This window comes from Acomys russatus, chromosome 25 (genome assembly GCF_903995435.1).
Source record: "Acomys russatus chromosome 25, mAcoRus1.1, whole genome shotgun sequence".
NCBI classification, from domain to species: domain Eukaryota; kingdom Metazoa; phylum Chordata; class Mammalia; order Rodentia; family Muridae; genus Acomys; species Acomys russatus.
This window is the reverse complement of record NC_067161.1, coordinates 34,802,620-34,873,967: the sequence shown is the minus strand read 5'-3', so window position 1 is coordinate 34,873,967 and position 71,348 is coordinate 34,802,620. Positions and strand designations below refer to the sequence as shown.

Here is a 71,348-nt window from a genome sequence, read left to right as displayed (position 1 = left end):
CACCTCCTAATCCTTCTCAAACAGTTCCACTAGCTGGAGAGCAAGAATTCAAACATATAGGTTTCCGCGGGTCATCTCATTCAAACTACCACACAGGGACTCCCCCGAACCAGCTGGCCAGCAAAAACAACTGCTCGGCGATCTCTGTGCTTGAGAGACTCTTCCTCAGTGAAGAAAGCGAATGTGCAATGGAGGGTGATCCTGACTTGTGCAAGCCCACACACATGTAAAATATGCATGCACACATACAAGAAAATGGAAAAAGACCTTGGAGCAACTGCTGGAATGCATAGTTCTAGATGCGTGGTCACAGATTTACACAATTACCAGTGTCTGTTGGTGGGTGAGAGCCTAAAGAAAAGGAAGATACATGTCTCATGGAAGATCACCCAGCCTTAAAGGACAGGTACATGTCTCATGGAAGATCACTCAGCCTTAAAGGACAGGTACATGTCTCGTGGAAGATCACCCAGCCTTAAAGGACAGGGCATTCTGACCCTTGCTACATCTCATATGAACCTTGAGGACATAGTGGTAGCAAATCAGTCACCAAAGGACAAATTCCTCATATGGCAGAGAATGGGAAATTAGACTAATGCACGCACTTTCTGTTTTTGCAAGCTGAAAAGCATTCCACAGAGGACAGTGGCACAGCTCTATACTCTAAATACAGATAACAGCACTAAGCTGAGTGGTTTGCGGTGACTATAGTGCTGTTTCACCACATGCATTGTCACAGTTTTCCAAAAGCCAAACAAAAAAATATATAATAAATTAAATTTAAAAACAATTTACCAAACTTCTGTCACATCAGTTCCTCTTTTCAGAAACTGGTACCAGCCAGGTGTGGTGGTGCACACCTTTAATCTCAGCGCTTGGGAGGCACAGGCAGGTGGATCACTGTGAGTTCAAGGCCAGCCTGGTCTACAAAGGAGTCCAGGTCAGCCACGGCTACACAGAGAAACCCTGTCTCAGAAAAAAACAAAAACAAAAACAAAAACAAAAAACACAGAAACTGGTACCAAATGACACCAGATTGATTAGGCTAAAAATACAGGAGTCATCTTTAGCTCTGGTGTCCATGTCCAATAGGGCTGAGGAACTAGAAGTTGGACAGATTGCCTGATAGGCAGACAGACAGGGAGAGGAACCATGACCAAGCAACACAGATGGTGAACTCCCAAGATGGCTGCCTTTCTTTCTCTGGTCAAACTGACCAACCCTAAATTTGAGGAAGATCCCCTCAAAGACCCTTAAAGCCTCTGACCCTGACTAAAAAAGAAAGAAAGAAAGAAAGGAAGGAAGGAAGGAAGAAAGAAAGAAAAGGAAGGACACGACTACTCCTAGGTACAGTGGAGGAAAAAGTTTATTGCCAATAAAAGGGAGAGCATAGCCAGAGGCAGGGACATGTGGGAGAGCCCAGAGTGGACATGATCTGAGCCATGTGAGGAAAGGGGGGAAAGGAAGGGAGAGGGGACCCAGGTGCAACAGCCAAGATGGCAGAAGGTATAAAAGGGCAAATAATCAAATGACTGAGTAATATAGGGAAGAGCCTCTGGGGGAAGGGCAGCCCAGTCCCTAGGCTGAAGAGTTTGGGGGAGAGGGCAGGGTCTGCCCACCAAAGCCTGTAATAGGTAAAGACTGAGAGATACTGGGAAAACTTGGTGGCCAGGTACACTTTGATATGTTAAGTAGACAGCTCAACTGTTGATCTCAGGGTTTGAGACTTAACATTCAGCCTTTTGGTTGATAATAAATGATAAGGAGTGATTGATCTATGGCTACTTCCTGCTAAATGCTCACCTAAGCCAGGAAGGGCAGACCTTCAAGGGGAGACTTCCCCAGTGTCCTTTCTGGTCTGCACAGGGGTCTTTCTCCCTAGCATCTGCTGTCCATGTGTGCTTCCTTACTCCTAGTGAAAGCCTTTCTTCGTCTGCTTCGTCTGCTCCTGTTTGTTGTGTTTAAATTTTTTCCCTGTTACACTTGAGTTTTTCTCACCTTTTAATTCTTTTAACTGGCAGAGAAAATGAACCAGGTCAAGACCCCTAGACAGTAGCAATACTAGCTATACCACCATTTTTCACACACACACACACACACACACACACACACACACACACACACACACACACACATCTGTGTTTGTATTTGATAGTGAAGACTTAAACTCAGACCCTCGTACATCCCAAGCCCACGCTCTATCACTGAGCTGCACTCCAGGCCCCCCAAATATCTTCCATTTCACCCTTTTCTCTCTCGTATGGATGCCACCTGCTCAGAGCATCCGAAGTCCTTGCCTGTGTTGCTACCCCAGCCTCCTAACCAGCAGACCTGCCTGCCTTCTTTGTTGGTTCCTCAGCTCAAAAGCATCCAAGAGACTCCCAGCCAAGATAAAATTCAGACACACCCAACTTGGGACTATGGACAGGTGCTCTTAGGTGGGTTTTTCCTCCTGCCAGCACGTGTGACCTATGTCCCATACCTGCTCACTTTGATTGCTGTGTTCCTGTCACCACTCCCCTTTGTGACGCAAACATCCCAGATACATCCTCTGCCTTACCTTCAGTTTACACGCTGTTCTTCTGGCCGGTGCACTCCTCCCACAGTCTTTACAGGAGCCATAGAACAGTAAGGATCTCGGGGTGGGGGTCAGAAGGCAAGCAAATAGCATCCGAATACAAAGCACCAGACCTTAACAAAGACATAGCCAACAATCCTCTTGTCCATGGGTGCTGCGCGTGTCCTCTGCCGAAGATCTGCAGGAGCCTGGTGCCAGAGTAGAACAACCACAGGTGTGAGGGCCATCTGGTAGCTGTGGATTCAGGCTAGGCCAACGTCAACCAGGTTAACTGTCCCATTACTTGTCACCAGAGTGTACTGGGGCTTCAGATCTGGGTGAACAATGCTATTTGCATGAAGAAAATCTAGGCCACTTAGAAACTGACACAGCAGATCCATGATGGTCTCAACTGGCAAGTCTGGTGTGTGAGGGGGTGGGGGTGGGGGGCAGGAGGTGCTTTGTGCAGGTATGGTTTTTGGTCCTAGTCAATATGCTCAAACACTAGGGTGATCTTGATGTCTCCATCAGTTCGGGAAGCAGCACAGACATCCATGCAACTGGGATGCTTAAAGGCCTCCAGCCTCCTCAGTGAGGCCTGCAGCCTCCTCGGTGAGGCCTCCAGCCTCCTCGGTGAGGCCTCCAGCCTCCTCAGTGAGGCCACCTCACAAACTGTGCTGATGGGAAAGCTCCCTCCATCCTCCTCCATTAGGAACTCTCGCACTCTTGAGGGCCACAAAGTGGCCCCTGTGGGGATCTCGGGCCTTGTACACCATCCCATAGGCACCAGCACCAATTTCAGACACTGCTTCATATTGAGAAATAGCCATCCTCCGAGCAGAGGCTCTTCTTAGGCCCAGCTGGCCAAGACTGTGGAAGTAGCCTTTTACCAGGGCCCAGGAGGCAGTTTCTAAGGTGCCATACACTGTGGATCTGTCTGGGGCTGATGGATGCTACAGGCCAGATCACAGACGGAGCTCTCTCTTGATGCTCGGCTGACCTTGAAGCGGCTGCATTTTCCTGCCTCTGAGTGGGAGGCAATTATAGGCATGCGCTAGCACTTAGACTGAGAACTTGAATTTTCAGTGGTTGATATCTTTTCCATTTATTCTAGAATGTGATTTGGCTGACATCAAAGGTTAAGGGGGACAGTTCACATTTCATGCAACTATAACCCAAATGGAATGAGCTGAAGTTATTTTACTACTGCTGTTAATAGTATGCAGTTTTTCTCTTTTCTCCTCTCTCTCTCTCTCTCTCTCTGTCTCTCTCTTTCTCGTGTGTATGTGGGATATGTATGTGTGTGTGTGTGTGTGTGTGTGTGTGTGTACAGGATATATGTGTGTGTGTGTGTGTGTGTGTATACATAGGGTATAGGGGGATATGGGATATATGTGATAATATATATATGGAGTATGTGTGTATGGATGTGTGTTGCACACATATGCATGTGAGTGTGCCTGTGCATATTTGGCTGTGTTTGCATGCAAGAGCTCCAGTGTTTCCTGTATCACTTTCCAGTGTATTGCCTTGAGATAGGATCTCTCACCTAACCTGGATCACATCTTTATGGCTAGACTCCTTATGGCTAGGCTCCTGGAACCTGGGAGCTCCTGGAACCCATCAATCTCTGTCCCCTTACCCTAGCACTTGGATTACAAGCACATGCTGCCACATCCAGCTTTTACTTGGGTTTTGAGAACCCAAATTCCACCTCTCAAGGTTATGCAGCAAGCACTTTACCTACTAAGACATCTCCCAGTGCATACTGTTGTTTTTGAGATTGAATGCCTGGGGCATGCCACGGAGTATAGCATTCCCACTGCTGGCCAAAGCTCTGCTTCTCCTGGTCCTGCTAGCTCATAGCTGCTGCCTTCTTCCCAGAGCATGCATATGCATGTTACTTAGGATGCTGTCAGGTGAGATGGAGGAACCCCTATTCCTCCAGTCTGATGTTTCTATCCAATGAAAATAATGTTTACTGCTGCCTGAGCAAAAAACCACTGTAATACTTAATCTTGATTGGATTGAGAAGCACCTAGGAGATTTGTACTGCACACCTCCTGGGGTGTCCATGCAGGACCTTCCACAGACTATAGATTGAAAGGACGCTGATCTAATCAATGGGTCAATCTATTGACAGATTCAAATTTTGAATAGAGAGTGGAAAGAGTTGGAGGGCATGGGTCACAGGGGTGTGGTGGAGGTGTCCTTGGAGGGTCTGTCTTGGCTCCTTTGCTTTCTTAACTGCCATCATGCGACAATCTCTGCTTTGCCATACTCTTCTGTCGGTGATGCTCCATTCTGCCTAACCACAGCCCTTGAAGTAATGGAGCAAACTGACATACGCTGAAATCACCCAAACCGTGAGCCAAAGTAAATCCTTCCTCCTCTAAGGTGTTTCTCGAAGTATCTGTCACAGCCTCAACAACAACAACAAAACCTACATAGACAGCAGTTTCAGATTTTTTAAAGGTTATTTTTATTATTTTAAATTATTTCCAGAGAGGTTTTAATGTCACAATAGAGACTGCTGAGGTACTTCAGTGTTTTGCTGTGACTGAATTCTTTAACTTAGCATGTTCTCCAGATCCATTCAATCTTGTCTGTTTGTAAATGGCAGCATTTCATGGGAGGGCGGGGGGGGGGGGGGGGGTTGTTGTTGTTTTGTTTTTGGAGACAAGGTTTCTCTGTGCAGTCTTGGCTGTCCTAGACTCATTTTCTAGGCCAGGCTGGCCTTGAACTAACAGAGATTCATCTGCTTCTACCTTCCAGAGTGCTGGGGTATGCACCACCGCACCCAGCTGATTTCATGGTTTTTTTAAATGATGGAATAGCATTCCAGTATGTGTGTGTGTGTGTGTGTGTGTGTGTGTGTGTGTGTGTGTGTGTGTGTGTGTGTGTACATATGCATGTACTTCTCTACATGCATTTAAAGGCCGAAGGTTGATAAGGTGTGTTTTTCTCAGGTGTTCTGCACTTACGTTTTCAGACAGGCTCTTGTATTGCTGCTACAGCTTGATGACTGGTTAGTGGCTGGCCAGAAAGCCTAAGGGAGCCTCCTGCTCTGCCTTCCCAGATTTGCGCCTGTCATTACATACCACTGCAGCCAGTTGTTTTGTTCTTATTTTTTCATAGGCTCTGGTGAACTAGATAAGAACACTTTACCCATTGTCATTTCCTTGTCTCCTGGTTGTGATAACATACCCTAACGAAAGCAACTTAAGAAAGGAAGGGTTATTCAGGCTCACAGTTGAGTGCAGCCCATTGTGGTGGAGAATTCATGGTGGGAGAGCTTAAAAAACCAGCGGGGTCAAGTCACATCCACCGCCAAGAAGCAGCAAGAGATAAATGCTAGTACTCAGTTTGCTCTCTCTGTCTGTCTCTGTCTCTGTCTCTGTCTCTGTCTGTCTGTCTCTCTCTCTCTCTCTGTCTCTCTGTCTGTCTCTCTCTCTCTCTTTCTCGCTGTCTCTCTCTCACTCTTGCTCTCTCTCCCCCTTCTTCTCCCTCTCCCCCTCTCTCTCTTTTATTGGCTGTGACTGCAGCCATGGGTTGGTGCCACCAAGAGTTAAGCTGTGTCTTCCCTTCCCACTCAGTCAACCAAATCTGGACAGTCCATGTCAGGCATGCCCTAGGCTTGTCTCCTAGGTGATTCTAGACCTTGTCACACTCACAAGATTAACCATCACATGCACCGAGTTGTGTTCCCAGACCAGATTCTGATCTGTTCCACCATAACCAGAGGCTATGTTCTCAGTCATACACCACACACGCTGCACTCACTATCTTTTTATCTTGGAAACTATAAAAAGGAATTATAGGTGTGTTTGTTCTTCAGGGTTTTAACATCTGGTTTGACTCAAACAGTCTGTGTGTTGGCTACCTATTGTTTTGAGCATAGTGTCTCCAAACTTGCAGCTCAAAGCAGCAACTGTTTGCCAGCCTCATGATTCTCAGTCTCCCAGGAAATCCAAGTGAAACTGTTAGCAGCTTCTCAAGCCTAATGATGCTGAAGCAGCCATATCCCTGATTGTCTGTGAGCCCCAGTGGGCAACACGTCCAAGTTTATAAAAAAAAAAAAAAAAGTGCTTTTCTAGACAGGGTTTCACTGTGTAGCTCTGGCTGTCCTGGAACTCACTCTGTAGACCAGGCTGGCCTCGAACTCACAGAGATCCACCTGCCTCTGCCTCTGCCTCTGCCTCTGCCTCTGCCTCTGTCTCTGTCTCCCAAGATCAAAGGTGTGCGCCGCCATCACCCGGCAAATTCAAATAAATTTTAGAACTGTTACCAGAGGCCTAACTCTGAGGATCTAAACAGACCAGATTTGATCAGATGTGTCTTCCAGAGTTCAAAGAGCAGGCAGGCAGGCAGGCAGAGGTGGAAGGGGCGTAGAGGGGAAGGAGGGAGGGGAGGGAGGAAGGGAGAAATAAAACAGGAAAAGAAGCTATTTTCTCTGTGCCCCACTTGGGAAGAGAATGGATCCAGCTCCATCCTAAAATAGCTCCAAGATTATAAACAGAAAGGAGACAAAAACAGGGTGGGAGGAGACAAGGGTATGACTTGTGATCTCAGTCAGAGTGGGTTGTTCCTACCTGGTCTCAGAGTTGGTTCTGTGGGTCCTGCTGGCATCAGGGAGCCATGGAAACTGATTGCTTGGCTCAATACTTTAGGTTCCCAGTAGGTGATTGACAGCAGCGTTCATTACTCCTGGAATTTGAATTAAGTTGCTGTGGTGGTCTGAATAAGAGTGCCCCTCCCCCATAGGCTCATAGATTGGAATGTTTAGTCACCAGGATGTGGCACTATTTGAAAGGATTAGAAGGTACATAGCCTTGTTGGAGGAAGTGTGTCATTTGGGGGTGGGCTTTGAGATTTCAGAAGCCCTGCCAAACAAACCCAGAGTCTGCCTGTGTGCCATTCTTCCGTGATGAACATGGACTAACCCTCTGAAACTGAATGGAAGCCCTAACTAAATGCTTTCCTTTATAAGAGTTACCATAGTCTGCTGGGAAGTGACAGCTAACACCTTTGATCCCTGAACTCTGGAGGCAGAAGCAGGCCGATCACTGTGAGTTTGCAGCCAGCCTGGGCTGGAGAGTTAGTCCCAGGACAGCCAGAGGCTACACAGACAAACCCTGTCTCACCGCCACCCACCCCCCAAAACTTAACCATGATTATGGTGTCTCTTCACAGCAATAGAACACTGACTAAGACCGTTGGGAAAGTGTAATAACTGGAAAGGAAGGAGCAGGTTAGAAGGTCAAAATAGAATCCATTAAGACATGAAGATCAGAAAAAAAAAACCAAAACATGAAGATCAGCCAGGGAGCAGCGGCACACACCCTTAGTCCCAGGCCTTGGGAGGCAGCAGGTGGATCTCTGTGAGTTCGAAACCAGCCTGGTCTACAGAGTGAGTTCCAGGACAGCCAGAGCTGCACATAGTAAAACCATGTCTCAGAAAACAACAAACAAACAAACAAAACAAGCACCATAAACAAACAAACAAACAAAAACCAACCAACCAAGCAAACCCAAGCTCAAAGGACACCGTGCTGCTCTTGGCCTTTAGTTGCAGAGGCTGCTGGGACACAGGAGGGAGGGCACACCTCCATGGGCTAGCAATATCAAAAGAGAGGGACCACTGGCTGCCATATTGGAGGTCCTCTATCATATCTAGTCAGTCCTGTTGGAGTCATTTAATATAAGATTCTTTTGTGCGCATGCATGTGTTTGCACATGTGTGTGCATGTGCCTTAACATGTATGTGTGTGTAGGAGCCAGAGCTGACATCCTGTCTTCCTTAGTTGGCTTTCCACCTAAATTTTTAACTTTCTTAAATTACATTTTATTTAGTGTGTGTGTGTGTGTGTGTTCATGATACTGCCACTGCACACATGTGGAGGTCAGAGGAAAACTTTCGGGTGCCGATTCTTTCTTTCAAATCATGTGGTTCTCAGGGATCAAACTCAGGAGGTCAATGTCTTGGCAGCCAGCACTTTACCCACTGAGCTATCTTGCAAACCCCAGTGTTTTCTATTATAACATAAACTGTTACTTCTCTATAATAAAATAAAACTTATTTTTACCTTGTTTTCTCTGGACAGGAGTCAACATTCTTTTCACAGAGGCTTTTGATTATTTTGAAATGTTTAATAATATTTTAGGATATAAGAAACCGGTTTATTACCAAGAAGCTGTGCTTTCTCTCTTCGTAGTTTCAACTAACGACTGCCAAGTAAAATGTTAGCAAGAAGTAAATTCTCTTCAAAGGCATAGCCATGAGATTTAGGAAGGAGGGAGACTGAGCAGTCAGATGCAAAGAATGACTAATGCTTGTGATAACATCATTACCGTTGTTTCTGAAAGGCCTCACTGTGAGTTCCAGGCAGGCCTGGCGTACACTGTGTAGCCCAGACTGGCCTCATATTTATGATCCACTTGCCTCTGTCCCAAACACTAAGATTTTACACGTGCCACAACACCAAGCTCAATATAGTTTTATTTTTAAAATCTGTTATGAAAATGTTTATATTTCCTTGTCTAAGAACTGATGGCAATGCTAGATCCCCGTTCTGTATTTTTGTTTTCAGTTTAGGACATGCCTGTATTAATTGCTATTATGATTGTATTGTTTTGTTTTGTTTTGTTTAAAGCAGACTAGCATGAATAGGCCCTAGGTTCAATCCCCAGGACCACAAAAACAAATAAATAAAAAATAAAAACAGGAGACCACAAATACTTTAAAAGGTATTTTTGCAAAACAGGGATATCCTGTAATGTTTAAATTATTAAATTCTTTTTTGTTGTTGTTGTTTTGTTTTTTCAAGACAGGGTTTCTCTGTGTAGTCTTGGCTGTCTTGGACTCACTTTGTAGACCAGGCTGGCCTTGAACTCACAATGATTGCCTGCCTCTGCCTCCCAAGTGCTAGGATTAAAGGTGTGTGCCACCATGTCTGGCTTATTAAATTCTTTTAAAAACAATTTATTTAATTTCACTTTATGTGCACTGGTCAGTGTAAGGGTACAGGATCCCTTGAGACTGGAGTTACAGACAGTTGTGAGCTACCATGTGGGTGCTGGGAATCAAACCTGGGTCCTTTAGGAAGATCAGACAATGCTTTTAACCTCTGAGCCACCTCTCCAACTCCAAATTATTAAGTTCTTAAGATCCTTAAAATAGAACCACCCAAAAAGGTAGCCACTAACTAAATGTAGCTGCTGAGTATTTAAAAGTGTGCCTCACCAGATTCAACTGAAATGTGCTTTAACTACAAACTTGACTCCAAAGACATAGTATGAGAAACGAGATTGATGATTTTTAATAAGAATTAAATGCAGCCTGGAGAGATGGCTCAGAGGTTAAGAACACTATTTTTCCAAAGGTCCCGAGTTCAATTCCCAGCAACCACATGGTGGCTCATAGCCATCTGTAATGTGTTCTGACACCCTCTTCTGGACTGCAGGTGTACATGCAAGCAGAGCATTGTATACACAATAATAAATAAATAAATAATGTAAAAACTAATAAAAAGAATCAAATGCATTTGTAAATTTTTTATGAATTTTACCTTTTTTTTCTGGACAGGAGTCAACATTCTTTTCACAGAGGCTTTTGATTATTTTGAAATGTTTAATAATATCGTAGGACACAAAAATGTTTTATTGAAATAATAATGTTCCTGATACCTTAGGTTAAATGTACTACTAGAATTAATTCCATACTTTTTTTTTTTTTTTTTTTTTTTTTTTTTGAGACAGGGTCTCTCTGTGTAGCCTTGGCTCTCCTGGACTCGCTTTGTAGACCCTGCTGGCCTCGAACTCACAGCGATCCACCTGCCTCTGCCTCCCCAGTAATGGGATTAAAGTGTACACCATCATACCTGGCTTAATTCCATACTTTTTAAAGAGAAGTTCTTTTTGCAGTGCTGGCACCAAATCCAGGGCCTGGTGCATGTGAGGCGACTCTCTCCCACTGAGCCACACCCCAGCTCTAAAAGCCTCTAACACGCAGCGTTGTCAGGTAGAATACAGGACACCACTTACATCTCAGTTTCACATATCCCTGCAGAGGGTAAACTATACCCAAAATTGTCCTTTATCCAAAAGTTGAAACTAACCACGTACAGTTTTTATTTACTAAGTCTGAAAACTGCATTAACATGGCGGTGCCGGGTAAGTTGTCAACTTGACAGGACCTAGAATCCCGAGGGGAGAGACCTCCAGGCACACTGGTAAGGAAGCTTCTAGATAGGGCGAAGTGGGAAGGGAGACCCTAGCAGTGCACAGCATCAGTGTCATGGCCTGGGGTCCAGGACTAAGTAAAGAGGCGAAAGCAAGCTGAGCCCCAGCATTTATTACCCCAGCTTCCTGGCTGAGGATAAAATATGGCAAGCAGTCTCATACTCCTCCATCACGCCTTCCCAGAGCGACCGACTCTTCCCTCCATCCATGAGCCCAAACAGACCTTTCTCCTATAAGTTGCTTTTGTCTCTGGAAAAGGAAAAGTTACTAATGAAACAACTTTAATTATAATGTACACCTTTGCACGTACTCCCACCTGCGACTGATGAGAAAGGTGTATCACCTGAGGTCAAAGCTGCTGGTCAAGCCAGGGCAACATTGTAAGACCCACCTCAAGGAAAAATAAATATAACTAAAATTACAAGTGTAACTTATTTGATTAGACAATGTTGCTTTAGAATCACACAGTTGCTGCTTTTTATGTTCAGTCTTTTTTTTTTTTTTTTTTTAATTAGGATCTATTACTTGGATAAAATAAGGGGTTTCGTGGTAAGATTTTTGTTTGTTTTGAGATGAGTTTCTCTGTGTAGCCTTGGCTGTCCTGGAACTGGTTATGTAGACAAGACTGTATTAAGGTCCTCTGCTACCAACTCTGGCAGTGTGTGTGTGTGTGTGTGAGTGTGTGTTCAACAAGTTGGTTCCTGTGTTAATTGTAAAAATTACAAATCTGAGAATTTAATCCTAGACTAAGATCCTTAATCTTTTTTTGCGCCGGGGTGGTTGTTTTTCGAGGTAGTTTCTCTGTGTATCCTTGGCTGTCCTGGACTCACTTTGTAGACCAGGCTGGCCTCGAACTCACAGCGATCTGAGTGCCTCTGCCTCCTGAATGTTGGGACTAAAGGCGTGCGCCACCACCACCCAGCTACTTAATCTTGAAGTTAAATTTTTACTACTTCTTACATCAAAAAAGAAACAACATAATGATGTCTTAAGAACATAAAACAGAACGAGAGTCTGGGAATTAAAATTCATTGCCCTCTTTCTCATGACCAGTTTCAAACTCCACCGCTTTTTTCTATCCCCTTTTAATATATATACTACTGTTATTTTATGTTATGTGTATAGGTGTTTTGACTGCAAGTCTGTCTTGTCTATACCCCAAGTGCATGCCTATTGCCAATGTGAGCCTCCCTATGCCTGTTGGGAACCAAACCAAGGTCCTCTGGAGGAGCAATATGGGCTCTTAAACACTGAGCTCTCTCTGCAGCCACAAAAGATGCCACTCTTTCCAGGAAAAAACTGCGACAGAGGCTGCTGTCAATAAGACTCTCAGATGGTCACAAAACCTCTATAACCCGCAACAAAAAGTTGAGAAGGTAGGCTGTTTAACACTTAAATCTAAACCTTTTTCCAGTGAGCACCCAGGATGGCCTTGGACTCCAAAGTTTTCAAAGTCACCTTTTCCCCAAAGGGAACCCTGGGAATCTGCCCGGTCTGAAAAGATCCAACCCCGCCCCTTAGTGCGGACCTGCTCGGAGCGTGGTCCACAGACGCTCCGCCCCATCCTTTCAGTCTGGGCGGAACCAGAAGAGACCTCCCCACCGTGGGGCGGGGGGAGCGTGTCCCTACAACGCAGGCAAAAGGGGCGGTGTCAGGCGAAGCCACACCCACCTCCCGCCCTCAGCGTTCTGAAACCAGGCTCAGCCCCGCCTTCCGCCCCGCCCCACCAGTTTGAGTCCTTGCTCGGCTCCGCCTCCGGCGCACGCGCGGCTAGCGCCCACCCTGCGTCACTCAGTCCCCTACCCCACCCCTCTCCGCGTCGCTCCTCAGAGCCGGGACGGCGGGGCGGGCCTTGCGGCCCAGGCCCAGGCCCAGAGCCCGCCCCGGCCTCAGGCCCTATGTAAAGTTGGCGGTGTCCGAGTCTGAGGCCGCAGTGAGACTCACGAGCCTGGTCCTTGCCCACGCGCAGACGCCCTCAGCGCCCCGTCTCCCGAGGACAGCATGCGGGACTACGACGAGGTGACCGCCTTCCTGGGCGAATGGGGTCCCTTCCAGCGCCTCATCTTCTTCCTGCTTAGTGCCAGCATCATCCCCAATGGCTTTAATGGTATGTCAATCGTGTTCCTGGCGGGGACCCCGGAGCACCGTTGCCTTGTGCCTAACACCGTGAACCTGACCAGCGCGTGGCGCAACCACAGTATCCCGTTGGAAACGAAGGACGGACGACAGGTGCTTCAGAGCTGCCGGCGCTACCGACTGGCCACCATCGCCAACTTCTCTGCGCTGGGGCTGGAGCCCGGACTGGACGTGGACCTGGAGCAGCTGGAGCAGGAGAGCTGCCTGGATGGCTGGGAGTACAACCAGGATGTCTTCCTGTCTACCATCGTCACTGAGGTAAGTGGCAGCCCCCTTGTCAGGATCTGGTGACACTGCGAGTGACGGTTAAGATCCATCGTCCAACGAGGCACAAGCTCCCTGGTGATGGGCATCCTCCCGTCAGGTGGCCCAGGCACAGTTTATGAGAGGACTTCTAGCCACAGTATACCCCTCAGAGTACAAGTGCCAGGCTGACCATCCGTCTGTAGAGCCACGTTGAATATAGAGGCCAGAAGATACTGCCCTGGGACCTTGAGTGGTGGGACTTTCTCTAGCTAGTGATGTGACTCAGAGGGGCGGAGTTGGGGCTTCAGAGAAGTGCCACTGTCTTAGCTTCTGTCCAGAAAGGAATAGTCTTTGCAGAATCTTTTAAAGTTAAGGAAGCATGTGTTCCAAAGTCTCTTCCCTTTCTCTTCCTTCCCTCACCTATCCTCACTGCAAAATGAAATCTTGCCATGCCCCATGAGAAACTGTTTTCCATTTGTCCTTATGGATTGTTATTTCTTAAAGGATCCATGTGTCTGAAACTCTGTTCAGGGTATCTGGTTGACCTGGAGTCTTTTCCACAGTGTTTTGAGACAAGATCACTGGAGAGGTTAGTTAAGGCACATAACCTCTGTAGGGCGAGAGAAACCTAATTCCTCATCCCCTTCATATTATTCTTGATTCTTTGCCTGGCCCCTTGCAGTCACTCAGCTGGGGATGTGGCATGTGTCTAATGGTGCATGTGGATGTGTTTGGGGGACTTAGGCACCAATAGTAACTTCTTGGAGTCTCACCAGTACAATGAAAGAGCCTTGGGCAGCAGGTGCATTGAGTGTCAGGCATTGGGACTGACCAGTCAGGCTTTCTGGAGGAGACAGCCTCTTGGTGAGTCTAGCCATTAGGTCCAGATCCAACAGCAAGACATGGTCACAGGAGGATGTACAGAAAGGAGCAGCAGGGAGAGGGCTAGGAGTCCCTGTGTGGCATCTAAGCCTCCTGGAGGTAAAGGCTGAGCTTCCCTCCTTACAGAGAGTACCAGGTATGTTTTCTCAGGGGGTTGTCATCCTTCAAGAATAGAGTCTAAGAGCGTCTCTAGATAGTTGCAATGTGATGCCTCCAAACCTGTGCCTATCTACTGCATAAGTAAATAATAAGAGTGAAACCTGAGCTCCATTGGGGATTTTAACCTAGTGACGTCTTGCCAGGGCCAGGCATCACTACCTAACAAAAGAAGTACAGATGCTGGGCAGTGGTGTCTTTAGTCCCAGCACCAGCGAGGCAGAAGCAGTAGGATCTCTGAGTGCAAAGCTAGCCTGGCCAACAGAGTGAGTTCTGGGACAGCCAGGGCTACATAGAGAAACCCTGCTTCAAAAAAACAGAACAAAACAAACAAACAAAGAGCCAACTGAGTTAGGTAGCTGAGTGCTTTTTGATCTGAGTCCACAGAGAAGGGACTTTCAATTTTTCCACAGACTGAGCTCCAAACTCACAAGTGTGTGGAAGCACGTGGGAGCTATGATAGCAAAGGCTGTTGGGATTGACGCACTAGTTCCCCCAATTCTGCTTGTGACTGCCCAAAGAAGGGGCAATTGAAACCTGAAGCAGCTTCCTGGTATATCTTGCATTTTTACCCTGACCTTGAGGGTGCTGGGCTTTTTGTAGTCTATTGCCCTGTTTCACTGTCATCCTGCTTGCTGCTCCGGTCAGCTCCCCAGAGGCTGGCTGAGCAGCAGAAAAGGCTCAGATCCTTTTGACCTGCTGCTGGTGCTGTTGCTGTTGCTGCTGCTGCTGCAATGTCAGTTTGTTTTGTTTTGTTTTTTCTCAATGGATCTCGATGTTATTGAGCTGTCTTAGCAGTTTCATAAGCGCTATGTGCCCTTTCACCTACTTACAGGTCAGCAGTCTTTACAGGAGGTGAACTTAATACTTCACTCAGCCCTTTTGTTTAGGAATACTGGAATGCCTGACTTGAAGTTTGAGGCTTGTCCTCCGAGATGAACAGCTACTGTTGAAAGCTGCTGCATTAACATTCTGATGACTTTTCCAAGGCCTGTTTTCCTTTAACCCAGACTTGGTCTGCTGACAACTGCCACTAATCAGTCCCTTGCTTGTTAAATGTCTCTAAACCTGCATTCTGCCCCAAATCACAGATAGAGGTCCCTTAAGTACACTATTACTGAATTCCTCTTGTCTTTCTTTCTTTTTTATTCCCTATTGGTAGAAGACTGATTTCTTTCTTTTGAGTTAAATTAGATATTTAAAGTACTAAACTCTGCAATAGATTCAGTTTGTGTCTCCCTGAATCTTGACAGGATGCTGAGTGAGGGAGATTTTTTTATTGGAACTTTTTTACTGAAGTGGTGAGTGAATAAATTATGAACCTTTCTAGAAGGCTTAATAACTCACTGATAGACAAAAGAGAAACTTGAGGCGTCACAAAACTGTCTGGAATGTTTTAAGGGAAATGGGACTCTCCACCCTGCTGACTGCAGCTTGGCTCTGTGTGTGTCTAAAACCAGACAGTGGGGTTGCACAAAAGAAAGAGACCTTCCTAGGAGGTCAAAGAGCTTTCTGTGTCCATGTTTCAGGAAAGCTTGGTGAGCTACCTGCTTGTAGGCTGGCCCCTCTTCGTGCTCCTTGATCATCCCTGACACACGTGGAAACCCTCAGACCCGCCCCGTCATACTTCTGAATCCAGGACTGCCCCTTCCTCTGAGAACCTGGGTGATTTCTTAGGTTGCTGAGCCACCTGCTCTGTGGTTTCACGGAAACTCAGCCAAGCTTGCAGGGAGAACTTTTCTTCATAGCTTTGTGGTGCCTGTGACTTAGGACTCCTTTAGCTGAAGTCTGGCATGGCTCTGCGTTGCCTATTCCATACCTACCTCTGCTTTCCGTAACCCTCTTGCCTAGGCATTGACAGGACTCCAAGCCACTCTCTGTTGTTCTGGACTGGCTTTTCCATCAGCCTTGTCTCTTGCCTAGATCATCTTAGAACACGGGAATTCCTTCCCACTGTTATCTACAATCACCTGGATGAGAATTCCTAGCATCCTAGGTGGTGGGGTTGGCATGAGTCTGAAATATAGGGGCCAGAGGCACCAGGACCCAGGTTCCCAGGACCTCACTGCCTGCCTGCCTGCCTGCCTGCCTGTACTAGCCCTCCCACCCCACCCCACCATCTCTATCTCTGTCTCTGTTTCTCCCCGTCTCTGTCTCTTTTTCTAGAGAATCACAGACTTTTATTTTTGCCTTTTCAGCGTCATGACAAACCAGAGCTGCCACTTGTGGGCCCCTGGCCCCTTGTGCATGCGTAACCATAGTAGACACAGCTGTCAGGAAGCAATCAGATTGAGCCCCTCTCTCACTCAGAACCGTCACCCTGGGTCAGAGTTCTGATAGTGACCCAAAGTCAGGAGTCATAGAACAAAGAAAAGAATTTATTGTAAAGACTGAAGTGTGGGGTTCATCTGGACCTGGTGCAGCTAGGCCCATTGCCTAAACCTAAAGGAAATGATGGTGCTGAAGGATGGTGGCCCTTTTACCCCTTGATCCACTCCCCCATCCATCCATCATATAGTTCCCAGGTCATCCCTCTGCTCAGAGCGCTGTGGGGATGAGAGAGGCTTTTATAGCAAGTACTACTTCTCTGTTTCCTGAGAACCCTGAGGCAAAGATCCACTATTATTTTCTTCAACTTTCTTTTGTGGGGTTGAGTCTTATTGCGTTGCCTTAGCTGACAACAAGTGATCTTCCTGCCTCTAGGTCCTGAGTGATGGGACTACAAACTCTCACAGCTAGGTTTCACCATTGTAGTGGAAAACAGAACAAAATGTTTTACGATAAATCGCCTTGGGTACCAATTGATACCTGCTAGTATGCTTGATCACTGATGCAGGAACACTAAGTACATCTCAGGGAAGACTTTTGCCTGTTGGGCACAGATCCTATCACTTTTCCCTTCCAGTTAGTTCAGGTATAAGAACATTTAGTCCCAGGAGACTATATTTTTTTCTCTGTATGTGTGTCTCTTTTGCTCTACTCCCCTTCTTCTTAAAGTTGGAAAGCAATTTTCATTACATGTGAAGCCAAGGAAGATACTTGTTTGAACTGGAGAGATGCCTAAGTGAGTAAGTATGCTTACTGCACAAGCATAAAGACCTGACATTGGATCTGATCTCCCACATTAAAAGGTGGAAGGAAGGAAGGAAGAAGGAAGAGAAGGAGAAAAGAGGGATGGCCGTGAAGAGGGATGGCCATGAAGGGGGATGGCCGTGAAGGGGGATGGCCGTGAAGGGGGATGGCCATGAAGGGGGATGGCCATGAAGGGGGATGGCCGTGAAGAGGGATGGCCGTGAAGAGGGATGGCTGTGAAGGGACTTCTAAGTGGTAAAGAACACTTTGTGCTCATCTGAGTTCAGTTTCTAGTACCCATGGTGGTTCACAACCACCTGTTACTCTAGCTCCACAGGATCCAACACCCTCTGGTCTGCACATGTGGCATATACTCACATTAACACATCCTCATACACACACACACACACACACACACACACACACACACACACACAGGCAGGGGGCGAGGGGCACAGCGAGATGCCAGACAGTGGTGGTGCACACCTTTAATCCCAACTCTTGGGAGGCAGAGGCAGGCAAATCTCTGAGTTCAAGGCCATCCTGGTTTATAGAGTGAGTTCCAGGACAGCCAGAGCTACACAGAGAAAGCCTGTCTAGATACACGGAAAAAAATATAGTGGGGGGGGGGGCTAGTCTTCATGTATATAAGGATACATTCCTATACACACATGTATACACATATAATACACTTACATTAAATAATAAAGGATAGGACCACCGCCTGGCCAACAGTTTCCTCTTAAAGATGTATATTTATGTATATAAGTATTTTACATACATGTGTTTGAAATACCACATTCAGGAAGTACCTATGGAGGCCAAAAGAGGGTGTGGGATCCTCTGGGGGCAGGATAGGTTAAACAGTTTGAGACATAAATGAGATAAAGAGTATATCCAAGTGGATAGTTTGAAAAACCTTGACACCTGTGTTAATATGCCCTGGAACCTGTTATATTAGAGAGGCACATTTCTGACTAGACATGTGGTTTCCTGGTCATGGCTGTTCTAGATTCTCCAAGTTTGGGGCTCCTCTTTTAGCTCTCCAGCCATGAAGCTTGACTCAATGGCCAAGTATGCTCATCCACCTTGGGTCCTGGGTTCTGTAAGAAAGTTGGCTGAGCAAGCTTCTAGCATTGATGGTCTGGTCTTCTAGTGCTTTAGTTATAGCTGAGTAGCCAGATGAGTACAAGAATACTAGGTTCATGGGTAGCTCATCAAGCAGGGGTATTTAACTTTGATCCTGTGAGCCTATCATCCCATCACTCCAACTAGAGTTCAGGCAAAGTGCGTTGGATATAAAGCTTGACAGGTAAATGAATAGGATGGACTCATGCTGTAAGTTTGAGAGCTCTTGTCTTTCCTGACTCTACTCATGGGCTCCATGTGGCCACTAGAAGACAAATATTGATGTAAGCCAGCCTCTTAGAGTTGTCGGGACTGTCAGTGGTGGGTGACCACATAGTTATGTCATTGAGGTAGCCTCTTACTCAGACTAAGGCCAGGATAAATCAGACAGGTAGGATGAAGGCCTGAAAGATGCTTGCCATGCCTTTAGAGCAGTTGGACCTGCTTTCATGTGGTACCCAGCCTTGCAAGTGTGTTTGGGAGACTTACTCTAGAGCTCAACTATAGAGCATTTCCTTTTCCTCCTTCTCCATCACCTCCTCTTCTCTTTTGTTGTTTTGTTTTGTTTTTGAGACAGGGGTTCTCTGTGTAGTTTTATAGACCAGGCTGGCCTCAAACTCACAAGAGATTTGCCTGCCTCTGCCACTGTGCCTGGCTCTCCTCTTCTTTTTAAAGACACAGTCTGATATATCCCAGGTTAGCCTTGATATTAACGTGTGTCTAAGGATGACCTTGAGCATTAACATTCTGATCCTTCTTTCCAAGAGCTGGATTACACACATGAACCACCATACCAGGCTTTTGCAATGCTGGGCATTGAAGCCAAGACTTCATGTTTGCTAGGCAAGCACTCTACCAATTCAGCTACATCCCAGCCCTTGAGTATATTTCTTGTCTAGCTTGGATGTATCAGTCCCCAAACATCATAAGGGTAAACAGTATCTAGAAAAATGTTATCTATGAGTATCTAAAGACAAATTCTGTAGAATAATTAGTGGTGATTTTTCAGTACCAAATAAACAAATAATCATGTTAACTATTTGAGGCTTTGAACTATTGACTGGAAATATGTCCTAAAATATTCATTCAAGCATAACATGTAAGATTGTCTTCAGTTATAAATGTCAGCTTGTTACTTTTTTTTTTTTAAAACAAACAATGTGGTTAAAGCTACTGAGTTAAGTATAAAACTTGAAGGGACAGTAACAGTTGATAAACAGCTTCCAACAACTTATCATTCATTCCATCTTTGTTTTAGCAAAAGTAGTACATTTTATCATATTTACGAATGACAGTGGCAGACTGGAGAGATGGCTCAGCAGTTAGGAGCACTGGCTGCTCTTCTAGAGGTTCTAAGTTCAATTCCTGGCACCCACATGACAGCTCACAACTGTCTGTAGCTCCAGTTCTAGGGGATCGGACATCCTCTCACAGACATACATGCAGGCAAAACACCAACACAAATGAAATAAATAAGTCATTAAAAAAAAAAAGAATGACAGTGGCTATAACTTAGTCTATGACACACAGCTTCACAGAAGCTCAGAAGCTGCCTGCCATTGCTGATTTCTTCAGCTTTATGACCCTAACCACTCCCAGTCTTGGCTTTAGCAGCCATGTGTAGATGCTGACCGCTATAGGAACATTTGTCCACCTGCCAGGTATCTGGGTGCTGGTACCACCAAAGCAGGTAGAGCCTAGAGAAGCAAGAACATCTAGGTTCTGGTGCTTAGGATGCTTCACTCCTGCTGGTCTCTGCTTCCTCTTTGACTTCGGAACCAGATAGCCCCAAATATTCATTTGCTGGGTTGGGGACCACCACCCCACTTAGCCCATCCAAGTACATGTAGTAGAGAGCTAGTAGTATACCTGAGGTAGCAATGGAAGTTCTTTATGTGCAGCCAGTAGGGTGCCCTAGCCGTGGGTGGCTGTATGAGCCTAGGACAGCAGAGAGGCCCAGTTGTTTCTACCTCTGCTACCAACCTGGAAGAGAGTCTTTGTGAGAGCAGCACACGCCCGTCTCTGTTGATCACTGGGAAGGCAGTGTGCTCTGTGGAAGGCAGGCAATAGTTTGCTGGCAGGAGAAGCAGGTCTAGATTCTCATGAGGTCTGTAGAGACTCTACTGTACACAGTCTCTGATGAGCAATACTTTCTGGGAACCACTGAAATCCCTGTCTGGACTGTCTTCTAGTCTTCCAGCTCCACATTGGGCTATGGCAGCTAAATGTCTGTGTCACTGTTTCCCCATGTGCCCCACTCCTCCCTGCACACCTCATTTCCTGGTTATGGTAACTATACATGGAACCACACAAGCAGAGAAGCCTGTTTTCCACCCCAACCTCTGTTTTCTAGACAAGGAAATTAAGGCCCTGTTCAGAATGATGAGTGGGCCTTATGTGAGGTTGGAAAATCAGTTAGCATTTGATTAGCAGTTAAAACCCAGATTCCAGACTCCCTGCCCATAGTTCCAAGGCATATGGGGATGAGTCCTGTTGGCGTGTGGCTCAGAATATCACAGGGACTGAGGGACCATTGGCCTTGGTGGGAGCCCAAGCCAAGCTGAAGGAGCAGGTTTACACAGAACACCCTAGGCCCTTTGGCCTCAGTCTTCTGCTGGATGCTTTGGCTCTTAGACTCCCTCAGTTCCAGTGGCCTGAAGTGCACTGAGCAAGGGTACCTTGCCTCTTCCTCAGCCCTAGACTCTGTCTGGATTCTTAGAAGTAAGCACACCAGGCCTCGCTAACTAGAGGTCAGTGTCTGGGTAGGGTGCTGCTGCCCGCCCCTGCCCTCTCCTCAAGCTGAATCAAGGCATGGGAGGCCACTCTATGATAACAAGATGGAGAGGGAGAGGCCACCTGAGCTCTCTGCATTGCTGCCCAGGTGAGCCATTGCCCAGATTAGTGAGCTCAGAGCACTCGGGGATGCAAGGGATGCAGATTCATTTTCCCAAAAGCCTTAAATGTTAGAAAAAGGAGTGAGTAATGTATCCTTTTGCTCCTCCTACAGTGGGACCTGGTGTGTAAGGATGACTGGAAAGCCCCACTCACCACCTCCTTGTTTTTCGTGGGTGTGCTGATGGGCTCCTTCATTTCGGGACAGCTCTCAGACAGGTAAGGTGTCTATCTCCTGTGCAGTTGCAGGGTACCCCAGCACTGATCAAGGACTATATACCTGGACTTGACTTGAACTGATGGTGTTCTCTTAGCCCAGGGCCATCCATTTCAGAAGCAGCAGCATCTGTGTCTAGTGTAGACTTTCCATATCAAGTAAAATGGGCCCACTACCTCTCGCATAACTTCCCAATTCTTGCTGAGCAGAGAAAACTGAGCTAGCATAGTCATGTATACCCATGATGCAATGAGTAGTTACTTTGCCATGATTCACTGCTACACAAGTGTGGCCCCCTTTCACTGGGTAAATACAGCACTCTCCTATCTCTGAGAAATGGATAGGTTGACACTACACATGTATGGATGCACTATATTTAAGGCATTAGTCAATACCATGGTGGCCACCTCTGTATTCTGAAGATAGGGTTCTGTCTCTGAGCAAAGTGAAAGAAGATTAAGATTCCACTAATCAGTGATGCTGTGAGGAGCAGAACTCTGGTGTCCCTTAGCTAAGTGTCCTGAGATTATGGCACATACTTTATTTCTAAGAGAATGAATGTTATTTGTAACAAGCATGGTATTGTACAATTTAAAAGCTTTTATCTAAGTTCCATTAACAGTTTAAGAGAATTAAAAAAAAATCTTTTTCGGCAGTGGTAGCACACACCTTTAATCCCAGCACTGGGAAGGCAGAGGCAGCCGGATCTCTGTGAGTTCGAGGCCATCCTGGGCTACAGAGCAAGTTCCAGGACAGCTAAAGCTGTTACACAGAGAAACCCTGTCTCGGAAAAAAAAAAAAAAATCTTTGAAATTCAAGCAATGACAGTGGTGCACATCTCTAACCCCAGTATTCAGGTCGCTGAGGCCATCTTGGCCTACTTCCTCAGCAACTAAAGTCAACAACTCATAAAGTAAAGATTGTTTATAAGGGGTTGTTGTCTTTATTGTTATTTCATCAAGGTCAGTAGCCTTTGGGAAGTTCTCAGAAGGTTCTATTATGCTATGTCCCTTTATGTAGAGCTTTGATTTCTATCACAGACAGCTGGAGTCTGCAGAGAGGACTTCAGCAGATCCTTGACCATGATGGCACTGATAGGATACTCCTAGATCCAGGAGAGCAGGGTTCTCAATCTGTGGGTTGTAAAACCCTTTCACAGCCAAGAAGAGACTTGATGCCCTATGAGCATATACAGGGAGAAGAGGTCCCCCTCATACACAGTCATAGGGGAGGGGAGTAAGGGGAAAATGGGAGGGAGGGAGGAATGGGAGGATACAAGGGATGGGATAACAATTGAAATGTAATATGAATAAATTAATTTAAAAACCCCTTTCACAGGGTTCCCATATAGATATCCTGTATGTAATATATTTACATTATGATTTTTTTTTTGTTTTTTTTTTTTTTTGGTTTTTTGAGACAGGGTTTCTCTGTGTGGCCTTGGCTGTCCTGGACTTGCTTTGTAGACCAAACTGGCCTTGAATTCACAGAGATCTGCCTGCCTCTGTCTCCCTGAGTGCTGGGATTACAGGTGTGTGCCACCACGCCTGGCTACATTACAATTCTTAACAGTAGCAAAATTCAACTTATGAAGTAGCAATGAAAATAAGTTTATGGTTAGGGGTCATCACAACATGAGAAATTTTATTAAAGGGTTACTGCATTAGGAGGGTTGATGACCACTGCAGTAGAGGGCACACAGAGAAGTCCAATTGAGACAGAATTCTGTCTGGGGAGCAAAGCTGCATTTCTTTGTCACATATACTCGGGGTTATATAATTGCATTTTTATATCTATGGATCATTCTCACATCAATATTCAAAATTTTTGTTTGTAGTTTTCTAAGTTTTTATTATCATTTTGTGGATGAGGGAGAGTTGTACAAGCAACAACATGTATTTGCAGGTCAGGAGACATCTTTGACATTAGTTCCAAGGATCTAGCTAGGAACCATTAGGCTTTATAGCAAACACTTTGCACACTGACTCATCTTTCATGCCTTTCTAATTCGATTGATTGATTGATTGATTGAGTAATGCATCATCTTTCCTTCCTTAGCTAAACTGGTCCTTGCTATATAAGCCATGTTGACATTAAACTTATGGCAGTCTGCCTGCCTAACCTTCCTGATGCTAGAATTACAAGGATCTACTCTCAGCTAATGAAAATATACATAAACTGCATATCTCATTAGATTTATTTTTCTAACATCACCTAGTGATAAAAAGGAGAAATGTTCCATAGTCACCAGCATTATTAAAAAGGTCAGTAGGCTATGAACATAGATTGCTGACTTTGGCTGAACCTGAGATACCTCCCTGTTGCGGAATGACACTGCTCTGAGTTTAGTAACAAGCGTCAATTGATTGCTTTCATTAGCAAATATGTAGCATGTAAGATGTGTCAAGCTTCCTTCTGAGCACAGCACACTTTAAAAACCAAATAAGTAACCATATCCTGACAACCCTCTGACAGGAACTGTTATTCCCATTTTATAAGTGGGGAAAGTAAAACAATAGTTATGTGTCCAGGGTTACATAGCACGTAGGGGGCTGTCTTGAGGCCCAGGGCTCCTTGCTCTTCAGGTTTTCTGTACACTGCCCAAGATCTCTATTCCTTTTGGCAAGGCAGATAGATATAGTTAACTTATTGAGGAAGTGATTCTTTTCCTTGGCCATGGGAATGATGCCAGAGAAGGACAGGGTGTTGTGGGATTGTCCAACGGGCATTACTGAGAAATAAAGTGTGAACTGAAAGTTGAAAAATGAGTAGAAATTTGTTGTCAAAGAGATGGAGAGATGAAGAGCATTCTGGGCAGGAAGAACTGCCATATGTTAAAATCTAGTCAGAAGATTGGGAATAGAAAAAGTCCACTGTGGTTGAGATCTGGAGAGTTGGGTGGAGACAAGGCCGTAAGGCAAGCTGAGGCCTGAGCAGATGGTCAAAGTGAGGAGCCTTGAGAGCTATTTTTTGTTTTGGTTTGGTTTTGGTTTTTAAACCCAAGTGTGACTATCAGGTGTACATTTTGAAAAGGAATTTGATAGGCCAGTTAAGAGATTTTCCAGTGGTACATGCAAAAGATGATAGGGGCTAAGCATAGGACCAAAGCTGCTAGAGATGGAGAGATGAGGTAGTGAAGTCTGGAAGACTTGCTGACTGGTCAGATGGGAAATGTGGGGAGGGAAAAGGTCTCTGGTCTAACAAACTGAGAGATTATGCTCTTTTCTAACTAAGACAGAGAATGACATCTTTAGAGAAGACATTGCATGCTATTGGAAAGTATTGAGTTTGGGGTGATTATGAGACCCCCTCTAATTGGAGAGATTCAATGTGTTGTTGCATGTATGGCTACTCCATGAAAGGTTCCAGTAGGTACAATGCCAGAGAAAGGCCAGGCCCAGGCTGAGAGGTCCTCCAGGTAGAGGGGAGGGAGTCATGAGTGGAATGGCCACTGAATCTCAAAGGAATTGAGCTGATGTCTATAGCAAGAAGGGAGGTGCCCCAAGTTCATGTCAGTGTGTCCTAGATTAAATAGATCTTTATGAGCCAGCTTAAGAATCTGTTTGTTTACCATGCATGGAACACCATGATTATGCGAGGAAAGTGTTTAAGTTTCACACTAAAGTGGGGTGGAGTAGCAACAAACATTTTATGGTCAGGATCACCTCAACATGAGGAACTGTATTAAAAGGCTCACAGCGTTAGGAAGGCTGAGAACCACTGCTCTAGACTGAATGCTTTCCCCTTGTCAGCAGTTACTTCCTCCTTTGGACCTCATCGGTGCCCTATTGTCAGGGAGATGGTCCCAGGATGACCAGTCCTACCCTTAGAGTCTGAGCTCCTTTGTTCTATCTCTGTGGACCCAGGAACCATTTCTTTTGTGCACTTCTCTCACTGTATAATGGTGTGTCCAGCAGCATGGTAGATGAAAGTGTGGTTCATGTTGTCTCATCAACCAGGCAGTAGCTGCTTGAGGGCAGAAGTAGATTTTTTTTTTTTTTTAAGATTTATTTATTGTGTATGCTTGCACTATACCTGCACACCAGAAGAGGGCACCAGATCACACTATAGATGGTTGCGAGCCACCACGTGGTTGCTGGGAATTGAACCCAGGTATTTTTTTGTTTGTTTGTTTGTTTGTTTGTTGTTTTTTTTGTTTTTTTTTGTTTTTTTTAAGCAGAAACATTGCAAGTGCCTAAGAGAGCAATCATTCATTGAATGTGCATGGTATATGAGCCAGCTGGAACCAGTCTCAAGCAGAGTCTGCTGCTTTCCCTCAGATTGACCTGTTCCTTCCTTTTATGACACCTACTTTAAAATAAAAAGACTCTAAACAACAACAAACAAGTCTGATTTTTTTTCTATCTTTTCATTTTATGTCTTTTTTTTTCTCACAAGTCTGATTTTTAAAGTGAGTCCAAACACAGAAAGTCACAGGATAAATGTGTGACCTAATGAATTATTCCATTAGTAGTTTTCATTAGTAGTTGGAAAGTGGGGGAGGGATTAAGGTACATTGTTTTTTGGGGGTAAGAGATTTCTTAAAGTAGTTATTAATATCATAGGCAGGCAGGCAGCAGCCAGCATGGCAGGAGTTCAGAGAACAATTGAGGTCCACACAGCACAGTGGCGGTCCCTTCTATACTCTTCATAGTGAGGGGTCTGGGAAGGAGATTGAAAAGTTGCCTCTTTAGCCATGCTTGGCTGTTACTAGGAGTAATCAGGGAGTGGTAAGTTCGAGAATGCAGGTGATGGACAAACCTCTCCCCTGATGGCTCATGGTTGGAGGCATCTCTAAGGATGGGGAGGGTAAGAATCTAGAGATACCAGTTTTTTTTAGTTCTGGAAACCAAGTTACTTTAGATTCTGTCATTGTCACAGTTCCACCAAAGTGGAAGCAACCTGCAAGTCAGGCAGGAGAACTTTGTCCAGAAGCCCACCCAAACATGTAAAATTCTGAATTCTGAACACGGGAAAATGGCACAGTTGGTAAAGGGCCTGCCCACCACCATGAAGTTCTGCGTTCTGTCCCTAGCACCTATGTACACATCTTGGTGGCATGGTGTGCCTCTGTAATCTCTGTGACTGAAGGACAGGCACAGGAGGCTCCCTGGAGCTTATTGGCTGGCCACCTTAGCCTAGTGGGTGAGTTCTAAATGCCAGTGAGAAACCCTGTCTTACAATGAAGTGGACAGATACGCATAAAGACACTGAGATTGACCTCTGGTCTGCATGTGCCTATACACACTTGTGCACAGAACACACATGCACAGACACACCAAATAAAACCTCCAAACTGACATTCTTGGGTAAAGAGGGCTGTGTAAAGAGAGTAGAAAGCTTATGCCCAGGGAAGGGATTGATGCATGCTTTGATGGTATTCAGAAAAACTGCAACACAGTAGGCAGAGTGGATACCTAGAAACCTGAGAAAGCATTATTTCAGCTATATTAGAGGGTCCTTCCCAAAGAGACTAGTGAGTGAGTCTACATGGATTTGGGAGAAGATCCACCATGTATGTACATATGAATGTGTTTTCCAAAAAAAAATCCATGACCAAAAGAAAACAGAAACATTAAAGAAAAGAAAAGAAAAGAAACATGCTAATCTTAGCAAAGACAGCAGCCTACACTGTAGGTAATGACTGGAGGCTCCTGCTTCTCTGCTGCCTTTGTGCAGTTGCCCATTATTTATCCCCATAATAGACATTTTATATGTTAGATTTTCCTTTTGCAGTTGTTTTTGTTTTCATTTCATTTGTTCTGGAAGCTGAACCCAGGTCCTTGTGTGTGCTAAGCATGCACTCTGCCACTGAGCTATACCCATCTCCTCCAATTATTTTGAATTACAAGTATGTGTTCTATAATTCATTGCTCTATATATTTCATTTTTACATAACTTCCCGTTATAAGCACGTAGATTGTATACAGGCTTTTTCATTTTGTGCATTTCATGAAAATTTGGTTCCATGAAAGTACATTATCCCAACATCAATTTTGAGTATAACTTGTGCTAATATGTTGAAACTTCCTCAATAAATGAAGATATACTTTTTTGTACATCTGCACTCATGAAAGGTAAAAATTCCTCCACATCCTTCCTTGAGTGGAAAACCATGAAGGTTTTTTGTATTTTTGTTTTGCTTTGTTTATCTGAAGAGTTAGATTGGGGGTTGGAGAGACAGCTCAGACCTGAGAGTTCTTGCAGAGGACCTGGGTTTGATTTCCAGCACCTACATACAGGCTCACAACCATTTCTTACTCCAGATCCTTGAAATCTGATGCCTCTTCTGGCCCCTGAGGGCACCAGGCATGCACATTATACACAGACATACCTGCAGGCAAAAATACCTATACAAATAAAATTAGTTTTTCCAAAACTATGTTTCCCACATTTTGATCCTTTGAGATTTTTTAGATCCTTCAGAATCTCAGCATTCAAGATTATGGAGTTCAGGAGGTTTGTCTTTTGATTTGATTGACCAAATTCCTCTTGTGTAATTTCTTTGTGGGAGGAATAGCTCTTTTATTCACATATATAAAATATATTATATATAAAATATTACATATATGTGATATTTTATATTCGTATGTGTGTGTGTTTGTATGATATGTTCCTACTATGAAGCCCTGGCTGGCTTGGAACCCATAGAGATCCACCTGCCTTTGTCTCTGCAGTGCTAGGATTTAAGGAATTTGCCACCACACCAGACCCCTCTTTAAATACAAGTTTCATCTTGTCCATTTACAAAATGTAGTATGTCTGTGGGCTGTAGAGATGGCTCAGCACTAAGAGCACTGGCTGTTATTCGAAAAGACGTAGATTCAATTCCCAGCACATACATGGCAGCTTACAACCATCTGTGACTCAGGTTCCAGGAGATTCGATACCCTCTTCTGACCTCTACCTACACTAGGCATGTGTGTATACCATGCACATAAAATAATAAAATGAATTTTAATTGTGTATATCTTTTAATCTATGTTATTCTGTTTTGTTTTGTTTTGTTTCCTTCTGTACCTTTTTCTTTGCCTTGAGGTTTATCTACTGAAGAGCCCTGAGCAGTTCCATTGTAAAATTTCCTTCGTCAGGTCTGGGTGATCTTCCCTTATTCTCCACATCTAGCAGATAGGCAGTTACATTCATAGAGCCAGGGATAGTCCCTGTAATAAGATGATAGGACAGCATCATGAGGTTGGCAGTCACTCAAACACAGGCCCATGTCAGATCATAGGACGCTGTTTAATGGTGACACAGAATTTTTTCTCTTTTTGCTAATTATTTTCAGTACTTTTATAAAACATTCTTCCCCCACACCTTTTTCTGTTTATTGATATCATTGACAAAGGAAGGTCAGGATAAATGACCAGTCTTCATTTACCATGAGTTATGTTCTGCCTTTAAAAATCATTTTAAATATATGGATTTAAAAGCATAACAAGTGCCTTTCCATCCCCTGCAGTCATTAGCATTATTGTGGCCATGCCTTTGGGGCAGCCTGGATGGTCAAGGTAAGAATTTGTGCTGCAAAGTGTGGAATTCAATGTCAGCATGGAGACTAAGAGAGTAGGACTACCCTGATGACAGTCCTTGTGGCCTGAGAAAGTCCCTCTGAGTGGAGCCTGTTGACACTGCCTCTGTGACCCTCCTTTCCTCTCCAGGTTTGGTCGGAAGAACGTGCTGTTTTTGACCATGGCTATGCAGACTGGCTTCAGCTTCCTGCAGGTCTTCTCTGTGAACTTCGAGATGTTTACTGTGCTCTTTGTCCTCGTTGGCATGGGTCAGATCTCCAACTACGTGGCAGCATTTGTCCTGGGTATGGACATCAGGTTGGAGTTGAGTACTTGATCCTGTGTTTCACTTTACTAGAGACAAGTTGTGATTGATGTCCCTCCTGGGGAACATGGCTGGACTTCCTTAGTAACTAGTGTTAATCTAGGTTACCAGCTGGGAAATAGAGCCAGACCAGTTCCTGACTTCTGATGTCCAGTTCTCGGCTGGCCTCTGACTTGGGCCTCTTGGCCTTATTAGTCCTTCAGTTATTAACTAGAATTCGTCATGGAGCACCCCTTTTTAAGGCTTGCACAACAAGGGCTTAGGAAACTGAGCAAAGGAGGCACAGCAAGGGGACATGGCTGTGACGGGTAGGCTCCCCGGGAAAAGGAGATGCTGCAGAGCATTGGTGGATATCAGTGTCTGCCAAGGAGAGTGGGTTGAACAGTCCAGTTGAAGTTCTGGTTAGTCTTCTCTGACCCTTCAAGGCTCTGACTCAGACAGGCTACCTTGTTCCCACTGGAAAGCTTCCAGTCTCCCTGGTGGAAGAGCCTTGCTCTAGTTAATGAGGTCACAGGGTCTCTTCAGTTGTATTGTGGAAAGGATGACTATTTTCTTTTCACACTTACTAAAACATTTTTCCTCAAAGGATAATAGTTAGCATGTGCAGCTTTAGTAGTGACTTTGCCTTTGGTGGATTCTTCCTCGTGTAAGGACTTAAAGGGGCCTAACACTCTTTAGCATGTGTCTGAGAGGGATGATGATATTTTCCTGAGAGCACTGTGACCTAGGGACCTCAGAGAAACACCCCAGGAACAAATCAGAGCAGACTTAGTTCAGATGCAACCCTTCCCAGAGCCTAAGAACACAGAGCTAATTCTGGCTCCCTCCTTGTCTCTATGTTGAAAATGATACCATAGAAGGTTCATAAGGAAACAACCCTAATTAATGATTAACTTGATTTCTCCCTTGTTTTGAACAGGAACAGAAGTTCTTTCCAAATCAGTTCGAATTATATTTGCCACCTTAGGAGTTTGCATATTTTATGCATTTGGCTTTATGGTGCTACCTCTCTTTGCATACTTCATCAGAGACTGGAGGATGCTGCTGCTGGCTCTCACTGTGCCAGGGGTGCTGTGCGGGGTTCTCTGGTGGTGAGTGTGGCCCTGCCCTTTGGGCTACCTACACTGTGGGGTGGCTTCTGTCTCATGTCCAGTAGAGGACAGCCATAGCCCCCAAATCCCAATTCTAGATCCCAGAGAAAAACAAGTGAATATTATTTAACAATCAATTTAGAAAGTCTCTCCATACTAAGTAAAGCCAAAACAACACAAAATTCAAAGACATAGCAAGCATCTCCTCTACCCTGTTCTACACAGAGAGGCAGAGGCAGGCAGATCTCTGAGTTCGAGGCCAGCCTGCTCTACAAAGTGAGTTCAGGGTAGCCAAGGCTACACAGAGAAACCCTGTCTCGAAAAAAAAAAACAAAGCAAAACAACAACAACAACAACAAAAACACCAAAAAAGAAAAAGCCAAAAACAAAACAACAACAACAACAAAAATTGCTGCAAGCAGCTAGGGGCCAAGAGAACCCATGGGAGGTTCTCAGATCCCAGCAAAGCCTGGGCCATAGTCGATTGATGCCGGGTGTTGGAGGAGCTTCCTTGAGTGACTATGCAGAGAAAAGCACTCCAGCTTGACAGAAGGATCTGGTGGGCCTAACTCAGCAGAAGTCAGGCATCAGGAGCCCATCTTGTACCTTCTCCTTAAAGCCCAGAAGGGGACACCATCACTGCAGACATGGAGGTGGCAGCCAAAGTGGGGATCCCCTTGGCATGTACAGTGTGCTACAGTTTTTGCTCACTGCAGTCAGTGTCCAGCAGAGCTCATATCTCAGGTAGTTACTGGGCCATCTCTATTTCTGCCTTACGAACACCTGACACTCCACACACCTGCCTCTGCATCTGAAACCTCATTTCCATCTGTAGTTAAGCCATGTCCAGCCTCTGGGAGAGCAAGTGAGCAGGAAGCCTCACTAGATTGTACCTGTGCTTCCAGGTTCATCCCTGAGTCCCCCCGATGGCTCATCTCTCAAGGACGAATTAAAGAGGCAGAGGTGATCATCCGCAAAGCCGCCAAAACCAACAGGATCGTTGCACCTTCCACTATCTTTGATCCAAGTGAGGTAGGTAAATACCATGTGGAAGCTGGTGGGAGGCTCACACTGGCCATTTGAGGTCAGCAGCATACAGCACAGCTCACAGGAGCTTAGTCCTTGCCCTGCCCAAGCCATGGCCATCCCAAAGGTAAAGGCTGTTAAAATGCACAAGTTGAAGGAACAGAGAGATGATTCAGTCTGTAAAGTGCTTGCCACGCAAGCATGAGGGCCTGAGTTCAAATCCCAGCAGCCAACTAAAAAGCCAGGCATGGCAGAGTGTGCCTGGGGATGTCACATCCCAATACTGGGGAAGCAGAGACAGGAGGACCCCAGGGGCTTACTGGTCAGCCAGTTCAGCAGTCAGTGAGAGACCCTGTCTCAAAGATAAGGTAGAAACGGGATTGACGATGACACCCCAGGTCAACCTTTAGTCTACACACACACACACATTCAGAAGCATGTACACATACAAACCTGAGAAGCTAAGCAATGGGTTCCAACTACCTAATTCTCTCCATGGATTTGTTTGTTTGTTTGTTTGTTTTTTGTTTTTTGTTTTTCAACTCAGGGTTTCCTTCACAAAGCCCTGGCTGTCCTGGAATTCTCCCTGTAGACCAGGTTGGCCTTGAATTCACAGAGATCTGCCTACCTCTGCCTCCTTAGTGCAAAGATTAAAGGTATGTGGCACTACTGCCTGGCCCTTTTTAAAAAGATGGGTCTCATTATGTAACCCTAGCTGGTCTGGAAATCTCTGTGTAGTGTTGGCCTCAGAGTCACAAAGATCTGACTGTCTCTGCCTCCCAAATTTTGGGATTACAGTGACATGCCACTATGCCTGGCTTAATTATGTCTTTTAATAATAAACATCCTTAATGAGAAATAGGCATTCATCAACTTCAGCATTTTGGGAAGTGGTTGTTTCTTATGCTTCAGGGATTGTCAGCTTAAGATATTCAGAACATTGATAGATTTGCACTTAGCAGTGTCCTGACTCTTTTTATTATCTTAGTTTATTGTCACCCTTCATCCTGGAGCCTGGTTCTTTCTTATGGCCACTTCTGTCCCCAGGTCTCAGACCTCAGACATTCTGAGACCACCAGTTTTCTTTCTTTCTTTTTTTTAATTTATTTATTTATTATGTACACCAGAAGAGGGCACCAGATCTCATCAGAGGTGGCTGTGAGCCACCATGTGGTTGCTGGGAATTGAACTTGGGACCTTTAGAACAGCAAACAGTGCTCTTAACCTCTGAGCCATCTCTCCAGTCTGAGAACACCAGTTTTTGTGGTCCCGGTTCTTACTTCCTTTTCCCTTTCCTGCTTTCTTCAGCAGCGGGCAGTTTTCCTCAGACTCATGAGGTTGACTCCAGGCAGACATGGCTCTGGGGTTTGTCTCTGTCTGAGAAGAAAGGGGATTAGTTGCAGACAGCTGAGCAGCCATGCTGGAGTGTAAGCTGCAGGCATGTTTGAGATGCTCTGACATGATGAGGACTTGGAGCTCTTAAGAGAGGAAGCAGTTGTTATAAGCAGCCAAGAAGTCTTAGCCACAAACAGCCCTGCTGGCATCTCCCTTAAGCGGTGGCCCAGCAGCTGCGGACATTCTGCATGATCTAGAAGGGCTCTGAAGCACAGGGCTGCAGGCATTTTAAGTGAGGTGGCTTGGGTGGCATTTAAGTAAGGGGTCAGTCTGAGTAAACTCCTAAGCCTTGTTGGATTGTGAGGCTGTTTTAGACAGTTCTTTGAGTTCCAAGTTGACCTTTTGCCGAACTACTGAGCTGGTAAAAACAAGCTCCCAAGCTGGCTTAGCTAAGAAAGCAACATCGATGTGTTTAGCCATGTGGTTTAGTGATGGCCTTGGCTCTGCCGAATCTCAGAGGAAGTTAGTCTGGGTGAAGGGCGAGTCAGTTTTCCTGTTTTCAGTTAGAATATTTTTTCTGGAAGGCCAGTAACTACATGATATGAGGACTCACAGCCTTCATTCCACTTACATAACAGCTTAGTAAAACACACAGCCTTATTTTTCTCTGACTGAAAGAGCAGAGTCAGCCTAGCATAGGAATTCTTTAAAGGCCTCCCTGGGAGGTGGCCAGTGAGGATGGACAGGGTGATGCAGTGAGGTGCTTGTCTGCTTGGGCTTCTGCAGTTGCTGTACACCTCTCTTTATCCCTCATTGTCTTTCATCCTAGTTTGTCATTGATTAAGCCTGCAGGGGCATGGGGAAGGCTTGGACACCTCCCTTGAGTCATTGTACTTCTGTCTTTTCAAGGAAGAACCTTAGAACGCTCCCTAAGCCTTGAGAGGTAGATAGTGAAAATGAGGGTTCAGGTGTGTGTCTGTATGAGGCAGGTCTCCAACTTTCCCCTTCCTACACCATTAACTATTTTCTTCCTACAGTTACAAGACCTAAATTCCAAGAAGCCTCAGTCGCACCACATTTACGATCTGATCCGAACCCGGAACATCAGGACCATTACCATCATGTCCATAATCCTGTGGTGCGTAAGTGAGACTTGCCTGGGCCTTCCCCACTCTCAGGACTCTTGTCTGCAGATGTGCCTCAGACCAAAGCTGCAAGCCTCTGTCATCACGTGATGCAAACATGGCTGCCCCAAGGACATAACCGTTTTTAATGTAATGGAAACTCAGAAAAGGAGCAAATGATCATGGAGGCTGTTTGGGATCTAGGAATTTCACAAGGGCTTTGCTTAGTTTTCTTGTCCCTTGTCCCCTCCCTCAGTAGCTTATCTGTGGTAAATAGCCAGGAAGATGCTGACAGCAACTGTGCTCATGGAGACAGAGGGCAATCCCGTCAGTGGGGCCATATTGCTGTCATTTGCACAAACCCTGCACACCCTTTCCCTCATCTGGCTGCTTCTTCTTAAACATGTTCTCTGTTGGTGATCCCCACTCTCTGGATGGGATATTTGGGGGTTTGAAGAAGGGTCTCAGTGAAGACGCTTTATCCTTTAGGTTCCAGAGGCTGCTAAGAGCTTTCTGGAAACATGAAAATGGGGTGTGGCCCTTCTGTACTAAAGTCAAGGCCATGGCCTGGATGTCTTCCCCAGGTTTCTGACAGGGTGTTGCACAGTTATCAAGAAAGCATCTGTGAGTCGCCAGGGAGAAGGAACGAGGCTGCCTGCATAGCCTTGGGATACTGGCGATCCATGAGTCTTCTGGAGGAGTGGTGATAAGATGGTGGGAGGGTAGTTACACCTCAGAGTTCTTACTAATGGACTCAGCCAGCTTTGGAGCAGTAAGTTAGCTTCTTTCCTGGTTTGGAGTGAAGATCAGCCTGTGAGTCACCCTTTTCCAAGAAATTCTCTGAGATGCCTGAAAGGCAGTGTGGCACACCTGAATCTGTCTCCAGAACAGGCCTAGCATGGAGACTGTACCTCAGACTTCCAGCCTGAGCTATACCACCAACTGTGAATCACCCACACTCTCCTGCTCTGGAGTGCCCTGGGGCTTCTGAGCCTACTCTTTTCCATCTCTCTGCCAGCTGTGTTGTCAACCTATACTGAGTCAAAGATAGTTTGGTTTACAAAGAGTGCGGGTCATCAACAGAGGACACCTACTAGGATCAGAGCCAGGCATGGGGGTGGTATAAAAAATGGTGAGGCCTCACCATTGGGAGCTCCCTGTTCCAGAGCACAGTAGGGTAGGTGTGCTGTCAGCCTCTTCCTGGCTGTTCATAGATAGTCTTCTGAGGGTCTTTCTTCAAACATTGTGCTATATTCCACCTTACTCCTCTCCTTCTGTCACACTATACCCAATCCCTTACTCACTCTCCAGCTCCTCTGACAGTTGCTGTTTGGAGAAGCACATACAGCAGGGAATAAGGTTTTAGCAAATGCTTCTGAGTAGATTTCCTAGTGATTAAGTCAGTGTTAACATGTAGGCTGTTTTACTGAGATTCTTTATGGAATGTTCTGAGGGCTAACTGGCAAAGATATATACATGGCTCACTATGGTCAGGGAAAGACAACTTTTGTGCTATGAAGTAAGGCACAGGGTGAGGTCTACTACTGCCCTCTCATTTCCTTCATCAAGAGCAGTTCAGAATTCTCAAGATGAGTGTTTGTGAAGGTGTGTGGGTCTGCAGAGACAGGTGCTCTCTTCTGTACCCTTTACAGGCTGACCATATCAGTGGGCTATTTTGGACTTTCTCTTGACACTCCTAACTTGCACGGGAACATCTATATGAACTGCTTCCTTTCGGCTGCTGTTGAAGTCCCAGCGTATGTGTTGGCCTGGCTGTTGCTGCAGTACTTGCCCCGGCGATATTCCATCTCTGCCGCCCTCTTCCTGGGTGGCGGTGTTCTTCTCTTCATGCAGCTAGTGCCTTCAGGTATGAACCATATTTATTTGCAGACTTGAGTCTTCTGTGCTTAGTTTTCCTTGAATCCAGCTATTAATGAAGTGAATGCAGTCAAGACCTTTACATCTGTGTCACAAGTATACATACTCACTTCAAAATCAAAAGATGGGGTCACAAACCCAGAGCGTTCTTCATGGCCTGGGCTTTGTTCAGTGGTAAGAAAATACTAGGCTGTTGGTTAGTTAAGCCCTAAGCCCAAGTTAACATGTTCCTATCTCTTTCCCTCTCTAGAATAAACAGCAATGCAGTCCTTCTATCTCTGTCTTATTTAATTATTCATAGAACAGCTGGAGGGGTCTGCATGGAATCTCTTTCTAGTAGAGAAGACCACAAACAAGTTAGACGCTATTTCTCTGCAGATGTTTCTCTGAGTCTCTGTGAACAGAAACAAAGGAAGCAGGAGCTCGTTAAAGAGCAGTCACGGGAGCACCCTGAACAAGAGGCATTCCGTAGAATTAAATGAGGGAGCAGAGCACCACGAGAAAGTCAGGGAGAACATTTCAGAGGATTTGATAGAGAGGACAGAGCTAGGCATAGTGGGTCACACCTGTAATGCCAGCCCCTGGGAGGAGGATGCAAGAGAATCAGAAATTCAAGGTTATCCTTGGCTATCTGGGGAATCTGAGACCATCCTAGGTTACGTGAGACCATAACAACAACAACAACAACAACAATGCTGAATTCTGGCAAGTATTGAGCCAGTGTGCTTCAGGGTGACAAATGAACTAGTAATCAACAAAAAAGAAAGAAAGAAAAAAAAGGTCTAAGAGGCATTGAACAGGGTTTTTCTGGTAAACCTGCCTTGGTACCCCACTAGTGGGCAGGAGGAATCCTTTCTCACAACCTGTAGAACAGATGACAAGCCTTATTTGCCCATCACTTGGCAGAATCATTCCTGCCCCTGTGGCTTTTGGAACCTGTGATAGTTACTTTGAGGCCTGTGGTACTGAGGCCCTTCCTCACGGGAATAACAGAAGGAACTCAGGGGTGGCTGTAGTGGTTCTCACAGAGCTCAGAGTGACCTGTGGGACACTTAGTTATACTCACCAGGCAGTGAAGTCTATTGGAGGATCATCCCTAAGTTCAGGTGGTTTATAGATTCCCCCCTCCCCCCACCAATGGTTTTATTACACTTATTCATGTGAATCAGGGAGACATGTTTTCCAGCACCATGTAGAGGTCAGAGGTCAACTTGCAGGAAGTGGGAAGAGTAGGTTCTCTCCCTCTAGTGTGTGGATTCTAGGGATCAAACTCAAGTTCCCAGGCTTGGCTGAAAGCTCTGTTGCCCACTGAGCTCCCTGGAAGCCCAGATCTATGAGCTTCTTGAGTAGACCGGAAGCATGAGCTGAGTTAGGCCTGGACTCCCCCGTTCATATCCAAGTCCTTAGTGAGTCCCACAGTGCCTCCATATGAGGTTCTGGAGACGCAGCTCATCCCTAACACAGGATGGCTTCTGCAAGGCAGGTGGACTGGGCAGACGGGCGCTTACCATCTCGGCCTCTGCTCTCCTTTTAGTAATCTCCTTAGAGAGACATCTTAGCCATGATGCTTCAGACCAACTCTCTCTACCTCACATCAGGGAGAAAAGGGAAGAGAGCTTTTTAGGGGCAGCCCTTACACTGATCCCTCTTGCCTTTGCTCTTTCCTTGTCTCTTCAGAGTTGTTTTATCTGTCTACTGCCCTGGTGATGGTGGGAAAGTTTGGAATCACCTCTGCTTACTCCATGGTCTATGTGTACACAGCTGAGCTGTACCCCACTGTGGTGAGAAACATGGGTGTGGGGGTCAGCTCCACAGCATCCCGCCTCGGCAGCATCCTGTCTCCCTACTTTGTTTACCTTGGTAAGTACCATGGTGCACTGGAGCGATGGGACAGAAGCTCTAAGTGGCTTTAGTGTGAGCTGGAGAACAAGCGTCTGTAGTTAGCAGGATGCGTCACTTCCTGGATCCCTGGCTGGAGAAGGTTCTTTTCCAAGTGTAGTGTGGAGGAGACACTCACTTGCAAGTGGAGAGTAACTCATAGGCCAGCTAGAGGGCATGAGAAAGTGTGGGGGTTCCGTTTCAGTCTCCCCTGACACTCCGTCACAAAGTGCAACTTTTTTATCCTAAGAAATGCTTTAGGGAGCCAATGTCTTTACTGGAGGAATTTCTTCTTGGAGTTAGGAACATGAAGAGAGCCATCTCCATTCAAGGCGTCTGATGGGCTGACTAAGTTGCCGTAACTTAGAACCCTTCATTCATTCAGTGTATATGCAGAGATCTGAGGACAGTTTAGGGGTCAGTTCTTTTCTTCTACCATGTGGATCCTGGGGACCCAACTCAACTCACCAGGCTTAGTAACAAGTAATTTAACCAGCTGAACTATCTCCCTGGTCTCCACTTTGCTTTTCAAGACAGTAGCTCACTAAGTTGTATGTGCTGGGCTTACACTCGCTCTGTAGTGCCAGTGGCCCTTGAACTTTTGCTCCTCTTACCTCAGCCTGCCCAGTAGGTGGCATACAGGCTTGCATGGCACACTTGGCAGGGTGTTTTATGTCATTTGACGTTGTACATAGCAGGACCCCAGTTTCTCTGGCTCAGAAAAGTGCTCCCTCCTGGCAGCTTCTCCTCCACACATAGCTCTGGAGAGGACCTGCCAGTGTCCAGAGAATAGCATGTACTCTGCGTGAGTGCTCCATGGCCTGAGTGGGGCAGTGGGACCATGTCTAACCCGAATGCACATCAGACTGTGACACATCTGTAGAGGTGGAAAGTTGTTCCTGTCCTGGACAAGCACCTTGTGCTCTTGGGAATCCTGCAGCTTGCTGTCTCTGTTCCCCTATACCTCTACCCTACTACTTGTGGACACTGCTGGACCTCTGGGCACATCTGTGCCAGGCCTGGGTTCTGGAACTTTCTAGATACCAGACTTCACTCTGGAAACTCAGGCTTTGGGGAGCCCTAGAGCCAACAGGAAGGTGAGTCCTATATGGAGTGCTGACAGAATAAAGGGCCTCACTGTAACCTGGGCCCTCTGCTTGACCACAGGTGCCTATGACCGCTTCCTGCCCTACATCCTCATGGGAAGTCTGACCATCCTGACAGCTATCCTCACCCTCTTCTTCCCAGAGAGCTTTGGTGTCCCTCTCCCAGACACTATTGACCAGATGCTAAGAGTCAAAGGGTAAGCGACCTCCCTCTGAACACTGGGCACATTGTGTCTGGGACTGGCCAGCTTTAGGGGCCTTCTCCTTAAACTAGTGCTCCCTGCATCCTCTGTCTCACAATGCCTGGACTACTCTAACCACAGTGCTATCTGGACAGTGGCTTATCCTATGTGAACAGGTGTACCTTTGCATGCCCATGAAAGCAAGAGCGCTGGCTTAGTGCAAAGACCAAGAAAAACATCTAAATTTGCCATGTGTTGTGTTTTCTACAGATCTGCTGTGTCTATTTTGATACTAGTAAGTATCTTTTTAAAGTTTGTTAGTAACATTTGTTTTGGTTGTCTTAATAGAATAAAACAATGGCAAATCCAAGGCCAGACCAGAACTCTAAAAGATGGTGAAGAAAGCCCAACAGTCTTAAAAAGCACAGGCTTGTAATACCCACTCCAGAGGCTGAGAAACTGGATGGAAAACCAACATGTTGTCAGAAATGCTGTCAATGACCCAGGGCTTTTCTGTTTTGTCGACCGTGTGTCTGATGTGCTCTTGGATGGGGGCATCTATCCTGGAGAGCCACCTTCCTTCAGGGACACCAAGCTAACTACAGACAGCTTGTACATCCCACTACAGAGACGGACTTGGGCCCTCCACAGAAGTTAATGAGTCTCTTGAACCAGTGGGACTTGGAAGACTATGAAAACATCTGCTAGGCATGCTTTGTTATTTTAGAAGACCTAATAAGGTCACAGATAGAACCACAGGTCTGTTTTTCCTCCTTTCCCTAACTGAAGAACTTACAGGAAAAGGAGTGGATGTGGCTCAGTGGCAGTGTGCTTGCCTGGATGCCCGGGGCCCTGGGTTCAATCAGATGCACCAGAAGGAAAAAAAAAAATTATTTTTAGAAAGTAATGATTCCATGGGGAGTTTGATTTCTCATCTTTTCTAAGTTACAAAAATCCTAACTTTGATTATTTTAACCCACAACTGAAGAACACAAGACCTAGGGAACCCTAAAGGAAACTAAAGTGGAAGCAGGTATGTAAGGCAGGCAGGCAGTGTGGGCACTGAGATGGTTCAGTCCCACAGCCATCTGTGCTGTGTGTCTGGTCAGAGTCCCAGGATTGTCACACCCTGTGAGAAATCCACTGTTGAGGACAAGGCGTGGCTTCCACTGCTGGGTAAATCAGAATTCTGGCTATCACACACTTACCTGTGTCTTGAAAGAAATGCATGGAGAACAAGGCATCCTTTCCCTCTCTCAGCACTGTCATGGGGGTTGTTTGGTTTGTCATCTGCTGTTGTGTCTCAAGTCACCCTTCTGCAAAGACATGGCAACAGTCTGTGTATTTCTCGGCCCAGGATTACCCTGGCTGTAGTATGCAGTTGCCACCACCCAGGGCCTTCCCAGCTTTAGCCACTAGCACTGCTGAGTGCCAAAAACAACACTATGCTTGTTCCTTTTACGCTGTATAATCATGGGGAAAATTACAAGAAGAAATGTAAATTGTGTTCACATTCTCTCAGGGTTGCTGTCTGCAGCCATGTAACATCAGTGGGTATTTTGTGTTCCGTGCGGTTGTCTTCTCTTCAGATTATGTTGCCATGGTGCTGCTAAAGCACACACTTCACCTACTTAAAAAACAAAAACAGACAGACAAACAAAAGAAAAAGCTGTATTTTGTGAAAGCTACTGAAGTGCCTTGGGCAATGAAATCGTTTTAATAAACAATGATTTTTTTTTTTTAATAATAGCAACGGACTACAATCTTTATTCCTAGAATCTGGTCCTGACCATACCACATGCAACTCTTCTGTAGGTTAACTGTAGCAGTGGTTTGGGGTTAAGATTTACTAGTTCTGTGTAATAGGCATCTACTTAATATCGACCATGAATTGCACCAGCCTGGAGCACTTAGCCCAGGTCTCCCTGGAAACAGCCTGACCCTAGAGCTTCTGTACAGTTATGTACTGTACCTGCGAATAGGACTCTGAGGAGCAGGAATACAGAACAGGGAAGGAGGGAGCCCAGTACTGGGATGCCTTCTTGGCTTGGACAGCACCAAGCAGAGAGTATACAGTGGTCTCAATCTCTGAGGAAGCCTGGGAAATACATCTCAAAAACATCTGCACCGTGGAGAACACTGGGGAGCACTTTCCTATCATCACCCATGCAGAAAGACAACACTGGGGGCGGTGCTTGTCTCTTCTCTACACTTCCAGTTTACACAGGCATGAGTCACACACAGATCCTGCCCCTTGCATGGAAAGCAGGAAGTTATACACTGCAGACCCAAGTGAGGCCCTTCGGGCTGCACCTCAGCAAAGCTGGCCTGAGCATGCTTCACCAGGTGCTTGAAGCTACTGAGTAAGTGCTAGGACAGACAGCACTGGGCTGGGGGAGGGAGTTACAAGACACATACAGATGTTGGTGAACAGTCTGTCACAGAGCGCTCTCTGCTGGACAGTATGAATGGACCTAGGTCCAAAGCTCAGCTGATAGTTGGACAACTGAAGGGCTTGTCACTTGACAAACAGGGGCCTCTGGCTCCAGAGTAATAAGGTCCCCTCAAACCAGGTCCTGAGCTGGGATACTGATGGCCTGCCTTCTCAGAAGCCCAGATGTTGACCTGCAGTCCTGCCCACCATTTCTCCTGTGAGTGACCCTCTCCTGCACTGGCTTTTATTCTTGGTGTCTGGTTCCAGGCAGTCCTGACCACCTGAAGCAAACATTGTACTGCCTGAATGCCCTGCACTCTCTCTGTGGGGGAGGAGGCAACAGCCCAAGTCCCTTCTCCTGAAAACTCGCCCTCTGCACAAGGCTGCTGAACATGCATAGCTGTTTCTAGTGGCACCATGACTTCAGGAGGACTGTCTTCAGTAGAGCAGCATGTGAGTGAAGAGGCTCTGAATGCCTTTTGTCACTAGCTGGCAAATACATGAGGAACAAGAAAAGATGGAGAAAGAAATATTAAAACAACAACAACAAAATCTCAGCACAGATAAAGATGAAGGCAAGGATCCCAGTATGATGGTGCACATCTGCCATCCAGAATTTAAGATGGTGAGACAGGATCATAGGTTTAATCTGATGTCATCTTCTGGTCTCCACAGTCATATATACAGATATCATTTATATCATTTTTTTTTCTGGTTTGAGACAGGGTCTCTCTATATAGTTGTAGCTGTCCTGGAACTCGCTCTGTAGACCAAATTGGCCTTGAATTCACAGAGATATGCCTTTGTCTATCTCCCTAATTCTGGAATTAATGGTGTGAGCCACCACTCTCAACCAAAAAATAAATTTTAATAACATTTAAAAGATAACAGAGGTGGGGGGCTGGAGAGATGGCTCAGAGGTTAAGAGCACTGCCTACTCTTCCAAAGGTCCTGAGTTCAATTCTTAGCAACCACATGGTGGCTCACAACCATCTATAATGAGATCTGCTTCCCTCTTCTGGTGTGCAGGGGTGCCTGCAGGCAGAGCATTGTATACATAAATAAATATTAAAATAAAAAAAGATAAAGGGCTGGGTGGTGGTGGTGCATGTCTTTAATCCCAGCACTTGGGAGGCAGAGGCAGGTGGATCTCTGTGAGTTCAAGGCCAGCCTGGATTACAGAAGGAGTTCCAGGACAGCCAGAGAAACCTTGTCTCAAAAAACAAAAAAAAAAACAAAAAAGTAAATCATCCATCTAAAATGCTTGGCAATAATAAATTTATGTTGATAATAGCAAAACTACTCTTTTTCCTCTTGATCTCTCTCAACATAATGGTTAACTCTAAGGCAATTAATCCACCATATCTACCAGTTCTGTCCTTTCACCTTTATATAATTTATATAAGTTCTAGCAATCAATTTCAGGTATTTAGGCTTGCACAAGCAAGAGCCTTTACCCACTGAGCTGTCTCACTGGTCCTTGCCAAGTATTTTAATCATTTATCCCTTAATGAGAAAGCTGTCATAAAAATGATACTGTGTGGTGCTTGTGTGTTTTTGAGATTGAAGCCAGGCCTTCCAGCAAGCTAAGCCTGAGACTATGCCCCAACTCCTGAAAAAATAAAGATATATACATACATATTTTATACTACATTAAAATGCATATTAAATGATGTGTTAAAAATATTTTTTAATTCTTTATGTAAGCCACACCTATTCTTTTGGCCTTTCAGTCCAAGCTTCCTAATGGGACCTAGACTCCCTGAACATGTGACATCCTAGTGAGCTTGTGTTCCAGCTCAGGTAGTCAAGGCTCATAAGTGCTCAAGGGCTCTGTCTGTACAGGTGACTCTGTCACTCAAGCTGCTAGTGATGGAACTCAGTGACAGGGTCACACACTACACTCTCCAGGGACACTGTCTGCAGAAGGCTGGACCTGGGGTGAGGATGCCTTTGGTGTACTAGCTGCTTTTCATTCCAAAAAGGCACCAATTCTTCTCTTTGGAACTGAAGTAAAGGGAAGACCTTTCACCAGGGACCACTTTGAAACTGACATTATTTTATTCATCCTTGATGGTTCAGGGTCACATCACAAATTACATCTTTATGATGATGATTCTACTTTTGACTGCTTGCTATCTTTTATGGGCTGGTTCTCTTTTCTCTAGGGAGAAAGAGTTCCAGCCTGACCTTTACTCAGAGGATGGGGGAGCTGCTACATTCACGGAGCAAGGCTTTATAGACCAGACACTCACAAGGAAGACACGGCTGATAACTTGGCGTTGAACACAACTGCATCATAAAAGTGGGGAAGTTGAGACAAGGTGGCTCTTTGCCCATCTGGTACCTCTGCTCGTGTTGTAAAGAATTGAAGGCCTACAAAATCCTTCCAAGGCTCCAGTTTACTGTCGGGCTATCATCGTGCCTGCGTGGGTCCTCCCACAACCAGCAAGGAGATAGAAGGAAGTGTGCAGCTGTTTGCTAGGGAGAGTGGGAAGCCCAGAGGGACAAAGAGAAGCCTAAGCAGGGGAAGGCGGGTCTGGATGCAGGTCTGATGCTGAGAAAGGAGAGTGGGAAGGAAGGGGGCTGAAGCAGGAAGCGTTGCAGGCAGCAGGACAGAAGCATGGGCTAGGCCAACAGGAGGCAGAGAATTCAAACCTGGTCATTGTAGGCAAGGTCCACCTGAGAGTTGCCCCTACAAGCATTTAAATGTTATTTGTGTGTGTGTGTGTGTCTGTGTGTGTTTGCTACCTACTGTTTAGAGGTTTGTTTTATTTACTCAAAGGAACACCAAAGCACACATGTGGAGGTCTGAGGATGACTCTCAGGAGTCATGGTACCCTCTCCTTTCAACAGATGGATCCTGGAGACTGCACCACTGTGCTATCCCATGGCCTGCTACCTACTACTTATTGAATGAAGTATAGGAAAGATGTAAACTTGGCATTCTCCTTTTTAATAACAGTGCTAATCAATACTAAAACAATGAAAATCTGAAGAATTTTTCAGTCCCACAAGCCAAGAACCAAATACGGACTTCAAGAAACCACCAAGACCCCAGGCAGGCTTTGCTCCCTAGTCAGGTTATTGTAGATAAAAAGAAACCAGGGGCCTAGGTTGATGACGACCTGACTTCCATCCCCACAGCCATATAAAAGCCAACACCTGGGTAGACAGCGACAGGACAATACCTGGGCTTACTGGCCTGACAGTCTAGCCATATCTACAGGCTACAGGTTCACGGAGAGACCCTGTCTCAAAATGTAAGGTTCAGGCTGATGAGGACGGCATGTGATGATGACCTCTCAACTCCACACTCAAATGTACTCACATGCATGAGACCAGGATTTGGCTTTACCTTTGGAGATCCCTTCCTCTCTCTTCTTGACTGGTCTAGTCCAGTTTCTGTTGCTGTAATGAAACACTGATCAAAATCAAATAGGGAGGGGAGAGTCCATCACTGGGAGGAACCTGGAACCACAAACTTACTCACAGGCTATGGAGGAATGCTGCTTACCAGCTTGCCACCCCCATGGCTTGCTTTTTTATACAACCCAGGACCACCTGGCCAGTGCTGTCACTTCCCCTGTAAAGCTGGTCCCTCCCACAGCATCATCAATCAAGAAAACACCCCCACTCCCCCTAACACGTCTACAGGCCAATCTGATGGAGGCTTGAGTTGAGGGTCCTCTTGGCAACTGACTCTAATTTCTGTTTGGTTGAGAAAAAGCTGAAGCTTAATAAACCTTCCCAGGTGTGTTTACGCAAAAGCAGCCAGAGCTCCACTCTGCTCCCGTGAGTCAGAGCTGCCCTGCATCGAGGAAGAGGCCCTGACAAGGCTTGTCTAGGGTTTCTAATGTCTTCCATTTCCTTCATGCTGCAGGCAGAAAACACCTTCTGAAGGGAGGTGGGAGCTGCTGTTTGCATAATGCCATCATATGAGCTGACACACCTTCCCTTCTGTTCCTGCAGCAAACACTGAACTCTCTTGTGTAGGACACAGCCCAAGGCCTCCGCCCTGCAGGGCGTGTGCATGGTAGAGAAAGCAAGGGACTCAGAGGGTTACACGTAGTTCCTGTGGGGTTTTGGACTGCTCTCTCTGGGCTCTGTAACAAAAATCGTTTTATATTTGCTCTCTCTCTCTCTCTCTCTCTCTCTCTCTCTCTCTCTCTCTCTCTCTCTCTCTCATAGAGAGAGCATGAGAGAGGAAGTGTGTGTGTGTGTGAGAGAGAGAGAGAGAGAGAGAGAGAGAGAGAGAGAGAGAGAGAGACAACTGTATCTGTCATGACAATGCTTCCCAACAGCAAGTGTTAGAAATGCTCTCAGGCTGGAGAGATGGATCAATGGTTAAGGACACTGACTGCTCTACCAGAGGACCAGGGTTCAAATCCCAGCACTCACATAGCAGCTCACAACTGTCTGTAACTCTAAAATCTGACACTCTCACAAAGACATACATGCAGACAAAACACCAGCGCACATAAAATAAAGGTTTAAAAACAACAAAAAATTGTTGGCATGGCCATGGTGTCTTTTAAAAAATCATTTTAAAGAAAAAGAAAGAAAGAAAGAAAGGCTTGCAGATGTCCAGGGCCAATGCTAGATAGAGCTTAAAGCATTTGGGCACACTTTGTAGCAGTTCTGCCTTGGCAGAAATGTATTCCAGTGGGCTAACTACAGCAGCAAATTGTGGGATTTGGTGTTAGAAGCCTTCCCCCAAAGACTGTAGTGCATCCTTAGTGCTCTGGGTACAGTCCAAACTTTTTAAACTATTTTGTCATCGTGGAGACATGACTTACCAACTATTATTGTCTGTCCACAATGACTTAGCCATTGCTCTCAAAGTAGCCACCTAGAGGCTCACAGAAAATAGTTTACCAAGTATTTTCTTCATTGATGGTTGTATTTCCTGCCAAACCTGTAGAAGTAGGTATAACTGTTATCCTCATCCTACAGGGGAAGAATCTAAGGCTAGTCAAATATTGTGCCCCAAATTACAGTCAATCAGAGACAAGAGTAAGTCCTGGCCACCAAGTATTGATGAACAGCCCTTGGACCAGGGAATCTAAACCGTAAGCTTACATTTCCAGGTTTTAAATTCCATGAAAGGGTCCTCATTTCCTCCTTGTTATTGATAAGACCAGGGCCTAATCCCAGGCAGTGAGGTGGGCACCACTTAGACCAGAAAATCCAAACCTTAGACTTGACCTTTTCCAGTCTTTCTGATCACATGAAAGGTCACCCTTTTCACCCAAGTGCTTTCGTATGTGTGTGCACATGTGGCACTTGATGATCAATGTCAGTAACATTCTCAATCAGTTCATCAGCTTATTATGTGTATGTGCAGTGTATACATGTGTGTGGCTGTGTACACACGCACGCATGCATGTAGGCCAGAGGTTAAAGTTGAGGGTCATTTCCTTTTTATTTTTAATTCTTCAATATTTTTATGCAGTGTGTTGGTAGAAGCAAGCTTGTGCCACATGTACATATATAGTCAGGTGTCAACTTGTGGCCACCGGTTCTCTTCTTTCACCCTGTGGGACCTAGTGATTAAACTCAGATCCTAAGGTTTGGTGGGTGGCAGGTGCATCTTGCCAGCCCCACTATTTTTTAGAAACAGGGTCTCTTACCAAATCTGGACTCTACAGATTCAGGTAGCTTGGCTGGCCAGCATATCCCAGAAACTCTCCTGTCTCTGCCTCCCTGATGCTGGGAATACAGGCTCATTGCTTGTCCAGCTTTTTCTGGAAGTCTGTAGACCGGGCTCTCGTCCTAGCGTTTGCGGGGCAAGGAAACCCTTGACTAAGTCATCTTCCCACACCCTCACTGACTGGTACGTGTACTGCCGTCTCGAGATGAAGAGTCTCCATGACTTATCTAAGGCAACAACTAACTCTTCCTTTAGTGGCACATGCCTGGACTCCCAGCACTCGGGAGGCAGAGGCAGAGGCAGAGGCAGAGGCAGAGGCAGAGGCAGAGGCAGAGGCAGGCGGATCGCTGTGAGTTCCAGGCCAGGGCTACACAGAGAGACCCTATCTCAAAAAACGAAACAAACAAACAAACAAAAAAGTGGGGGACACTTAGGACTGTTACACAGGTAACTCTTTACAGTGCTTCTCTATCTGTGGGTCACGGCCCCTTTGGCAACCTGACTCGACAAATATTTACATCATGATTCACAATTCTAGCAAAATCACAATTATGAAGTAGCAACGTAACGATCTTATGGTTGGGGATCACCACAACATGAACTGCAGTAAAGGGTCACAGCATTGCCGGGTGTGGTGGCGCACGCCTTTAATCCCAGCACTCGGGAGACAGAGGCAGGCAGATCGCTGTGAGTCCGAGGCCAGCCTGGTCTACAAAGTGAGTCCAGGATGGCCAAGGCTACACAGAGAAACCCTGTCTCGAAAAATCAAAAAAAAAAAAAAAAAAAAAAAGAGTCACAGCATTAGGAAGGTTGAGAGCCACTGGTATCTCAAGGTTAGGTCTCCCCGAGCAAGTGCGGCTCAGTTCCAGTCACACAGACCAGCACTAACCACCCTAGGCCAGACCACAGTGTTGCCAGTGGTGAAGTCCAGCTCAGGGCGCAGGCTCGGAGTAGCGCTCAGCCTGGAGGCTGGCGGTCCTGGTGCTTGGCAGCAGCGCACCTAGGAGGTCGCAGCTGCACCGCTCAACACAGGCTCGGGGGCGCACTGCCCCGCCAGTCCACAGCTCCCGCGTGTGGGCCCCGTTCTCTCGGGAGCGCGCTCGGGCCAGTCCCGCCTCTCCTGTTTTCACTTTCGCTTTGCAGATTCTCTGAAAAGAAACAAAGCGGCGGCGGCGGCGACGACGACGACGACATCGAGTGTTGAGTCCGAGGTGAGGGGAGCGGAGCACAGCGGCCTGGACCCCGAAATCACAGGCAAGGTAAGCGCAGCCCCAGGCGCTCGCGGGCTCCTCCTTGCGGAGTAGGCACCGAGCTCCCGGTCCACGCGGGTCACAGGGACGCCTGGCGCGGAGCGGGGAGGACCCTACTAAGCATGACACAGCTGGGGTCTGAGTGGCTCAGGACCACCCGGCCAAGCTGGAGGGTCTGGGAAGCCTTGGAACAGAGCGCTAGGGATACAGCAGTCCCGGTGTCCCGGTGGTGCTTTGGCCACGTGAGCCCACGTTCTCTTTTACACACACACACACACACACACACACACACACACACACACACACCTCTCCTCCCCCCCCCCATTTATGTAAAAACCCAGTGGTGCTTTGGCTACTGGATTCCACTTTTTCTTTAGCAACACACACATACACAAACACTTCCATTTCTGTAAAACCCCATGTGGGAGAATGCCAAAACTATTGCCCCATTTGAGCTCACGAGGAGCGCATAACCTACGCCCCCACCCCCACCCCCTTACCTGTCAGACTCAGTCACTTAGTTGTCAAGGTTTGCGCACCTATCTTGCCTTCTGAATGTTACCAGACCCAACAAACTTAGTTCACCTTTCTTAATTATAGGCATTAAGATGAGGCCAAAACCAAGCCCCCTTCCAGTGTCACACCCTATGTGAAGTTTGACGTTCATTCTGAAAGGACAAGCCCATGCCAGCAAAGATGGCCAGGGGATGGGTGCACCCAGAGATAGAAGAGAGCCCTCCCCAGACCATACATGGGGCTGCCTTGTCTTGACTTTAGTGAGGTATACACACTTACATGTGAGACCTGGACTCCACCCCAAGCTCTGGAGACAGCCCCCTGCCCCTCAGGGCATCCACCGTCTCTGCCAAGAAAAATTGTATACAGATGTGCTCCAATGGAGACCACCTTCAAATCCAGCACTCTGTAGGCAGAGGCAGAGAGAGCTCTCTGAGTTGCAGGCCAGCCTGGTCTACATAGCAGGTTCCGTCCGGGTCTCAGCCAAAGCCACATGGTGAGATTCGGTTGTACAGTAGAGATGAAACAGATGGCACAAGTGCCAAGAGCTAAAAGCAGAGTGGTCAGGTCTTCAGCTACTAGTGACAGCTTTTTTCCTGGCCTGTGGGTAGCTAGCAAGAACCCCCTTGTACTCAACTTTTTCTCCATAAAAGGTAGTTCTGCCTAATCTCAGGGACCTGATGTTAAATCGACAGCTGAAACAGAACTTGATCTGATCGTTAAGAAAGGCCCTCTGGCTGGGCATGGTGGTGCAACACCTTTAATCCCAGCACTTTGGAGACAGAGGCAGGTGGATCTCTGTGAATTTGAGGCCACCCTGGTCTACAAAGTGAGTCCAGGATGGCCAAGGCTACATAGAGAAACCCTGTCTCAAAAAGCCAAACAAACAAACAAAACAAAACAAAAAAACAAACAAAACAAAACCAAAAAAAGCCATCTGAATTTGAGAAAGATGACCAGATTTCCCAGTTTTAATAAACTTGGGGATCTGCCCTATGCTTCATCCTAGAGTGTGGGTAGGCATTGCTTTAGCACAGCCTGCTTAATAAGCCAAAAAACTTAGGGTTTTGTTTTTTGTTTATTGGCTTGCTTTCACAAGCCATTCCTTTCCTCCAGGGCTCCTTTCTCTCCCTCTAAGCCAAACTGTAGCAGCAACCATGGAAAATAAATAAAATTCCCAATATTGCTTTCAAATAAAAATTACCAAAGTGTATCAAACACGGTGACTTGTGCTGCTGACGGTGGGAGGGGGTTGGGGGGCAAACAGCCTTGTCCTAATTCTGTCTCTAAACACTTTTGGTTTTGCTTTTGATTGTGGATGGAACTTTATCAAATGCTCTTTCTGCATTTGGCAAGGTGATCATGTGATCACCTCTTCCTGCCAATTTATAATAACATTAAATCGGGCAGCATTTCCTATTTTCTGTATTCAGACACAGCTTGGTTTAGGATAGAGATCTGCTCATTGGGAGTTGGGAGAAGACTCTTGTAAAAAAAACCTTCTAGGCCGGAAAATACGGGGAAATTATTTTAAAATCACATAAGTAATGTCTGGGTTAAAGGGGGGATTTATTGGAGTGGCTTTACAGCTTGTGGTCCAGGTAGTCCAACAATGGCTGTCTCCTGCATGGAAAGGCCGAGAATCCAGTAGCTGTTCAGTCCACAAGCCTGGATGTCTCCACCACCTCAAATCTACTACTGAAATCCCAGTGGATTCCTAGAGGGCTGCCGGTCTTTAGTGTACACTGGAGTTCTGAAGAAGTGGGTTCTAGCACAGTGAAGGTGGGCTCTGTGACAAAACTGAGGAGCTCTCCGAGGAGAGTGAGGGCAAGCAGGAAAAAAGCCAAACTACCTTCTTCTGTTCCCTTTTCTATGGGCTTTCACCAGAAGGCATGGCCCAGATTCAGGGTGAGTCTCCCCACCCCCCCCCACCCCCCATCTCACAAGTGCTCCCAGCTGCTTGAGTTTAGTTGGTTTCAGATGTAGTCAGGTAAACTACCAAGATTGGCTGTCAATCATCTATGAGACAACTTTATAACTTTTAAAGTGTTGGTTGTATTTGCCATGTCTTTTCTCTTCTGTTTAGATCCTTTAATTTTTTTTAAAATTAATTTTGTACTTGGATTGGGTGGGGGAGGGACATGCGTGTGACTTGCCACACATTTAGGTCAGAAGAACAACTTAGCAGTTGATTTTTTCCTTCTGCCGTGTGGGTCCCTGGGATCGAACTCATGTCATCAGCTTGATGGCAAGCATCCTTCCCTGAAGAACCTTCTCTCTGCCCTGCTAAGCCTCTTTTATTTATTTATTGGTGTCTTGTTTTGTTGTTTCTGAAGCAGGATCTCACCATGTAGCTCTGTAGCTGTCCTAGGACTCACTGTGTAGACCAGGCTGGCCTCAAACTCACAGAGATCTGCTTGCCTCTGCCTCCCTGAGTGCTGGGATCACAGGTGTGCACCACCACACCCGCCCTACACGGATTCAGCTTTTTTTTTTTTAAGTTTTTGTTTTTAAAGATTTATTTATTTTTATTGTATATGAGTGTTTTATCTGCAGAAGAGGGCATCAGATAACATCATAGATAGTCGTGAGCCACCATGTGGCTGCTGGGAATTGAACTCAGGACCTCTGAAAGAACAGGTGGTGCCCTTAACCACTGAGCCATCTCTCCAGCCCCGGATTCAGCTTTTATACTTGCTTTTCATTTCTCTATATTTCCTTGGCCACATGAATTTTGTAGTAGATTTAAACAGTTTGTGAGACAGGAGAGTTCATTCCTGCCTCCTGTGAACCACTGTAGGCAAACAAGACCATGGTGTTGGTTCTTTTTTTTTTTTTAATGGACCCTTTCCTATCTCTTACAAACATATTTCTTTTTTTTTTTAAGATTTATTTATTTACTATTATGTATACAATGCTCTGTCTCATGCACACCTGCAGGCCAGAAGAGGGCATCGGATTACATCATAGCTGGCTGTGAGCCACCAGGTGGTTGCTGGGAATTGAACTCAGGACCCCTGGAAGTGCAGTCAGTGTGTTTAATCTCTGAGCCATCTCTCAAGCCCTACAAACATATTTCTACAGCTTTCCAAGTTATGTAAGTTATGGGCCTCTGTATTGCAGACACATGCGCACATCACGGTTTAAATGGAAGGCCCTAATTTATCCAGTTTCTAGCCATGAACATTATGTCAAAAGCCTTGATCTTTGAGTAGTGGAATGAAATTTGCCTGTATTCACTTTGTTCAATGTAGATGTGGTCTTAGTTCTGTCATTTTCTTTGCCGAATATTTACTATGCCTTATTCTCCTCCTACCCCCAGTTTTGTTTTCTGAAACTGGGTCTCATGTAGCCCAGGCTAGTCTCTCAATCTCTCTGGATAGCCAAGGACGCTCTTGAATTCAAGACCCTCTGCCTCCACCTCTTAAGAGCTAGGATTCAGGTATATATCTATCTTCATTTTTTTTTCTTTTTAAAAAGGATTAATTTTCACTGGTGTGTGTATTTTCACACTTGTGTGCGCCTATTCAGCCGTGAGTGCCTTCAGATTGCTGGATCCCCTGGAGCTGGAGTTACAGGTGGTTGTGAGCCAGCTCATCATTCAGTCCTTTAAAACGTACATATTTATTTTACTTTTAATGGTTATGTGCGTATGCCTGGGTGTATGCACACCACTTGCCCGCAGGAACCGCAGGAAGGTCAGAGGAGGGCATCGGACCCCCTAGAACTGGAGCTATAGGTGATTGTGAGCCGCCTTGTGGGTGCTGGGATTCACACCCACGTCTTCTCCCAGAACAGCAGCACTCGTGACTACTGAGCCATCTCTCCAGTCCCTGTCATTCAGTTCTTAAGGCCTATTTTCCTGTCAATGGCAAAAACTAATAAGAATCTATTATTGTCTTTTAAACATGAAACCTTTTCACATGTTTTAATTTTATTACATTTGTTTCTGTGTGTGTGTGCATGTGTGTATGTGCACATATGTGTGGAGATCAAAGTGTAACACGGAGAAGCCAGTTTCTCGCCTCCCACCACGTGGGTCCCAGGAATTGAACTCAAGTCATTAGGCTTGGCTGCTGCTGCTTTTACTGACCAGTGTCAGCTCACTGCCCCCGGCCCATACCTTGTGAGCATGTTTTTACTATTCTTTTCCAACTTTCTCCAACCTTCCTACAGTTGGCATCTGCCCAGAAAGATCATCTAGAAGCTTCCTATGCTATTACATTCTTCTTAATTTGTTTTAAAACCCACACTTATTTTTCCTGCTTTAGAGATCTTTGCCAGTGCGCCCATCTATAACCTATTCATGCAACTGTATGCTGAGGTCGAATGGAAAGGTTCAAACATATTTTTTAAAAGTTTTCCTTGGCTCTCTGACAGGGCACAGTAAAGTGGAACTGCAGAGTAATGCTTCCCAGAGGCTCACATTTCTCCAAAGTATGCTTTGGAGTCCCTGCTATTCTGATCCTCAGCTGACCTTTCCTGGCACAGAGACAGTTCTGGAATGTTTGCGAAAGCTGAGGTCACTTCCTCATGTTTGGCAGCATTTACTTTAGCTCGGTTAAACCAAATGCTCTATCGGTTTGTATAAACTTCCCAGTAACCGAAGGCTCCCATAAGAACCCTGCCAGAGAACCAGAGCCCAGCGGCGAGAGGAGCAGGGTATTTGAAACTGAGCTGCTGAGGACTTGTGATGGTGCTCAGTTGGCAGAGCGCTTACCCAGCCTGCACATAGTCCTGGTGTTCAGTCCCCAATGCTGCACAAAACCCAGAGGTTGGTGGAGGGGTGCTGGAGAGATGGATCCGCCATTAAAAGCACCTGCTGTGCAATTATGAGGCTTGGAGTTCAGATCCCAGCACTCACACCACTCGCTAAGTGTCTTGCGCCTACTTGTAAAATTAGCTTTGAGGCGACCAGAGACAGAAGGATCCCTGGCGCTTTGCTGCCTTCTAGCCCGAGAAAACTGCCAGCCCCAGGTTCAGGAAGATGCCCTGTCAAAGGAATAGACAAAAAGTGATAAAGGGAACCCCTAATACCCTCTCTGGCCTCTACATGTACCCCGTCACATGGGCATGAACACAAAGAGATACAAATCTATTTAAAAATAAAAAATAAAAAATGGCTTGGCAGCAAACCCCTATAATCCCCAAGCTTGGGAGGTAGAAGCAGGAAGGTCAGAAATTCAAGGTCATCCTTGGCTACATAATGAGTTTGAGGTCAGCCTGAGGTACCTGAGACCTTGTTTGAAAAACAAATGGACTGGAGATATGGCTCAAGAGTTAAAGAGCCATGGCTGCTGGGCGGTGGTGGTGCACACCTTTCATCCCAGCACTTGGGAGGCAGAGGCAGGCAGATCTCTGAGTTTGAGGCTAGCCTGCTCTACAGAGTGAGTTCCAGGACAGTCAAGACTACCCAGAGAAACCCTGTCTTGAGGGGTGGAAAAAAGAGCAGTGTCTGATCCTCCACAGTTCCCAGGTTCAATTCCAAGCACCCACATGATGGCTAACAGCTGTCTGTAGCTTTAGTTCCAGGAGATCAATGCCCTCTTTTGGCCCATGGGCATTGTTTACCCGTGGTATACAGACACATCTGTAGGCGAAACATCCACATACATAAAATTTAAAACACAAACAAGGCAAACCTGGGACTTGAGGGCTCGGTCAGCGGTCAAGAGTACTGGCTGCTCTTCAGAGGACTTGGGTTCAGTTCCCAGCACCCACATGGTGGCTCACAGCTGTCTGTAGCTCCAATTTCCAGGGCACTAGTGTTTTTTGTTTTGGGTTTTTCCTTCCTTCCGGCCTCCACTTGCATCAGACACACACACACACACACACACACACACACACACACACACACACACACACACAAAACAAAACAAAACAAAAACAAAACTTCCCCTGTTCTAACAGTCTGTCATATTTTGTCACCTATCAGATATTTTGTCATCTGCATGCCTAGGTCTTTTTATGCTTTTAGAATCCAATCAGGCTCCTGTGACCGCTGCATGCATCTAGGGGACTCAGACAGGGAGCACGCTTCAGGGAAGCAGTCTTCCTCGCCATCTCCCAGTCTGCTCTGGGTACACACTGGGTACACACACACACACACACACCACTGCAATTTACCCACCTCGGTGGCTTAAAACAACATACATTTATTATTTAAGGCTTCTGGAAGTCAGAAGTCCTAAAATGGATAGTTTGGTTGTGCCGAATTCCTTCAGCAACAGTAAGCTCTGGAGAGGAACCTGGATGCTCTTCCCTTTTCACGGCTGCACATCTGCAGCACCCCCGCCCCTCCCGCACCCCCCCTTCCCCCCCTCCCCCGGCCCCACGGTCTGTGTGAGGGAACATAGGCACACAACCTCAGGATTCAGCCCTCCACATCTTTGGAGAGATTGCCTTTCAGATCCTACCTAGCATAATCTTTTGAAAACACACAGCGGAGCACATCACTTTCCGGCCCAGATCCCTGAGCGGTGCTGAGGTTCACAGAGGATAAGACTGTTTCGCAGCAAGTGCCCTTGAAAGGCTGGCCACGCCCCTTCTGAGCCTCAGCCTGCCGCCCTCCCACCTTCCTGTCCGCGCCCCACCCTGTACACTTAGCCGGCTTCCTGTGCTTCCTAAGGGCTGCCGCTTGCTTCGTACTGCAGGGGTCCCTCACCCTACCCTGGGATGCTCTCCCTTCAGCTTTGCATTCATTTAGATGATAACTAGGATAATAGCAAATATTTCTGTGTTAATACTCCATGAGCAGGGACCACAATTACTTGACTAATTAAATGTTCTCAGGGGCTGGAGAGATGGCTCAGTGGTTAAGAGCACCACCTGCTCTTCCAGAGGTTCTGAGTTCAATTCCCAGCACCACATGGTGGCTCAAAACCGTCTATAATGTGATCTGATGCCCTCTTCTGCAGATAAAGCACTCATATACAATAAATAAATAAATCTTTAAAAAGAAAAAAGAGAAAAGTTCTCATATGTAACTAAAGCTTCCATAGGGGCTGGGCCATGTCTAATTCTTGCCCAGGCTCGTATTCCTAGCCAGGTGCTTGGCATGCAGTTGTGAGCAAGAAATGACACAGTCGGTGAGCTCTTGGAGACAAAGGATCACATGAGTGGATATTTATTTGTTGTTCTACCTCCTGTATTTGCTTCTGACCGGGGTGTGTGTGTGTGTGTGTGTGTGTGTGTGTGTGTGTGTGTGTGTGTGTGTGTGTCTCGCGCGTGCGCGCGGTGGCCTGAGATAAGCTCAGTCGACAACGGTCTTCACCTTCCGCTTTGCTGGAGGCAGGCTCTGTGTTGTTGCCTCTGTGCCGGGCACTCCCTCCTAGGTGGCCTGTGAGCTTCTGGTGATTCTCCTGCCTTTACCTCCTGCTTGCCCATGGAGTGTTTGGGTTATAGGTGCATGCACTACTGCACCCGGCTTTGCATGAGTTCTGTGGATTTCAGCTCAGATCGTGCGGCTTGCTTGTGTGCAAGTTCTTACCCACTGGGCCATTCTGAGGCTCCTGCTCAGCATTTGTCATCTTGCCTATGTCACCCCCAGGAGTGGAGTGGAAGGCGTGGTTTGTCTTGTGTGTATGCAGCTCCCTCCCCAAACACTAGGGCAGTGCTGTATCCTGGAAGATTTGGCAATGGCCCCCAGGATGCTTTGCATCTCCAGGCTTTCCTTTTCACCAACCTCTTTGAAATCAGGTGACACTCAATTCTTCATTTTAATCACCCAGCCGGAGTCTCCCATCAGGCTGATTGGCAGGGACCTTTCAAAAAACTTTCACCTGTGGTGGCGCACTCCTTTAACCCCAGCACTCGGGAGGCAGAGGCAGGCGGATCACTGTGAGTTCGAGGCCAGCCTGGTCTACACAGTGAGTCCAGGACAGCCAAGGCTACACAGAGAAACCCTGTCTCAAAAAACCAAACCAAACCAAACAAAAAACATTCACCTGTTGCTATGAGGATTCTATTCGTGAATTAAAACCATGTAGACAACAGCCCTGTGTGAGAGTTAGCTGCTTCGGCTAAGAAATGTTTGGGGGGGGCTGGAGAGATGGCTCAGTGGTTAAGAGCGCCACCTGCTCTTCCAGAGGTCCTGAGTTCAATTCCCAGCAACCACATGGTGGCTCACAACCATCTATAATGTGTGCTTCTGCAGATAAAGCACTCATATGCAATAAATAAAATAAATAAATATTTAAAAAAAAAAGAAAAGAAATGTTTGGGGGCTGTGCGTGTTAATTCCAGCTCTTGGGAAGCAAAGGCAGGTGGATCTCTGTGAGTTGAGAAGCCAGCCTGGTCTACACAGTGAGGTCTATGTTAGCCAGGCTATTTAGAGAGACTTTATCTTGGGGAAAAAAAAAAAAAGAGAATAGAAAGGAAAAGAACGGGAAAAAAAAATGAATGGATCCAATAAGCTTGCTCAGGGGTAAAGGCCTTGTCTTCTATCCTGAGAATCTGAGTGTGATCCCCAAGACCCACAAAATAGAAAGAAAGAAGAGATTTTTGAAAGTTGTCCTCTGACCTCCACACACATGCCATGCTACATACATTCCAACACGCACACATACTGAAATAAATCAATGAATAAATACATGTAATTTAAAAAAATGTTTATACCTGCAAGGTGTGGTGGCACATGCCTCCAGTCCCAACACTTAATAGGATGGGGCCGGGAGATCACAGGTTCTAGGCCAGCTTTGACTGCCGCCAGGTGTGGTGGTGCATACATCTAATCCTAGGAGGCACAGGCAGCCAGATCCCTGTGAGTTCAAGGCCAGTATGTTCTATAAAGAAAGTTCCAAGCCAACCAGGGCTACACAGCCCTGTTTCAAAATAAAAATAGAATAAAATAAGAAAGGGCAGGGTGGGAGGAAGGGCTTCAGCTGGGTGCTCTGGGTCCTCGCGGAAGTGGTTTTCTGTCTGGCCTGCAGATGGCAGCATATCCCGGGCCTCCTTGTGATGTCAGGAGGCTGGGCAGCCAAGAAAGAGGAAAATGGACTCCCTCGTCCTGGAGGCCTGCCTGAAAGCCCGCCATGAGTAAGTGTGAGTTTAAGCAGGACTCTGCATTCGATTTTAGGCGTTCATGGGAACCATGTTTGTTCAGCGTTGAGGTTGTTTGTTGATTTTCACAACTCGTTAAAAACAAAACAAAAAACCTTTATTAGTGAAACCAGTTATCCCATTGAGGGGGTGCCTTCAGCACCTTTGCCACCTAAGAGACGGAAGTGCACCCCAATTAGCTCAGCAAGTGTGTGGTATGTTGCAAATATGAGGTATTTCGTAGCAGGGCTCTTTAGTCGCTCCTCCGACAGCTTGGACTGCTTCAGGGACCACTGGGGACCTATCATGGTCCGTTAGATCGAAAGTTCTGTCAGCCCTGAGGCCAGACTTCGCCCTATGACCACCCCTCCACCACCCGTCAATTTGCTAGCTTTGCCTTCCTCATCCTAAGACCTGACTTGCATTGCCGTCATTTGAAGGGCTGGAGAGACGGCTCAGATGGCTTAGGGGTTGAGAGCACTTCCTCTTGCTCTTGATGGCCTGAGTGAGTTCCATTCCTAGCACCCACTGGATGCACAACCCACACCTGTAACTCCAGCTCCACAGAATCTGATGCGCTCTTCTGGCCTCTCCTAGCACCCACACACATGTGCGTGAATAAAAACAGATCCTTAAAGAAAAATTAGAGGAGTTGAATGGGGTGGTTTATGGTTTTTGTTGTTGTTGTTGTTGTTTTTTTAAATCCCATTTTGTTATTATATCTAGTGGGAAATAATTCTAAATGTTGTATTAGTGCCCAGAGTACCTTCTGCCTTTTCATGCTAAAGGTTACACAACTCCTTCCTTCTATTGGCCCTCCCTGAATGCCACGTGCTGGGCTTGGTGACAACTGTCCCTTAGCTGCAGCCCCTGTAAGTCCCCACCTGACATCTGCAGGAACCTTGGTGGTCCCTGTCGCTCATCCCAACCTGTGTCAACTTTGCTCTACACTGTCTTTGGGGTTCATCGTGTGGAATCTAGACCCTCATCTGGAAATAAATCCCAATTAACCTAACAGCATGCTTAAGCGAGAGTTTATAATGGCTGGAAGGAGGAAGTGTTTTGTAAGTCATTAGTTTGCATTTGTTTTTGCCTAAAATTACTAGTTTTAACAGTATTTAAATTTGGGCCTGGGCATAGCTGCTCACACCTTTAGTTCTAGCACTGCAGGCTGATGTTTGTGCGTTTGAGGCTAGCCTGATCTACACAGTGAGTTCTAGGACAGCCAGGTTTACATAGTGAGACTCTGTCTCCAAAACAAATTTTTAATTGACCTATTTTGTTTATAATCTAGTTTGTTTCCTTTCCTTCCCTCCCTCCCCCTACCTCCTTTGGTTTCTTCAGACAGTTTCACTGTGTGCCCCTGGCTGTGTGAGAACTTACTGTGTAGACCAGGCTGGCCTCAAACTTACAGATCTGCATTCCTCTGCTTCCTGTGTGCTGGGCTTAAAGGTGTGCACCACCCAGTTTAGTTTGCTTCTCTTAAATTGTTTCCATTGGTCTGTTTGGTGTTTGGGTTTATTCTCAAGCACTGTCCAGGGCCTAGTGAAAGAACTAATACTAGGAGAAGAGGCTGGGTAGTGAGCCGCCTCAGCGGGTAAAGGTGCTTGCCACAGAGCCTAAGACCCGACATGGTGGAAAGACAGAACCAACTCCTACAAGCTGTTCTCTGACTCCCATCAGAGTGCCCTCAAGTGCACACAGACAAGTACACAAAATGAAATGTGATATAAAACATGTTTTTAAAGAACTCAGTAGTGGAGCTTTTGCCTAGCATGTGCAAGGGGTCCCATCCCCAGCACCATAAAAACAATTAATAATAATAATAATAATAATAATAATAATAATAATAATAATAATAATAATAGAGTGTCTGCTCCACCTGAAGCTCTGGAGAGATAAATGATGTCATTCTTTAGTTAGAAATACAGGCAGGCAGTGGTGGCGCAGCTGGGCATTGGTGGTGCATGCCTTTAATCCCAGCACTCGGTAGGCAGAGGCAGGCAGATTACTGTGAGTTAGAGGCCAGCCTGGTCTACAAAGTGAGTCCAGGACAGCCAAGGCTACACAGAGAAACCCTGTCTCGGAAAAAAAAAACAAAAAACAAAAACCAGAAATACAAAAGCCACTGGGTGTGATGGTACACGCCTTTAATCCCAGCACTTGGAGAAGCAAGCACAAACACATCGCTGTGAGTTCGAGGCCAGGTTGGTCTACAAAGGGAGTCTAGGACAGCCAGGGCTATACAGAGAAACCCTGTCTTGAAAAACCGAAAACCAAGAGAAAAAAAGAAAGAAAAAGAAATACAGAAGCCAGGGCTAGGGGTGTCACTCAGAGCATTACCTACCATGCCTAAGACCCTGGCTTCCATCCCCAGCACCTCAAAAGAAAAAGAAAACAATAACAACAAACTAGTTTTAACAATATTTAAACTTGGGCCTGGGCATAGCAGCTCACACCTTTAGTTCTAGCTGCAGGCTGATGTTTTGTGAGGTGAGGCTAGCCTGATCTACACAGTGAGTTCTAGGACAGCCAGGTTTACATAGTGAGACTCTGTCTCCAAAACAAATTTTTAATTGACTTATTTTGTTTATAATCTAATTTGTTTCTTTACTTCCCTCCCTCCCTCCCCCTACCTCTCCCTACCCAAGAAATGTGATTTACAAAGCAAATCAGGGTGCCTCTAGGAAGACCCCTGGGTTCCTGCCTTGTCAGAAACTGAGCTTGGCTTCCAGCGAGTGGGAGATGAACCACATTTGTCCTCATATTGACCTGAAAAAAACAAAGGGAAATCAACACAAAACAAAAATATAATCTCCAAACAATATCCCAACCTTAAACGTCCATCGTATTTCATTTAGCCCAAATTGTTGAAACACTTTGGCCAAATTTGCCTGAAACGCATCATGCAGGCTGTATTGGTTAAGGCTGAAATTGCAGCCCAAGTGGCAGAGTGCCGGCCTAGGATGCTCCAGACCCCGGCCTAGGATGCTCCAGCCCCTGGCCTAGGCTGCTTCAGCCCCTGGCCTAGGATGCTCCAACCCCCCGGCCTAGGATGCTCCAGACCCCGGCCTAGGCTGTTCCAGCCCCTGGCCTAGGCTGCTTCAGCCCCTGGCCTAGGATGCTTCAGCCCCTGGCCTAGGATGCTCCAACCCCCGGGCCTAGGATGCTCCAGACCCCGGCCTAGGATGCTCCAGCCCTGGCAACAGAAAGTAAATTCCTAGTTGGAGGGTGGATGGTGTAGCTCTGTGATAAAGTGTGTCTGACTGTGAGTTCCAGCAACACACAATGTGGGTACGCACGTGCTCACGCTTGAAGGACACCAACAAAACTTTCTTTTTAATTGGCTAATGCATTGTTGTGGTAATTTGTTTGAAAAACTTACAATCCCACAAATTGGAAAGGGCTTTTTTTTTTGTTTTGTTTTGTGTTTCTTTTCTCTTTTTTAAAAAACTTATTTATTTATTACATATACGGCGTTCTGCCTGCATACCAGAAGAGGGCACCAGATCTAATTTATAGATGGCTGTGAGCCACCATGTAGTTGCTGGGAATTGAACTTGGGACCTCTGGAAGAGAAAACAATTGCTCTTAACCTCTGAGCCATCTCTCCAGCCCCTTATTTTGTACATTTCTCTGTGTCGCTCTGGCTGTCCTAGAACTCGCTCTCTAGACCAGGCTGGCTTCGAGCTCACAGAGATCCACCTGCCTCTGCCTCTCATGCTGGGCTTAAAGGTGTGTGCCATCACTGCCCAGCCTGGATAAGTCTTATTTTCAAACGTTGAAAAGCCTTCCACTGTACTCAAGTTTAGCAACACATTGGAGGGACACATACCAGTGAGTGCTAAACTCCCAGGGCATGACGGTCACAGCGTCATTCTAGGAACTGATGTAGAAGAGAGCCAAAGTCTGGCCACGTCCCAGCTGTCACCCCAGTCAGCGGATTCAGGAGCAGTTGCTCATCTTTTAGGTTACGTTCTGCTCATTGATAACTACCCTTCTTTTTTGTTTGTTTGTTTGTTTTGTTTTGTTTTTGTCTTGTTTTGTTTTTCGATACAGAGTTTCTCTATGTAGCCTTGGCTGTCCTAGACTCACTTTTGTAGACCAGGCTGGCCTTGAACTCACAGCTTGCCTCTGCCTCCCAAGTGCTGAGATTAAAGGTGTGCGCCCACCACGCCCCGGCTGATAACTAAACTTCTTATACATGCCTTCCCAACCATGCCTGACTGACTAGTAACCTTCAGGACACACTGTGGGCATCTTATGCTGGCAGACTGGGACAACAGACACCCCCAACCATGATTGGAGAGTGTTTTTGTTCTTGTTTTCCTTAAAAAAACAAAAACAAAAACACCTACACAGAGACATGTAATAATAAGTTTTGAAAAAGCATAAACAAGAAATAGAAGTATAGGCCTAGTGGTTGTCCTGGGCAGAATGGGCAGTAGTTAAGAGTGGGGACTCTTCCAAGGACTTTTTTGAGGTGTACTGGACAGGTGCATAGGAGCAGTGGAGGCCTGGAATAGAGAGAGGTGAGGAAGAGCAGGAGACGCTCAGAGGTAGCTGCCCAGGGGCCTGCTGGGAAGACATTGTTCCCTGCGCTGGCCCCTGCCTGCCCTGTGGGTGGCCTGTGCCTGTGTTCAGCTTCTTGTCCCTGTGGCCTTAGAAAGCACTAAGGGCTGGGCTGCTGCTTTTGAGTAAAACACCCGTGTAAGCACAGTGGTGAAAGACACTGCAGCCCAAGGACTCAGACAAACACAGTCAGAAGAGCATTTCCGGCCGGGTTGATTTTCAGTCACCGGTTTTCGGTTGAATCGTGTTTTCCTTCCTGCAGTCTTTAGCGGAGACTGCTACTGTGACTCCTCCACGCTCTGCTTCTAGAGACCTCCTCTGCCGGTCTGGGTTGGACTAGAAGTGAGAAAAAAAATTCCCCCATACAGAAAGGGGTGCGGCTTAAGTTTGTCTCCAATTAATCTTCTAAGTGTTTCTTTTCCTTTGCTTGGAAAATAGAAGGCATATCAGAGTTACTCTTAAATTATAACTCGTAACTTCAAGTCAGTATTTTTATTATTATTTTTTTTATTTCATGTTTGGTAGTAAGCACTTTTGCCTTCTGAACCATCCCAGCAGCCCAGTATTTATTTATACACACACACACACACACACACACACACACACACACACACACACATACACACACACACACACACACAGTGGTCCTACAAATTAAACCCAGAATCTGATGCATGTTAAGAAAGTGCTCTGCCACCAAGCTGTAGCCTGACCCATGCATGGTCTTTTAGATGCCTAAGAGAAAGGACAATTGCCCCAAGGATCTGAATCTTTCTTATACTCCTCCTGGGGCTGAGGTCCAGCAAGGTCGGTCGGTAGGCTGCTTGCCTAGCATGCATGAGGCCCTGGGTTCTACCCCAGCACTGCTTAAAACTCAGTTACAGCGCTCAGTGTGACCCCAGCACTGGGGAGGTGGAGGCTGGAGGATCAGGACCCGAGAGGCCATCTGCAGCTACATACTGAGTTTTTAGGGCCAGCCTGAGATACATGAGGCCCTGACTCCAAGAAATAATAATAATTAGAAACAACAATAAGAACAACAGAAACTTGTCCCAGTCTCTTAGTAACACAAACCTGAAAAAACCCTAAAAGGTCCAGGCACAGAAGGCTTCATAAGACCTGTCTTGGGGCCTCTAGTAAGTTCCAGCTGGTGGAAAGAAGACAGAGGTCTGTCCTGGACGCTCAGGTGTAAGGAGAAAGGATAGCTAGAGCCATCACAATAGTAAGTTGGTTGGAAAGATTTTGGTGGGGTTGTGAGTTTGAATTTGATGCCAAAGAAAGAAGGAGAGAGAGAGAGAGAGAGAGAGAGAGAGAGAGAGAGAGAGAGAGAGAATAATAGACTTCGAAATGGGGCGGGGGGACCATTTACAGATTAAAGAGAGAACTTTTATTTCCACTTTACATCTGGAAAAAGCAATGGTTTCTTTTTGAACAACTTCCCAAGGTCACATGGCCAGCTGGGCTTGGATCCGGCACACCCCAGGGTCACATACACTGTTCTGTGTTATCTGCAGCCACAGGTTGACTTTGCCTGTTGTGACCAGGTCCCCACCCAGCCATGACCTGGTCTATCTTTAGTCTATACATGGCCACATTTGCCTTATGACCATTACTCGCCATGCTGAACTGTCACAGGGTGAAAGGGGACTTTAAGTATGTCTGCTGTTGACACTGGGAAAGCCTGGGCAGGAACTAGGCCAGGTCTCCACACTAACAAACAAGAGCCTAGAGCTGCAGAGAGTGACTGGGAAGCTGTGAGGCTTCCGGTTCAGGCAGGGTTTTCTGTCCTCCACATCCTCCACGGTGGGAGCTGCTGAGCCCCCCTGGGGAAGTTGACGGCTAGGGACCAACACAGCTGCATGAGCTGATGCCTGTCACCCTTTGGTTGCAACCCTGCCACCTTTGGTTTGTACCCAGGTGTTTTGTGTCCTTTGTAGTCCTTTGTTATTCTTGCGTGTTCAGCAACCAGCTAAGCACCTCACGTGTACCAGGTTGCCCTGTGGGCACATGCAGTAGGGAGCAACGGAGAGCATGCCTTCCCTCAGGAAGCCATGACAGGCCTTTGAAGAGAGGAAGGAGGACAAGTTCTGTAGTGAAAGGAAATCTGTCTTTATGCCTAGAAATAGAGATTTGTAGGGCTGGGGAGTGTGGCTTACCTAGCAGGCACGAAGCTTTGGCTTTCTGTGTAGCATTGCATAAATCAGGTACGGTGGTGCACTCCTGCAGTCCCAACGCTGTCAAGGTGGAACTGGGAGCATCAGAAATTCCAGGTCATCATCCATTACACACAGCATTCCAGGCCCGCCTGGGCTGCATGAGATAGCACCTAAAGGAAAAAACTAAAATAAAGCCGGGCAGTGGTGGCACATGCCATTAATCCCAGAACTCAGGAGGCAAAGGCAGGTGGATCTCTGTGAGTTTGAGGCCAGCCTGGTGTACAAAGAGAGTTCCAGGAGAGCCAAGATTACACAGAGAAACCCTGTCTCGAAAAACAAGAAAGAAAGAAAGAAAGAAAGAAAGAAAGAAAGAAAGAAAGAAAGAAAGAACTAAAAGAAACAAAATGGAATGAAGGAAAGAAGAAAGAAATTATACATATTCTATTGGGATTTTTAATTTTGTTTGGAGAGATTCCACCTTGACCATAGAGGGCACTTTTTATCCTCACTCTCCTGTCCCCCAAGCTCCTGAAAGCCTAAGCTGGTCACCCCTTTCTTGGGCTTTCTAGTCCCCAGTGTAAAATTTGGTTCATTATATTTTTCCTATCTAAAGGAGGAAAAGTAACTTCTTGAGGAGCATTCCTGTTCTGGAGGGTTCTGAGTCTGCTGAAAAAAAACAAAAGCATCCCAGAAGATTGGCATGTGTGGGGGTGAGTGGTGGGGGCAGGTTACATGGGTGTGCATGTGTGTGTGTGAAGGGTTGCTGTCTGGTGTCTTCCTCAGTCACCCTTTGTCTCGTATTCTGTGGCAGGGTCTCTCACCGAACCTGGAATGCCTGGGGTGCCTGGGGTGCCCCCCGCCCATCTCCATCTGCCCAGTGCTAGGATTACAGACACACCAGTGCACCCAGTGCTGGGGGATCCGAACTTGGGTCCTAATGTTCACATGACAAGCGTTCTAGACCACTTCCCCCAGCCCCAGCCCCGACATTTAAGAGGACTGAGGTGTCACTGGAGTTCTGTGCAGGGGTTTGTGATTGTTTCTCATTCCATGCAGCCCTCAACCCCTTTTGCTTTTCAAAACACTTGCGCCCGTCCTTCTCAGTCTCAGCCCATCTGGGATTGAGGGCAGGGAAGGACAGACAGATAGGGTATTGACAGTAGCCAGGTCACCTGTGCTGTGCCCCCAAACTGTTCTCTGAGAGGCCTGTCTTAATGGTTGACTCATCTGCACATAGGAATGAAATAATTCGTGGTAAGGGTGCAGCAAGGCTGCCTGTGGCTGCACAACCAGCGAGGCGCGTGGCTTAGGGTTCAGTTTCAGGGGTGCTTGTGCTGCAGGGAGGAAAATGTTAAACCCCAGAGGCCACGTGACTCAGCCAGGCCCTGGTGAAGTCTGAGGTAAGTCCACGCCTGGTCAGTCTGGCTTATGCTCTCACTCCTGGGTTCACTGTGGCTTCTAGGGGAAATGGTTATATAAACAGTTCTGTCTGGTAGCTGCCATTTCTAGGTTTTGCAAGGGAAACCTTCCTTAGCACACAGCAGCCTCAAGTGTAGGTGTGCAGAGCCCCTCTGGGCCAGGCAAACGGCAGCAAAGGACAGGAGCATGCCACCCTCTTTGTTCTGTGACTGTAATGGGGAGCTGGGGGTGAGGCATGTCCCTGCTATATTCTGTCCCTTAACTGCTGTAGCCAAGTCCTGCCAACCTCCTTGGGGCACCGCAGAATCTTCCTGTAGCTCAGGTGTGGATGGAGGCACGCACCCCCTAAAGCGTTACCCCATAGGTCTTTTACTCTCTGGTGCAGGACGATCAGGTACTCTCTCCAGCCATCCTGGTCTCCTGATTGCCTTAGGGCTCTTCCTATTGGTCTTAGCTGCAGAACAGTGGTGGCTTTTGCTGCTGTTGGAATCTATGTCAGGACTGCCCAGGAGGGTTTGCCTGTGTGTGTGTGTGTGTGTGTGTGTGTGTGTGTGTGTGTGTGTGTGTGTGTGTGCACGCGCGCGCGCACAGGGGAGCAGTGCGGGGGGGGGGGGCATGCACAGCTGCACTGTGCTAGAAGTGTCACACAGCAGGAAAACCCACACAGAGAAAAGCCTGTTTGAGACTGGGATCTGTTCCTAAATGCATGTCAGTATGTTTGGGAAATAAGCCTTTCAACTCTCAGTTTCTAGATCTGTAAAATGGGAGCAAAAATAACCACCTGCTTTATGGTATAGTTTGAACAAAACAGACTGGTGCAAACCACAGATCACATGCCTATATGCAGGGAGCTATTAAAAAAGAAACAAACAAACAAACCCTCTAGCAGTTTCTAAGGAGAAACAGCCTATGGGTGTGACCAAGCCCAACCTCCTGAAGGCTGCACGTCTAACATAGTTCAGCTTCTAAACACAAAGAACCAAAGGTGTGTGTGTGTGTGTGTATGTGTGTGTGTGTGTATATACGCGCACGCGCATGTGCTCTTTGCACATGTGTGCCACTGTGAGCATGTGGAGGTCAGAGGACAGCTTTCAGAAGTTGATTCTCTCATTCCATCAGGTGGATCCTGGGAATTGAACTCAGGCCCTCAGGGTTGGCAGCTTTTTTTCGGGGGTAGGGGTTGGAGGCAGTGTTTCTCTGTATAACCTTGGTTGTCCTGGACTCTCTTTGTAGACCAGGCTGGCCTCGAACTCACAAAGATCCGCCTACCTCTACCTCCCAAGTGCTGGGAGTACAGCCATGTGCCACCAGGCTCAACTAGGTTACCCACTCCTTCCGCCCCCCCCCCCCAGCCCTCTTGGCTGTTCTCTGCCATAGTGTTACTTTCTGTGATTCTTGTTGCTAGGCAGGGTAATGGAGTTGGCTGAAGTGTGGTGCCACGTTGTTCATCTCCTAGCCTCTCTTCTGTGTAGTTCAGTGTCCTTGAAAGCAAACATAGTTATGCAGTTAGACTGACTGAAATGGGGTTGGAGAGGCAGCTTGGCAGGTAGGGGTGCTTGCTGAGCAAGCATGCAAGTCCTGAGTTCAAATCCCCGGGACCAATGTAAAAAGCGAGGTATGGCTGGGCATGCCTCTGTAAAGTCAGTGCTGGGAGGGGTGGAGGCAGGAGAATCACTGGAGCTTGGTGGCTGCCAGCTCACTCCACGTTCATTAAGAGACCCTGTCTCAAAGGAATAAGGCGGAGAATAGTAATACAAGGCATCCGATGTCCTCAGTCTAGTTGCTTCCAGGTACCAGCACACCCACAGGCCCATACACCACCTTTACACTTATGTTGAAGGTTTATAATATGGATGGTTTTGCATATTTATCCCTTTTGATTCACATAAGGTCTAGGTGAGGAAAACAAAAAACAAAAACAGATTGCAGTAGTCCCCAAGGCAGCCCTGTTGCCTGGTAGCACACCTGAGCTCATGAGGCCCCTAACAGAGCCTACCCTGGCCTCTGCACTGTCCCCTGGACATGACAGTAGTTGAAGTGACTGTCAAGGAGCAGGTACCCTGGTTGATTCCCTCCCCTTTCCAGACTGAGCCGTGCATCACAACTTTGGAAAATCTGCCCTGGTTTAGACTATGCCGAGGAACACTGCTGGCTCTTCTTCCTTTGGTGGCCACTTTAGGGTCTGGAGGACAGTGGCTTCTTCCTTGAGTGCCTTTCGCAGTGTTCTCCTGAGGCTGGCTCTCCATCCTTTTTGGTTTTTAGAGACAGGGTTTCTGTGCGTAGCCTTGGCTGTCCTGGCCTCGCTTTGTAGACCAGGCTGGCCCCATCTGCCTCTGTCTCTTTGAGTGCTGGGATTGACAGGCAGGCATGCGCCCCCGTGCCCAGCTTGGCTGTCCATTCTTGAGAGTAAGAGATCGATTCTGAGAGCTTGCTCAGGCTTCTGGTAGAATTGTGGAGGAACAGATGACGAGGTGACATATTTCACCCACATGCAGGTGGCCAGGCTGGAGGCTTCCATTGCTGCCGTGTGTGTGCTGTCTAGCTTGAGCATAGCCAGTCAGCACCCACCTGCCCTCCAGCTGTGCTGCCCTACTGCAGCTGGTCCCTTCCTCCAAGTCTTAGACTCACCTGCCTTTGGGCGAGCTTAGCAAGTGGTCTTTGGACCAGCCAATTTGCCAACAAGGTAAATCAGAGGCCATTGTCACCCTAGGCTACAGTCCCACAGGACAGGAAATGCAGATCTACTTTATTGGGGCCCTTGACACCTAAACATGAACATGCCCCACTCCACAAGTTCCTACTATGTGCCTCAGGTGATTCCCCATGCAAGCTGCGGTTGGGCAGCCTGCAGCCTAGATGGCCAGTGGCCAGCAAGAGAGCCCCAGAGCTCAGGAGGCATGCAGGCTGCCAGCAGGGCCAGGTTGGCTGTGCTGCTGTTAATAGCAGCAGCTTCCATGACAACCCCGAGATAAACACCTGTGATCAAGCAAAGGTTGTTACAAGATTAGGTGTCTGGGCAGGGTGGGGCCTGGACTGTGATTCGCACACCCTTAAATGACCTGTATTTTTTTTTTTTTTTTCTATGTGGGTATTCGACAGGCATAATTTGTTTGTTAACCAGATAATGTAGCAAGGACTCAAAAGTGGCCCCACTGGGCAGATGCCTTAGAGGAAAGCAGGGGCCCTGAGCTTTCTCTGAGTAAAATGCTAGGGTGGATTCTGACAGGAGGGGTATTTGGGAGCTGCTTGCCCAGCCCAGTCACCCCAGGGACCCAAAGCCTCTGCTGCCAGCACTGGTTTGCAGCTGTGCTGTGATCACCTCCAGGTCTCTTTGCAACAAGTGGCTCCAACACCTTCCTGCCCTAAAGCAAATCATGTGACTTAAAAGAAATAAACCTGACCTCAATTGCCAGGTGCAAATATCAGTCACTGGAGTCACCAGAGGCCATCCTGTGAGCCTCTGCTTGTCAGCTATCAAGAGTACACTGTTCAAGGTGTGCCATAGCCCGTCTGCCTCTCCGTTTATGATTTCCAGTAAACCAGAGCGCTTCAAGGAAGGGCCAGGGCAAGTGAGAGGTTCCAGACCAGGCCCTCCACTGAGCTGGCACAGCAATTTCTGCAGAGGCCCAAGAGGCAAGAGCAGGGACCCATTCCTAACAGAAAGATTAGCCCTCTCTAGGACATGGCTGAGAGCCAGCTTGTCTGGACAGCTTTGGAGGGACAGGCAGTTCCAACCAGGCAGCTTATGTGCACTCGCAGGGTGGGGAGGTCAGAAAAGGAAGACATCGGTCATGTATATCAGTTGCTGGGCTTACCGCTGGTTGCCGGGGCAGCTCAGAGCTCTGGGCACATCTGTCTTCCATTCTGGGCAGCAGCAGCGTCCACTCTTACAGAAAGCTGGGGAAGCATTCGCAGCAGACACCTGTGCTGGGTTTCCTCTGCATCTGACCAGTATGGGAAAGCTCTAGGAACCTGCAGGCAGGCAGTATGTCCTGCCTGAGAAGGGACCTGGGGTTCTCCTTCCTACCCTCTGATACTAGGATGGAGGGGGCTCTCTAGGCTCTTCTGGGTTTCTTTGAAGCGCCTAACAGAGAAGCAGCAAACATAGAAAATGTGTATCAAATGAAATTAGCCTGAAGTTTTGTTTTGTTTTTAGGACGCTAGCAACGCTAGCATTAAGTGCTGTTCGAAAGTTGAAACGCACTGATATGTCTAGGGGGTGGGGTTGGGGACTGAGGACCTGGCAGAGTGGTCCAGAGACAGGCTCTCCGAAGGATACCAGAAAGAGAAGATGCACAGTGACCTGTGCAGTCAGTCCCCTGTCTTGTCTGATGTAAGGGCAGGAAAACTAGCGTGACTGGAAGAAAGGGACTTGGATGGGGTATGTGACCCTTCTTTTCCTGTCTTCTGGATTATCACCTAAACATCCATTTGGTATAACCCTTTATTGGGTATCCTCAGTGCCAGGCACTCTTCTGGGCAGTGGTGAAACCAGGACGAATATATAGGAATAGACATTCAGTATGTAGGCGCATTAACTAGAAAACACTATGGTGAGTGCTATGGGAGGAGACCCCAAGAGCCTAATGTCAGAAAGGCTTTCTGAGCCCGCTGTGGGCTCTGGGGGAAAATGATGTCTGAGCCATGTTGAGGGATGGGGCGAGGTGATGCCTGAGCCATGTTGAGGGATGAGGTGTGGTTAGTCTAGAGAAAGAGAGCAAGTCTGTTCCAGGCAGGGAGAAGGTGGAGGCTGGGGTAAAAAGGTATAGGAGGTCTTTCTTGAGATGGACAGCTGCTGGGGGGGCAGTCACAAAGGCCTCAAATGCTCTGGCGCCTCAGCCAGACACTCAAGAATAGCTTGTAGAGTTGAGACAGATTACTAAGGTGCCAAGTCAACAGCAAGTGAAGTCTGGAGGACAGGATGCTGCTTATGAACTGTGCCTCAGACCACTCTCCAGGGACTGCTTCCTTCTGGGAGCCAGCCCATGGGAGGATCAGTCCCTTCCAGTAGCCTCCTATCAGGTCAGAATAGAGGCGAACCTCAGCCAGGCATCAGGATGTGCACAAGCAAATACTCAGACATCCAGGAGGGCGTACCAGCCACTTGGTTCTTAGTGGGCTCCACGTTTAGGCCAAGAAGACTTGATCACCAGATCCCTCTCAGGCACATCACTGGATTATAAAATTATAAAGGAGGTGTCATCACATCTCAGTAAATATATGTTTGGATTTAAAAAAACAAGATTATTGTGTACGCTACCTAAACCTCCTGGGAACTCTAGTGGTCTCTATTCTTTCTTCTTACTTGCTCCCCAGTTTGTGTTCC

At 46.6% G+C, this 71,348-nt stretch overlaps 1 protein-coding gene and 1 pseudogene across 1 annotated transcript; one reads left to right on the top strand and one right to left on the bottom strand.

The window, feature by feature from the left end:
* Positions 1-2,649: 2,649 nt before the first annotated feature.
* On the bottom strand, positions 2,650-3,387 carry LOC127207906 (cyclin-dependent kinase 4-like; annotated as a pseudogene).
* Positions 3,388-12,606: 9,219 nt separating this feature from the next.
* Positions 12,607-40,727, top strand: LOC127208573 (solute carrier family 22 member 5). The gene is made up of 10 exons (XM_051168079.1): positions 12,607-13,192; positions 21,426-21,529; positions 29,189-29,343; positions 30,283-30,454; positions 31,360-31,486; positions 33,853-33,953; positions 35,592-35,806; positions 37,495-37,677; positions 38,863-38,998; positions 39,332-40,727. The coding sequence occupies exons 1-10, from the start codon at positions 12,800-12,802 to the stop codon at positions 39,417-39,419; spliced, it is 1,674 nt and encodes a 557-aa protein (XP_051024036.1). The 5' UTR covers positions 12,607-12,799; the 3' UTR covers positions 39,420-40,727.
* Positions 40,728-71,348: the final 30,621 nt, after the last annotated feature.

Excerpts from the sequence above, each read along its gene's own strand:
- LOC127208573 (XM_051168079.1), top strand. The coding sequence starts at position 12,800 with ATGCGGGACTACGACGAGGTGACCGCCTTCCTGGGCGAATGGGGTCCC. Across the intron at positions 37,678-38,862 it reads TCCCTACTTTGTTTACCTTG|GTGCCTATGACCGCTTCCTG; the intron begins GTAAGTACCATG and ends GCTTGACCACAG. Across the intron at positions 38,999-39,331 it reads CAGATGCTAAGAGTCAAAGG|AATAAAACAATGGCAAATCC; the intron begins GTAAGCGACCTC and ends TTGTCTTAATAG.